The sequence below is a fragment of the Hydra vulgaris genome, chromosome 06 (genome assembly GCF_038396675.1).
Source record: "Hydra vulgaris chromosome 06, alternate assembly HydraT2T_AEP".
NCBI classification, from domain to species: Eukaryota; Metazoa; Cnidaria; class Hydrozoa; order Anthoathecata; family Hydridae; genus Hydra; species Hydra vulgaris.
In genome coordinates, this window is record NC_088925.1 from 20968872 (window position 1) to 21026144 (window position 57273).

General features: G+C 26.9%; 1 protein-coding gene across 11 annotated transcripts; it reads right to left on the reverse strand.

The window, feature by feature from the left end:
* Positions 1 to 2330: 2330 nt before the first annotated feature.
* Positions 2331 to 56663, reverse strand: LOC100214532 (shaker-related potassium channel tsha2). Of its 11 annotated transcripts, none has more exons than XM_065799528.1 (5): positions 56555 to 56650; positions 37410 to 37520; positions 24030 to 25213; positions 10553 to 10742; positions 2331 to 2989 (listed from the first exon to the last, which is right to left on the reverse strand). In XM_065799528.1, the coding sequence occupies exons 2-5, from the start codon at positions 37513 to 37515 to the stop codon at positions 2625 to 2627; spliced, it is 1845 nt and encodes a 614-aa protein (XP_065655600.1). In that variant the 5' UTR covers positions 37516 to 37520; positions 56555 to 56650; the 3' UTR covers positions 2331 to 2624. The 11 variants fall into 11 exon arrangements, with proteins under 11 accessions (XP_065655600.1, XP_065655599.1, XP_065655602.1 ...); XM_065799527.1 differs by lacking the exon at positions 56555 to 56650 and adding an exon at positions 54431 to 54553; XM_065799530.1 differs by lacking the exons at positions 37410 to 37520; positions 56555 to 56650 and adding exons at positions 34016 to 34314; positions 34431 to 34863.
* Positions 56664 to 57273: the final 610 nt, after the last annotated feature.

A 57273-nucleotide genomic window follows, 5' to 3' on the forward strand; every position in this document is an offset into this window, starting at 1 on the left:
ATACTTAACATATACCAAGTTATGCTTCTAATGTTTAAGTCAAAACATGGTTTATCTCCTAATATATTTCACACTTACTTAACCAAAATTATTCATAAATACCCCACAAGGTTTTAACTAATAATTATGTTGTTCCAAGATCTTATTTACAACTCAGTTCATTTCATATTCAATACCGTGGACCATTTATATGGAAAAGTTTTTTGAAAAGTATTATTAAAAACAAAACTCTTCAAACTTCTCCCCAGAACAATTCAAAAGAGAATCTAAACGATTTCTATTAGAAAATAACTTTGATCTTAACAAATTTTTTAAAAATTTGTTAAGATCTTAAACCTAAAATACCTAAAATAATTAAACTGATAATTTTAAAAATTAGTGCCTAAAATAATTAAATTCTTATTTTCTTTTTATAAAAATGAAAAATAAATAGCTAAAAGAAAAAATATATATAAATATATATATATATATATATATATATATATATATATATATATATATATATATATATATATATCTTATTATATGATTTACTATTTGTAATACATTATGTTTTACTACATAATTTTCAATCTGTAAATTTTCAACTTTTAATTCTTAATTTGTTTCATAAACTGAAGGCGTCTTCTTCTTGCTCCAGCCATTAATTATATATGTACGATCTTTCTTATTATAAATTTTATTAAACGGCAAAGTAAAATAAAATTATATATATATGCCATTTTTGCTTATCTTAATCGATATGTCGTATCGATTTAGATATGTCGTATCGATTTAGATAAGCAAAAAAGGCGAGAAAACGCTTACATAAATATGATGCAGTAGATTATATATTTTCCCTCTTTTAATGAAGCCAAAATGTCTGGTATTTGCCGACTTAAACAAAATATATAAGTTTCAGGTTACTCACTTTAATATTGATTAGAATCTTTTATAATAACTGCAAAGTTTATATAGCTATAAAAGTTGTTCGAAACATAAAAGTCAGTAAACCGTACTAATGACTCAAAATGTTTTCATGACACTTTTTTGAAAAAAAAAAAAAATCTAATTATCCCTTACACGCATTTTGAAATTTCACACCCCTTTTTAAAATGTTTTTATCTGTTTTTTTCTGTGGTGCAAAGATACATCGCTCAAGTGTGAAATCAGTAATGCTCAATTTTAGCCTGTGCGAAAAAATTGACAACTAGCACAAAAATGATGCAATGTATTTTAATACTCAGTAGAATCAAAGTATATCTTAGCGGAGCAAATCAGTTGTTTTTTCATGGGTTGAGCTTCTAATTTAAAAACCCCTCTCCCAAAACGCAGTTCTTGGGATTACTGCGCTTATCTTGTTTAAAGAGTTCTAACAACAATTTAGAAATTTATATTTAACTTTATGCTTAAATTTTGTTAACTTATATACATATTAAAGTTAAATATAGTTTTAAAAAAAAATTCGTGTTGGTATAAGTTTGTGTTTCTGAATTTAGTATGTTATGGGTTTAAAAAATAAAAATAAAGTTGTTAGTTGTTATAAATATGTTACATTTATTTATTTATGATAATTCTGAACATTAAACTGATGCTTTTTCTTAAAAACTTTTCAATAACAACTACAGTTGTCATAAGGGAGACTCTTTGAGTTTTCTAGCCCATTTGTAACGGCACAATTTTTTGTAAATATTAAAACGTAATCTTATAGAGCATAAATTTAGACAACATTTTCAAGTTAAATTTATTATAGAAAACTGGTTTGGAGCTTTTCCTTGACTTCAGAAAATAAAATTAAAAAAAGTTTGCTAACTTGCCTCATTCCCGGGTAATTTAGCTTAAACTTTTAAAATGATTAAAAATGTATTATAAAGTGCGAAATTTATGCAAAAAAGTTGGTAGAGTGGTCGCCTCATAAGCAAGAAGTTCCAAGTTCGATTCCCACCACGTTCCTGGTAGAACCGTGCTAAACTTGTTTCTCCGCACAGCAGTCTTCTTCGTCAATGTTCGTGTTTTGGAGTTAAAGAGTTAAGAGTGGGTTAAAACTACAACTAAAATAGCCTTCTCAAATGTAGTAGCCTTCTCGGCCTTGGGGGATGGAGGGTTGGGGAAGGGGAAAAATAAATAAATAAAAAGTTTGTATAAATTGCGTTGATACCACAGAACTTGTAAAAATGCTTTTTAAAGATCATTTTTTGGCCTTTATAGAAATTCCATGTTAATGAATAAACATGGAATTTTACTGTTATATATATGTTACCTATGATAAAAGTAGGAAAAAAGTATATATAATATAAAATTTTGCAAATGATGTGACAACTTAATAGTTACTTTCTTACAGAAACAAAACGTTCAGAATTTTAGGCATATACTCTATATAAGTATGTCAATAAATATTTAAAAAATGCTAACATATCTTTAAAGCACATTATAAAATATATAATACCCATGAAATATAAAATATTTTAGAAAAAAAAAGTCAGTGAAATTTTAACATTAAAAATTTATCACGTATAACTTTTCCAATTTAAAGTTCTTTTGTTTGTAGTTTTTTTTTTAATTAAGAATATCTTTGATGCTTGATTGTTAATGCTATTCATGCTGAGTAACCTTATTTAAAAAAATTTAGCCAACACATTCATTCTCTAAACAGGTGATTCCAAGTGGTATTCTATTTCACTGCAAGAGTCGCTTCTCACCTTCGTTTGAGTGGGTCCATTAGCTTTAAAGCTCTCTGTCTTAAAAGGCTGTCTCAAAGACATTTTGTTCTGTTTTGAATCATTGTTAGAGGGGACAATTTGGTAGTTACTTTCTGTTACAATTGATGCAAAACTAGAGTAAATATTTCTATTATTTCCCAATGGTGTTTCTAAGTAATCTTCATCCAACGGTTCAGGTGTATCTTGTTCAAGAGTATAATAGTAGGTAAAATTGTTCACTATAACGGGAACAGGAAACGCTATTGTAAGTACACCAACCAACACGCATAGAGATCCAACTATTTTACCACCTATGTAAATAAAATAGATCAATAAAAAAGGTTAAAATAATTTAAACTATTGCTTTAAAAATGAAATAAACTACAGGTTTGTAGATTTAAAAAAAATTACATTTTGAAACCCTTTTTATTTTATTTTCTATAGTATTTAAGAATGTAATAGGCACTAAATTATATAAACTATATTAATATTGTTACAATATTGCATTAGATTTATGTTATCTCAATTGCAACTTTTTGTTTGTTTGTTTGTTGCGGTTATTAAGGTGTTCTTAGAAGTTTATAGGGTCTTATTATAGAGCACCGTGGAAGAGCATTTAACTAGAAAGTTTACGTCTTACAAATGTCGTTTGTTGGGCTAGAGTTGGCGTCAAATCTCTGACTTCTTGGTTCAGAACCCAGAACTCTCCTTAATGCATCACGGCTGCACTATTTGCATACAATCGCAAAACAAATTGGAATATTTTAACATGATTTTAAATTATTGCTACTTAATAATGCACTTTTTCATAACAAATATTTATATAAAGAATGAATGAAATTGATTATTTTTATTCAAAATTAAAATGCCTTATAATGAACTTTCCCCTATGTAAGTTTTTAATCTTTTGACGTCCTCAATGCTTACATTATATGAGTTTGAGTTTATGTATTTCAGAAATCAATTATATATGCATATACTAAATTTATATATTTCGATGAGAAAGTGCTACAGCAGGCACTTCCGTGCTGAAAGAAAAGAATTGTGTCCGTTCATTTATCTATATTGGACTTCAACTTCTAAAATCTTTGAACGAGTTGACTGATACACATTGTTTTAAATGTATGTTAATATTACTTATATTAGATAAATTATTTTGAATGTATGCCAATAATGTTTACAATAGGGGCTATTTATTTGGATAAAAATTATCCTTCCTAACCAGGATTTAAAAACAACCGAGATCTCGCCTTTTCTAAACTCATACAATTAAAACATTGCGTTCATATGTAAAATTACTCACCCCGCCTATGCAAAATTTCACCCAAGAACTACCGGGATCCCAGTTAGGCGGGATCCCGGTTGGGGTGAAAACTCTTCATATAAACACAAGCTGAAAACCATCCCAGAAAGACTTGACAGCTTTGTTACAAAATTTAAATAGAATTTGCTTAATTTTTAAATTTAAGTCTTTTGACCACGTATAAAGTTTTAACATTTGTCTTGAAGTAGAAAGTTTTTTTCGTTAGTTAACTATAAATTATTTATGATATTTATTTCGTAAAGCGCGAAATATTATCAAAATTTTAATATCTATATAACAAAAGTAAAAAGTTATCAAAAAATTTGTTGTAAATCTAAACAGCTTATATTAAACTTTCATTTTTAGTTTTAAATTTAAAAATTGACGCGAACGATTTTTTCTGTGTTCAAAAGGGAAAGAGAAATGAGTCATGATATGTCACTTTACAGCAGAATCAATATAAAATTGGTGCAGTTGCAACTTTTTTGAAAAGTACGATTTTAAGCAATTTCTTCTCAATTCTGTGTTTTATTAATAATTTTAGTATTTAATCTTAACTAATTAAAAAAAAAAAAAAAAAGCTGTTTTTTATTTTTTTATATTTTATTGCAAGTTTTACTTTGTGCAAATTTATATTATTCTTTATATACTTATTTATTTAATATTTATTTCTAAGAATTTGTTATTTTACTTTTTATTAATTATTTTATTACTTTATAAAAATTTTTTTTTTTTAATTTAAAAATTAAAAAAAAAAAATTCTTTATGACCCTGTAACTTTTTGTTTTTGTTTCATCTTTTTATAAGTACAGTCTTATTTTATATATATTCGTAACATTTATATTCTCTATATGAAATTATTTATTTTTTACGGAATCAATCTCGGGGTTTGGCGATAAGACAAATTGTGTCTTCTTCTTGCCCCGGCCATCTGTATATTGGAAATATTGGTTGTATTTACATTTTTTATACGGCAAAAATGGAGAAAAAAAAAAGCCTTGTGTAATGAATCGAGTGCTCATTTTTTGAGGAGATATTTAAAATTTAAATTTTTTTTCTTGATACTTAATAATATTGTTATTCAAAAGCCAAGTATATTATACGCGACTTTTGAATAATTCCTTACGAACACGAGGTGAACCTCGGTTAAGCTGGATGTTTTTTCTCCATATAATCAGCCCCTTAGAGACATTGTTTTAATGTATGATATCATTACTAATATTAGATTACGCATAATCGTTAACGTATAACAAATAACGTATAATTGAATGCATGATATTATTACTAATATTAGATATATATCATGATGGATAAAAGTTGGACAATTTTATCCATCATGAATTTTTTTTAAGCATGTTACTAAAAATTTTTCTTCTTTTTTTAGTTTGTTGTTTGATTAATTTTGATAATTGATAAAAAAAAGAATTATCAACTAAAAACAATAAAAACTCCATCAAAATGCTGTATTTATAAAAAGCAAAAGTACAACAGTTAGAGTACAACAGCCAAGTTACAACAGTTTAAATTACAACAGTTGTCTTTACTTTGCTCGGTTGCCAAGACAAATGTGCATATATTGGCTTATATTTAGGAACAAATGTTGTGGAATTGTGTACAAGTGTCGATAAATATAAAAAGTATACAAGTATTGACTGATATTTGTAGGAATGAACAATCTGTTCTATTTTTTTTATAACAAAACTGAAAACTTAAAAACTGAAAGCGTAAAAAAAGTATTGGTGCTTCAAGCGTGTTTACGTATGATGAGGCATGACAACATAAATAATAACTTTTAAAAGCATTTTTACAAAAATCGCAGTTGTGGGGTCGTTTAGAAAAGAGGGGGAAAAGTTTCCATTAAAAAAGGTTAACGTAAAAATTTTAATTGTTGGATAACTAAAATTTAAAAACCATAGGACTTTCTTTTCAAACAATATTCCTGGTAATGATTAAATCCCAGTTTTTTCGAAGATTGGCAGCTTTCCCATAGAATCGCATGAAAAATAAAATAAGTTGCAGTTATTAATAAAAAAATAATTAATTTTTTTCTAAATACTGAGCATAAGCTTGTCGGAATTCTATGTTTAGAATTATAACAAGGTAAACTTAATACAACAACAAAACAAAACTTGTTATGGAATACAGAAACAAGTACATTGCGAGAACAACTAGCAGAAGTAAACTCTGCTCCGCCTTAGATTTGACGTTTTGTGGAAGTAATGTAGGTGAAACTCTTCCCCCATATAAAGTTTATAAAACCACTTGTTTATTCGATTCATCAACAAAATATGGTCTGACTTTAATTGAACTAAATCTGGTTTGATGGAGTAACTTTTATGAGAAGCTTTTTTAAAATATCATTACCGTGTCTGAAAAAATAGGAAAATTATATATAATAGACTACCGTTTCTCTTCTCAATAAAGTTAAATAGTGTTTCAAGTTTATGAATATCATAACAACCTGACCTAATGAAACAAGCTTTAGCTTTGTTAAAGATGTATAATTTGTTCACTTGTTAGAGTCTTGTTAAATATATACTTGCATGTTCACTAAAAAGATCCAATTTAATGTACTTATCTTAGCGTTGTTAAAACGCGGTAAAAAGTTTGTGCCACGTAAAGATTTCTCTAAATTTTAAACTTATTTTACTTTAATATTGTTCTTTACTAGACAATTTATGATCTTTTTATTTGAAAAAAATTTATTTTACCAAAAATAATCAGAAATGTACCCCTGATATTAGATCATGGAAGCCGCTATTTTGACTTTATCAACTTTAGAAATGCCCAATATCATGTAAAAATTACGAAAGATTAAAAATTTCAAATCACGAAGGTCAATCGATTGGATATTATATTTTGTTGCCATATGAAAAAGTAAAGGGTAAGGGCCAAGTAAAGGGCAAATAACTTAAAGATGATTCACTGATGACGTCAAAGATAGTTTACATAATAAATTGAGAGAAAATTTAAAGATTTTAATTTTTATCTTTAAATTTTTTGTTACATTGTAATGCTGCTTTTAACAAGTTATAGAGTAAAAACTTTGCAATTTGTTGTCAAACCAATCAAAGTAGAGGAAAACAGAGCATAATAGCGAATGGGGCAATATGACTTTTCATATAAATCAAAAATAAAAAAATAAAAAATACATGGGTGGAAACGAAACTTTATATATATATAGCTTATATTTTAAAATACATATTAGATTTTTTAATATAGTTAACATGATTTTAAGTTTTTTTTTACACAAAAAAATGTTACGGTTACGGTTATTACTAATGGTTTACGGTTTAGGTTATTGCTAATGGTTTACGGGTGTAACTTTTTCAGTGATATTTTTTTGCAACAATTTATTTTGAAATAATTTAAATAGAGTAGCTTGTATTTTTCAAATTTTTCAAATTTGGAAACTTGCTAAAATCACGTGACCGAACGGCAAAATTATGAATTTTACATTTTGTTTTTATTGAAAGTTTTTCTACTTGCAAACTGAAAACTGCAGACAGGCAATGAATCATTATGAATAAAAAATATATTAAAATTGATGGAGCAATAATATTTAAATAATATTATTGCTTTATAAATAAATTTTGAAAAAACTCAGGGTTTTCAAAAACTGTGCCATCTTGCCCTGTCTTCCCCAACTTAAACATGATAATCGAGGTAAAGTATAGAGGTGATGATGAAAAGAATGTCAGAGAAAATACATCAAGGAATTACCAAAAAATTTCTTTAAATTTAACAATGAACATAAAATAAAAATAATTCAAAATTTCCAAATTTTCATTTTTACATAGACTACTTAAAAATCTCGCAACAAGTAGAATTGAAAAGCGCTTTTCTAAAAAGAGCTAAGTCACATGTTTATTGTTTTGAGAAAAATAGAAAAAACTAATAATGCGGCGAAGTATTTTTTGAATATCAACATCTTTGTAACCATAAATAAAGATGATGAACAATTTTTTTATTTATAGCAGCATAGTTAGATTTGTACCTTTTTTAATAATGGAACCGAATGTAAAAAAAAGAAAAAAAAAAGAAAATCAATTTTGGAGAAATTAAATTGAAGAAGGTATACATTTTCATCTCCTAACTTTTACCCTCGTATTAAATTCACTATACATTAAATTACAGTCTAGTGACTAAAACAATTAATAAATATATTATATTGATTTAATACTGTTTATAATTAACATATTTCATATACTTCCTTACTTATGACCTACGTTATGCTTGTCAATATATTTAATTTCTTATTTTGAAGTTAATTGGTGATCATAAGTTTAAATTTTATCAAATGTACTTAAAAATACAAATTTATTATGATGTGATGCATCTCTGGGTAACTTGACCGTTATTTCCATCAAACCTTGGATTAAAACGATACCCTGCCAAAAATTGGTTAAAAAAAAGATACATTTTTAAATTTTTTTGACAAGATATTGACTTAAATTCACAAAGCTGCTCAACCCTATGTCAACGGGGTAAGTTAAGCAACAGTGTACGGAAAGCTGAGCCATCAACGAATAAATGATTATGTATGACATAGAACTGGAATAAATCATTAATCAAACTATCATTTTTATTACAATCTTTTTATTTTATACACTTAAATGACGTAAGAAAGAGTAGAAGAAAAAAAACTAAAAATTTATATATAGTGTACCGCAAAACTCTTTCTTATCAAAGTTGTATCTTTGTGATCAATAGTTTATCTTTATTTTTTGTTTCAAAGCTACTTAACTTACCCCTACTCAACAAGATGACACAATAGCCAGGTTTTAAAGAGAGCAGTAAGACTTCGGAAAAAACAAGATGACACAATAGCCAGGTTTTAAAGAGAACAGTAAGACTTCGGAAAAAACGACTGATTATAATCGAAAGTTACTCGAAAGCCCGATAAAATAGCAAAATATCAACACTTAAGTGATGTCAGATAAATAAAAATTATAGAAATCTGGGAGAAAAATAAAAACAACTTATTTTTCATTTTTTGGCTCAAAACAGTAAAAGTGTCTGTGCATCTTACTTGACTGGTGCCCAACAACCTTTTGTTGCGTATTATAATATCCATTCTAATTACCTAACTTTTATCCCTTAGATGTTTTGTCATACCATGCATAACTTTTTAGATATCTACATCTTGTCATTTTAGACATCACTCTACATCTTGTCATTTTAGACAGATCTTGACATTTGAAGCATTCTGACTTTTACGTTCGATCATTGGTTGTAATAATATATATTAGTTTATATGAAGAAATTTAACTTATTATGAATACTTGTTAAAGTTTTTATGAAATTTACAAACTAAGGGTGAACCTTTTGTTTTATTTGATGCACAAAACGTATTTAGTAATTAATATGACTATTTTTTTTATTGAATTATTTATACTTTCCATTAAAGAAAAAATTTAAAATTCTATAAGTTTTTTTATAAAAAAACAAAGTACCCACTTTTATTTTGAAACTATACAGTTGTTTGCCTGACTGTGCAATTTTTAGGCTGCAGTCAAAAACTTGCACTGTTAACTCAAAATAGGACACAATAAGGTTTTGTAATGTCAAAGTTGTTTCATTTTCAAAACTAAAAAAATTGTTTTCAGATTTTCAAAACTATCACATTTTCAAAAATAAATTTTGCTTCACACATGCGTTAAAAAAAAGAGGATATGATTTTGAATAAAATAAATTTTAAAACAATGTTTTCATATTGTGATCAAAAATAAGTATTTTACTTGTGGTCTATACCTTAAGTTTATTTTAATATATATTTTTACTATAAAACATAATTTTATCTTAATGAAATTTTTTAAGCATCACGGCAAACATTGAATAGAAAAATTTCAGAGAACCTATATAGACATTTTTAGCGGTTGACTGTAGTTTTGACCCTGAGTAACCAGGAAAAAAAAAAAAAAAAAAAAAAAAAAAAAATTAAAAATCATGTTTCTTAAGAAGAACAAGTAAAATACGTAAGCATAACATTTGTGTCGTAGGCGAGGACGTGAAAGTGAAAAGATTTGCAATAAACTAAAAAAGTTGGATGCACGAAAAAAATTATAATTTTTAAACCAATAATCTTTGGGAAAACTATTTAGTCTTTTAAAAACTTTTTATTATTATTTATAATGTGCCTTTCTTTAAGTAAATCTCTTTTTACATGAAACTCTTGCATACTATTAGTATATTATCTTTTTTGTTTAAATAGTATATGTGGCAAATTTAATAAACTATCATTCTAACTTTAGTGTATATTAAAATGCATTACTCAGCTTCAATACAAGGTACAAAGTAATAGTAAGAAGGTCCTAGTGAGCACGTTACGTAAAAAAGACGTCTTTTAAACGTCTAAAAAAACTTCTTTTGAACGTTCAAAGACGTCTTTTTTAGGTCCTGTGCCCACTGGGGTATAAAGTTACAATAAGAAGACACAAACCTACAATAAGAAAAAGTTAATTGTCGAATTTTTAAAAACTTTAAAAGTATTTTGGAAAATAAAAAAAAAGTTTTTTACATACTTTTAAAAGTTTTAAAAATTATTAAAAAACCTCATTTATTTTTTTACCAAGTGTCGTTGGAGTTATATCTCCGTAGCCAACTGTTGTCATGGTAACAATTGCCCACCAGAAACCGTGGATGATGCTTTGAAATTGAGTATTTTTTTCTCTTTCTTCGCAAAAATAAGCAGCCGATGAAAACAAAACAACGCCGATAGCAAGAAAAAATACTAACAAAGCTAGCTCTTGCAAACTTGCCTAAAATATATAATAAAAATCAAGAAATTACACTTATAATTTACAACATATTATTAAAAGATCAACATTTTTTGTAGATTTTAATTCAAGAACAACCTATGACAAAATTAAAACAATTTATACTCTAATACAACTGGTAAATTTTTTTTCCCTAAATATTATTTCATGTTATTTTATAACATGAAATAATATTTAAAAAAACAAAAAAACGATAGTTCAAGGAATATGTGTAAAATTAAAAAAAAACTTTTCTCTACAGCAAAATAAAAATTCTTTTAAATCTCCATGCACATAGGTAACATTTGGTTCTGATATTTAATTTGTTTAAACACCAAATTTAACTATTTAACAACATTATTTCGAAATTTTTTAATGAAACCTTTTCATTTCTTCGTGTGTAAATTTAAAAAGATTTTCGAGTATTCTTTTTTCTTTTTATTTTTTATACAGAAAATGGTACAAGTGCATTTGATTTTTCTGATTTATTCTTTACGACTTTTTAACTTGATTGAACCATTCAACCAGTCTTTACATATTTACTGAAAATCTTAGCTTAAGTTAATCCAATAATATACATTTTTTGTCTCTATCAATACAAAATAGATAGGTTCATTTCTTTTTTTTTTTAATAAAGTCTTTTTGTTTAGTATTTTCGTTATTAGATTATTTCAAATTGATATTCTGAAAAACTAAATTTAAACAATTTATCGGACATATGGCGTAATGCATAGTGATGACAAATGCATAGTAATGGCGTAATGCATAGTAATAGCATAATGCATAGTGACTAGTTTCTTTAAATTTCCTTTAAGTTTTTATGCTAACCTTTAGCTAAATAAAAAATAATTTGTTTAAAGTCGCATACCACATGGTTTAAGAACTGGAACAACAAAACCCTCAATAACAGTACCATCAATAACACTCTTACACCCTTGTTATAACACTCTTACACCCTTGTGGAAATATGTCAGGTGAAAAAACAAACAATGGAAACGGATTCAAAGCCATTATATTTTATTTAGTTTTAAAAAATATTTAGAAAATATTTTGTCAATGTTCAAAAATATAAAAGTGGGTTAAAAGACAGATTCAGAGTTTTAAGTTCTTAAGATAAATAGCTTTTGAAAATAGTGCATGCTGGAAGTTTTTAATATTTATATTGATATCAATTAAGAATGCTTTAGAAAAATTGCAACGATCGGGGTTGAGAGACTGGTAAGAACGCTTGTTTATTTAGAAAACAATAGAAAAAAATCTCAATTTGTAATTTTGAGATTTCAGGTTTTAAAAAGAATGATATTGTCCCAAATGTGACTTTAGAACAAAGTATTAACTTTTTTTAATCTCAAAATAAGGATTAGCACACACCTGTTGCATTACAGAAAGAAAAAAACAAACAAGTAAAACAACTAGGTAAAAGTAAAAAATATCATGAAAAAAAACACATTAATCCAGTTTAATAGTTAACAAGGTAAAACGAATTTTAAATACTTTGAAACATTTGACTACCCGGACGGCTGTAGAAGGGTAGTTCTCATACGAAAGAATTTGAATTGGAGTATACAATTAACTACAAAAATCTACAAGAATATAAATGTATGAGTGTAATTGAACAAAAGTTTATCGAAGTTATAATGAGGCCCTAGAGGTTAATGAGGTCCTAGAGATTATTAAGGCCCTAGAGATTCACTAGGTCCTTGAGCCGGCAAAAATAGAAGTAACCATCAACATTGTTTGACAAAAATAAAGTTGTTGAAATGATTAAAATTACGTTAATGACGGTCATATCCCAAATCAAGCAGCATCATGAAAAAAGAACAACAGCTAATAGATTACAAGCAACAACTAATCATTCTTATCTCAATATAGCAAAACGAAACACTTATGGCAGTAATTAAAATAAAAATTACAAAAGAGAAAAATATAGTAGTTGGAGGTCGTAAACAGTTCAAATATAGAAGTAATGGTGATCTTGTAAAAGAGTTTTTTGATGCAATCGAAGTGAACCATAAAGAAATTTTTGACGTTCGTTGTAATAAAAAAAGAAACATTTGGCAAACAATCACTAGAACATAAACCTGGACAAGCAAAATCGAATTGGTGTAATACAAGTTGTGTCAAGTCAACAGATGTACAACAAGACCACCCTCAAAGCCCAAAGCCAACTCCCACAAGGAGGAAGCGTTCAGAGAAGTATACATTTGAGAAAACCGAGTAGCAGTAAAGCAAGAAGTTTTCAATAAATTATATAATAAAAAGAAGCGAAAAAATAAAGCCCTTATGAAAGCTATCCTGAACGAACCCATTTGATGGATCATCCACAGACGGACCAGATATATGTGCTGCATTGAAACAGCACAATCTGCTAATAACAAGAAATATTTTTGGATTAAACTAAAATAATCAGATCAAATTAAAACAGCAGTTTCAAAGAATCACTAAAAACAATCCTTAACTCCTTACCAAAACCATGCCAATACCATTTCAATATGTCAATACCATTTCCACCACATCAACAAAGACCAATTCTGGTTTACTGTAAATCAAACCAGCTACGTTTAAGCCAACTAAATTATCTGTAATCAAACAAAACTAAAATAACAATTAATAATCCAAATAAAGAACTTAACTTCTTGGCAAACAATCCTCGTTTGCTAAAGCTTAAAGAGATAAACTAATTGCAAGAACTTATAATGAAATAACAGAAAAGAAACCAAATTTACTTTTCTTCACTGCCACCTGGTTTGATCAAAAGTCAGAAACTCGACTTAGCTACCAACTTCATATCAAAAACCGAGGAGCAGAAGAGGTGGTGTAGCCACCTTCATAAAAGGTGATACTCAGAAAATGAAACACAAGTACATCACCTCAACTCAACAAATATCAAACAAATATGGCGAGCAATAGGATATGAATCTTATTAGGCTGCATATACCAACAGTATGATAATGACGTGGGAGTTATAATTTGTAAAACAAATCATCAAATCAATTGATTCAGTAAAGCTGAGCTTATCAACACTAGGCTGCTCATCTGTCCTAATCTACGGCGATTTCAACTTTAGCCGCAGTACTTGATGGAAGCTCAGTAACATTTGCACATGAACAAAACAAACATCCGATTGACGTTAAATTCCAGCACATGCAAATGGTCACATTACCCATTCACTGCAGAAATAAAGAAAAAAAACCATCAAGCACACAAAATTTATAAATCACTTTCGAACGTGACCGCATAGATGATATACATGAAGGCAGCTCATTTGGATACACACCAGCAGGGAAAGCCCAGTGCTTTCTTATTAACTCAACAGCAATTCTGTTAAAAAAGAACAGAAAAGATTCATCTGGAGCAAGGCAAACTATGAACAGCAAATGAAATGGTGAAGTCATTGGAAGACAACTATGGAAATCTTATAAGAGACAATCATAAAGTTTCTCATTTACTCAACGTATATTTCTAGTCTGTATTTGTTGTTGAACCCGTACATTAGATGCCAACCTTTAAGAGCCAAACAGAAATAGAATGCGCCCCGAGTGAAGTAGAAATAAAAACTAAATTAGTTCAGTTTGACAAAGTTGAAAGGCTTTGATAACATACATCCTCGTGTCCTTCAAAACAATGCTACTACAACAGCCAGGCCACAAGCTATGATTTTCAAAAAATAACTAGCTGAACGCAGAGTCTTTATTCTCTGGAAGTTATAAAACGTGACTCCTATTTTAAAAATGGAAGCTGAAGGAAATACATACTAACAGAAGCACTATTTCGTAATTATGCAATAAATATGATTCACACATCTAAAACTTGAAGCGTATGGCATACACGCGCACTCCTGAATTGAATAACTGGCTGGTTAAAAAAAAACAACAGGTAGTGGTAACTAGCAATAGCAAGCCTGAATGGGTAAATGTTACTAGCAGAGTTCCAAAAGGTTCAGTTTAGGTCTATGATCTACGCCAATGACAGTAAAATCTTAAGGGTCATCAAAAAATAAGATGATGCGATAAAATTACAAATAGACATAGATCATTCAGTCAAACTGTCTAAGAAGTGACTCATGTTATTTAACTCAAAAAATGTAAAGTCATACATTCTGGTCACTCAAATAAATCAGTGCGCTATTACTCATAGACAACAATTGAACATAACTTGGAATAACAAATATTGAACATAACCTAGGTATCCTCAATACAAAACATCATACGATAACATCAAACGACCTTGAGGTTAAGCATGAAGTAGAAGCTGCAGCAGCTAGATTAAACCAAGTACTTGGCAGGCTAAAATAAATTATTTCGCACAAAAGGAATAATGTTATGGAGGGTCCTTTACACAACATACATTAGACCTCATCTTTGGTATGCTATCCATAACTGGTCTCCTAACCTAAAAAGTAACATAAAAACACTTGAACGCATTCAACAGCGAGCACTTTAAATCTTTTGTCAGTCCTTTATTAGAATGTTTATGTCGTGATTGGGCTGGACCTTCGTATAATGCTTTTTCCCAACTAAGATGGAATATATTGTTTCAAAAAAAACTAAAAAGAAACAAGTTTTAAAACTTAAAGAGTTAATGTCATCGGTTCTGATGACAATGAACTGATGCAAATTTGCTGCATATGCTTTATTCAGATTTGAATTGCATATGAGTTTTTACTATACGACAACATATTTATAAATACTTATTTAAAAGTGTGTAATATTTAGGTAAAAAAGTTTTCAAAGGTGGCTTAAACATTTTTTCAAACACTTTTTTAAATGTGTTTAAATATTTCGGTAAAAGAGTTTCTGAATAAACAGAAATTATAAACCCCAAAGGAAATGCTCAGTAAGAAATCACATGAATAAAAATCAAAAAAGTAAAATACTACAAACATAGTTTTGCTATGATTTTGTCACTAACACTTAGATTTTTTTTCAATTTTTGATATTTTAAATGAGATCCAATAGTAGTAGCTTCTCAAAGTTTAAATGCACTCTTAATAAAACTTCAAATGATGCAGAGTTATAATAATTATTTAGTTCTTCATGAATATAGTTAAATAAAGTATAGTCGATATATGCATCATCCGATATATGTCGATATCATCAGATATATGTTGATATACACATTATTTAAAAAAATATCAAATATATTTGATATATGCATTATCTGTAAAGTTATCAAATAAAATATATGATACATCATCAGAAAAGTTATCAAATAAGCTGTTAAAAATAAAAAAATAAAATTTTACTGGAAAAAGTGGTAATACAATTTATATGCAATGAAAGTAAGTTTATTTGAAGATTTTAGTTGAACTAACTACTCTGAAAGTGTAGTTAGTTCGACTAAATTTCGGGTTCAGCAATGGCTTTTAATAGGCCAGTTAATTTCTGTGGTGTGAAGTCTGTGGTGTCAATTTATTATTTATTGTCACTCAGCAGGTACTTTTTAAAATTAAAAAAAGACTTATGTTCAGTAGCCGTTGAGGGACTAGACGAAGCGATCAAACTTTTTTAAATTTCATTTCCATTCCAAGAGCAATCTATTTTACAATTTCATTATTTAATAGGAGCTTAATAAAGTAAATAATTGATACAAATTCTTTTCGATATAAATAACGGGTTTAAAAAGAAGCTTGCATAGTTTTGCTTTATACCACCTTCTTCATCGAACATAAAAATTGGTAGAGGAAAAATGAAAGGTGGACATGAAACAGCTAAAATTGTGGTCACAGTAGCTTTAGTTGTTACGTTTTATAGTTTAAAAAAGTATTGTAATTCTCTTACACGTTTGGCATCTAAATTTGCTCCAATCTGCTCTAACTGTACATGCTTGTTACTGCAGGGTATATATATATATATATATATATATATATATATATATATATATATATATATATATATATATATATATATATATATATATATATACACACACAGTGGGGTGCAAAAAAAAGCCAAACTAACATTTTTTCTTGATTTTAAGTATATAATGTATAAGAAAGCAAAACTAAAAAATTGGATATGGTAGTGAAAAACCTTGGACAGAAAAGGTATGTTTATATATACACTAATATTTATTTAAATAAAATCTTTAAAAAACAGATTAATACAAACACATTTAATATTTTAGAAAACAACTAACATAAATAGAAATTGGATAAATTATTGAAGCTGCTGACCAAGGAGAGTCTCACAGAAGCATTGGAAAACGTTTCAAATGACAAAACTCAACTATTAGTAGATTGGTGAAGAAGTATAAGCACACTGGTACAGCTGAAAGGTCTGTTGGATCTGGTAGAAAGCCTAAAACATCAAAAAAGGAAGATGACTGTATTCTTAATACCGTCAAAAAAGATCGTAAAATCACATGTTCTGAGATAAAGCTAGAATTGAACCTTACTAATATCTCAAAATGGACAATATCTCGTCGAATAAAAGCATCAGGGGAGTTTTTTGCTGGAAACCAAATAAAAAAACCTTTTGCTAGTGAAATCGTTTGCAAAAAAAGATTAAAGTGGTGCATTGAGCACAAAGATTGGACATGTGAGCAATGGCCTAAAGTTATTTGGAGCGATGAGTCTCCTTTTGTGTTGTTCCATAACAGTCAATCTCACTGCTGGAAATTATTTGGGGAAAAGTTCAACCCTCAAACATGCAAGGCAACCATTAAACATGACACAAAAAAGTTAATGTTTGGTGTTGTTTAAGGGCACACAAAGTTGGAAAGCTTTACTGGGTGGAGGGTACCATGGACCAGCATTTGTAGCACAAAATCTTAGTTTATCAATTTGGACCAAGTATAGAAGAACTTTTCCGTAATAATGACTACATTATTCAACAAGATAACGATCCAAAACATACAGCACCGTTGAATAAAAGATATATGGAATCGAAATTGATACCAGTTATGTCTTGGCCAGCACAGTCTCCTGATTTAAATCCAAAAGAAAATCTTTGGTCTATATTGAATAGAAAATTGCAAGATCGTCGGCCAACAAATGAAGATAAACTGTTCCAAATTCTTCTTGCAGGTTGGAATCCTTTACCAAATGACTTATTAAAAAGACTTGTAGATAATATGCCTTCTAGATGCGCAGAAGTAGTCTTAAGAAACAAAGGATGGCCAATTAAGTACTAATACAGCTAAAACTTGAAAAATACTTTACAAATCCTATTTTCTTTTCATTACATGTAATGTACAATAATATTGTATACATTTCTTTAAAAATTGTCCTGAATTACTTTTATTATACGAGTTTAAGACATTTTTTATTGTTTTTTTTTATCAAAAAATTGAGTGTGGCTTTTTTTTTGCACCCCACTGTATATATATATATATATATATATATTTTTATTTATATAGTTCCATTTTGGTATTGTTAAAAAATACCATCAGTTTTTGCAGGATACCTTAAAAAATTTGATCGTAATGGATATAGAAGCTGATGAAGATGTACTCATATAGTTTTTTCGATGTCACGTTGCGTCATGCACAAATAATAATATAATATTAAAATACATTTTATATATAAACAAAAACTAATAATTAAATAAAAAAATTGATTTTTCAATGAAGGAAGGGGGGAAAGGGGTTATGAAGTGTTGACGTAATTATATAGGGGGTCTCTGGAGGTTTGATAAGTTGTTAACAAGGAGAAGGGTATAGGTAAAAACTGCCAAAAAATTGTTGACGTAATTAATGGACAGCCGCTAACATTGTTGAAGATGCTTTTGTTGTAATTTAGTTTGAAGTTTTTAAAACCATTTTGTTTAAGTGCTTCTTCGCATTCTAGTTTTGATAACATAAATATGTTGCAGCTGCTTGAACAACATTTAATAAAATCATAAAATGCTACAACACAAATACAAAAAAGCCTGACTTTTGTCATATATATATATATATATATATATATATATATATATATATATATATATATATATATATATATATATATATATATATATATATATATATATATATATATATATATATATATATTATATATATATATATATATATCTTTTAAACTTTATTTAAACGCGTTGAAGGTCTTTTAAACGTTTCATGCTTTCAATAGAGTTCTAATAATTTTTATATTAGTTGTCTATAAAAGTTTTCAGCTAAAATTGTTATTGAACCAATGTATGTAGAAAAAAAAAACAATAAAAAAACGATTAGTTGCTTTTTTACTGGAGGTTTGCTTTAGAAAAACAAGTAATCATTTGATACTCGCTGGAAAATCGGCAAGCAAATTGCTAGCTATAATCGTAACGATAAAGACAGCTATTTGGCCGCGAGGATCGTTAGCTTTTTTAAGTTAGCGAAAAGTTATCGATATTTGTAAAGATAAAGACAATAATTTGGCTACGAGGACAGCTAGCTTAATAAGCTAAAGACCCACTGGGTATTGTAGCTAGCGTCATATCGTAATAAAATTGCTGACTAAAAAAATTTGATATGTAGCTATCAACCAGCTATAGATTTGCAGATATTTTGTAGTTAACTACAAAGCTACGATATGTAGCTAGCGACAAATTGCTACAAAATTGCAAAGTTTAAAGTTATCCTCATAATTATAATCGACTCAACACTAAAAATCGAATTTTTAAAGATGTTAATGACATTACGAAAAAATAAAACAAGAAAAAAACAATTGCTTGAAAATTGCAATAAAGCTAGCTAGTCGCTAGCTCATTTCCTACCGGGTAATTATTTCTTGATTTATTATCACGAAAACTATTATTATTTGAGGAGAAAATTAAATTTTTCCAGTCGTTAAATTCCTTTTCTAAGCTCCTGTACCTGACTAATTTGGTCATCTTTATTGTAATTTTTTCAACCATTAACATTTTACTTTTTTCTCTTTACAGAAAGATAAATTAAAATAAGTTGTATAACCTAAAATATTTTATTTGCAGTTTTCCAGAAAAAAATGTGATGTTATCCAGAAAAAAAAGTGATGCTATCCAGAAAAAAAGGGGATAGAACTTTGAATTATAAATCCAAAACAAAATCAAAAAGTGCTTATTGATAAATTTTTAAAGTTACCATATGCAGTGTCAGATATTAAAAATAAGTTTGCCCTAGTTACCATCGATAGCACTGATGATTGGGGTAAATTGGAATTTTGGTTTGGAAACAAATGTACTTATACTTTCAGCTGGTGAGAACAACTTAATTTATTCGTTATTCTATTTTTTGTTTTTGCCGATACGCTATAGAATTTTCAAATGTTCTGGTTTTAGATGCAATCAGGAGTCAGCATAGTTTTAGATGCAGTCAGGAGTCAGCATGATAATGCAAAAAATAATCAACTTTGTCGTTTTATAGAAGATAGATTAACGTGTTAAAAAAAAGGTAGTTGCAATAAAAATTTGTTCAAAATTTGAAATTCAAAATTCAAAATTTGAAGTGGTCAATTGAATCTTGCCAAATTCAAATTTTTTCAAAGAATTATCAATATTACTTGAAATTGTTGTTCAAGCAGCTGTAATTAACTTTTGCAATGTTTTATTTGAATGGTTTATATATGACGAAAGTGTTTAAAAAATAAATAAAATATGATGTGAGTCGCCGTCTTGCCCTTCGGTTTTCAACAGATCTATTACCATTTTCTCATTTTAATAATGAGGGATTTAAAAAGTTTTTTGAAAACAAAGATTAGAATAAAACTTCCCACACTTCTTCAAGTCAAGTTTCTGTACCTAATATTGCAAAGGCGATCTGTATCAGAAAATTTAAAAGATATTGATGCGGCAACAGTTATATTTGACAGTTGGACTGAGAAGTACAAAAAAAAATAGTTATAAGGGGCTAAAGTGTTCCATTCATTATAATAACTAGGATAGACAAATGTTTTCTCTTGCGTGATTGCCTTTAGAAAGTCATATAGATGAAAATTGTCATAGTTTTATCAAAGTCATTGCTCAAGAACTTTTTCAAAGGCATTGCAGAGATATGAGGTTACATATTGTTCACAATGGTGCAAATATGATGAAAACTTTTTGTGACATTCTTGAACTTTAAGTTATCTTTACTTTTAGAGGAATCTTATCGTGACGCAAATATGAAATTGTACAACAATCTTCGAATTTTTGCTGATGTGAAAGATTTTGACGATTTATAACAGTAGTTTCCAATTCAAATTTATGATGATTCAAACATGGTTAAAGAAAATTTTTTGATGGCGCATTTAAAGAGAAATTTGAGGATAACTTAATGAAAAAACAGCATAAGAGCCTAAAAAAGCATCTACGCACAAGATGGAAGAGTGCACTCTTTATGATAGAATCAATAAACCAGTTATTAGATCCTATAGAAATTTTACTTAAAAAATGTATCAGGGTAGACCTTTGTTTAAATAATAATGAACAAGCCTTGATTTCTGAATTAGTTAAATTTTTAAAGTCAATTGAATTGTTAACCCTTGTGGTCAGTGCTGACAACTCTTGTTTGATTTTGCAATTAGTTACACACAAAATACTAAAACTTCTTGCTATAAATCCTTATGATTTTGATAAAATTAAAAAAAAATAAAGAAATGTAGCTCTAAAAAAATTGACCAAAGACTAAAGTTATTAACTTCTACAAAAATGTATTGTTTTTTTAGATCCAGCCACAAAAATTTTATGTTCAAGAGATGAAATAAAAGAATGTTTGTTGGAAAATGCTTTAAACATAAAGTTACTCCAATTGGATTCAATTTAAGGTATTTTATGTCTAAACAATTATTTGTCAAGACAATGGTAAAGTTAATAAATTAAATCATTGCAATAAAAAAAAAAAAACAATGAAGGAAGTCTTTGCTTTAGTATCTAAAAATTGCTTGAAACTTATAACAGTTACTTAAATTATTGACAATTTTAGCTATTAACTATGTAGTATATTATTAAGCATTACTAGCTAACTCATTATTTACATTAGTTTTATATATCTGATTGTAATGTGTCAGAATTAGGCAACGATAAAGATTTAAAATCAGGTTTAAGTGCTTGGCAACTACTTCTTCATGAGATGAAAAAAAGTCTTCCTCCAGAAAAAAAATTCTCAAGTCGAATCAGAAATAGAGCAATTTATTACCCATAGACCTACGATAAATAAAAAACAGGATTTCTGACAGATTTGTGTTTTTAAATATTTTCTTTTTTTGGCTATTGGCGACTATTTATACTTTTTATATATATATTTTTTATACTATATATTCTTTATTACCTATATGTAGTTTTAAATATTAAATCTTCTTTTTGGACTAATTGTACTTTTAATCAAATAATTTAAATCTTCTTTTTGAAAGCTCTTTGAAAAGATTAGGTCGGTATTTTGCCATCCATATCTTCTTTGAGCTCCTGTCTGTTTATTATTTATAATTTGTAGTTAGGGTAGATGAGGGTAATATGAGCACCATCGTAATATGAGCATACTTAAAGATTTCTTAGATGTAAGCAGCGAAACTAAAGTTTCTTTGAATTTTTTGAATCGACTTAATGTGATGATAACAGGAATCAGTACAATTAGCGTAAATTCATATGCAGTAATTAACGGCTATCATCTAATTAAAACGCTATTAAATATTTTGTTTTGTTACAACAATATCATCACGCATGAATAAATTTGTGGCGCGAAATTATGGTGCCAATATAAAAAAAATAATTTTTTTATAAAGAAAAACATTTTAGCTAAATTTTAATATTTTAACATTACTAAACATTTTTCTGTAGTTTAAAACTCAAAAAATTTGATTTTATATTGTTTATAGGTTTGAGTAAATAAAATTAAAAAAATAACGAACTAATTTTTTTATTGTTATTATATGCGGAAAACTTAGTATTATTGTTTCAACAAAAAGTGGCTTAAAAATTGATCTTTTAATAAGAAGATTTGTTATTAACGAATCATTATATTCTAAAAATTAGTTCTAATTGTCAGGTTGGTATTTTTTTACTTAGTTAATGTTACTTTTTTGAGCTATTTTAAAGTGCTCATATTACCATGTGGTCTGGGTAATATGAGCACTTTTGCTACTTTTTAAATTCCTCTGTGTTTTTAAAAAAGTTTCGGGTGCACAAATATCTAAGTGGACCATGAGTAAGGATTCCTAAATTGTTTATTTGTAAAAATTTTGGATCCAGCATAACTATTTTTGAAAATATAATAATTTTCGCTTTAGGTGCTCATATTACCCTAATCTAAACTATGTTTTATTTTTTATGAATAGGAATTTTTGTTTATATAAACAGCAAAAAAATTAAAAAATTAAAATTAAAAAAAAAAAAGAAAAATACGAAATAGAACAAGAAACATAGCTTGGTTCAACCCACCATATTGCAAAAATGTTTCCACTAACATAGGAAAAGTGTTTTTAAATTAGTGGATAAACAGTTCCGACCCTCAAGTAAATCGCATAAACTTTTTAACCGAAATACAATTAAAGTTAGCTATGGCTGCAAAAAAATATGGAAAGAGTTATAAAAGGCCACATTAGTTATGTGTTACGCAAAAAAGATTTCTAAACGGAAAAATAACAGAAAATTATAAGAATCAACATGGTATGTAAATGTGTTGTTTGTTTTAAAAATGTACCTGAAAAATATTATATTTATTTAACAGAGGTAAATGAAAAAAACGTTTTGCCAATCCTTTAAAAATAAAAAGTATTCAAGGACATCCAGCTGACAAAATACATATAGGAATTAAAAGATAAAAAAATGATAATTTTAAATTAAATCGGTTTATTCTTAAAACAGCACCTGCGTATTGTATTATTTCCAAAAATTGTATTTTATGTCTGTAAAAAAAAAAAAATTTGTACATGCCAATCGATAATGTTTATTAAATAAAAAATTAGAACCAATTTCTAAATGTGTACACAAAAATTTTCTTAAAAAAACAGTAAAAATAAGCAAATAAAGTAATACAAATTTCCCATTAAAAATATATTTCTAAAATATTGTATTATAAAGATATTAAAAAAACAGAAATAAACAATTCTGAAGAATTTATAGTAGTGTCAACATATTCTTCAATTGTATGATATATTACTGTATTTAAGACATTGACTTCTTGTAATTTAATTTTTAAATTACAAGAAGTCGTGTTAAAATTAATATATGTTAATTTGAACATTCATTTCTAATGATTCTTTATTAATGGAACAATGCGTTAAAAATTTGATAAATGATTTTTTACTAATTTATATATACTATACTAATTTATACATATTTGTATATGCTTAAAAATTAAGTAAAAATTAAGTAAAAATTAAGTAAAATTAAGTAAAAGTTGCAAAGAACTAACCTTAAAAGTATAACCAAGTATTTTCAACCCTTTACTGTAGCGTGATAACTTGAAAATCCTGAAAACACGTATAAGACGTAACACTCGAAGAATTGAAAGACTTGCTACGTTAGCATTAGCGTTACGTAAAGAAACTGTAATATAAAATGGTAATATTGCAATAATATCAATAATATTTAATGGCTGACGTAAAAATAAAAATTTTCTAGGTGAAGATATGAGTCTTAACAAATACTCAGTTGAAAACCATGCAATGCAAGCACATTCAATTGCAAAAAATGCAGCTTCGTACTCGTCTTTTGTTTCAAAACTGGAAATAGAACTGTTTCCTGTTAAAGGGTCATTTGTATAAACTGGTTTCTTAAAATCAGGTAAAGTTTCAATACAAAACATTACAATTGATAGAACAATAACAGACATAGAAAACAAAGAAATTAAACGGGCACCTAAAGAGGTATCTGGTGCTTCAAATAGTTCCCAAATATATTTTAAATATGAGTTTGTTGGGTATAAAGTATTTTCTGAATGGTTTAAGACATTTGGTAAGTGAGCTTCGCTTTCAGCTTCAAAACCAAAAAATCGAAGCTCCGCAGCAAAAATTCTGTCGTCTAAATTGGGGGGTTTGACTAGCACTCCTGTTTGACAATAAGTTAAAATAGCACCAAATGCTTTTCTATTTCTATCAAAAAAGTATTCACCGTTTAAACTATCAAAAAAAAGTTCTCTTTGAGGTAATGCAAGTAATGTTTCTGGATATTTTGCTAATGTACTTTCAAAAGTTTCATATTTTTTTCCTGCTATATTTACACAAACGCGGCGTCTATCAATCTGACAATCCGTAATAATAGGATCTATTTTTGGAGAATCAGATGGTGACATTTTGTTAAGTCCATTCCGCAGTATACAGCAACAGTTTAGATATTTCGACTTCCGTAATAATGGAATGCAACAGTTTTTTAAATTCGATTCACGTGTTTCAAGATTTTGAGTAAGATTTTTTGTTGAACAATTTATATTTTTATGATCTGGTTCTTTTAAAAGTCTGTTTAATCGAGTACTCGTTAAAAGCGGTATTGATGAACTCTCGTTATTTTGGTTACTGCTCACGCATGCATCGACTGTAATCATACCGAATTCAACTATTATACAAACTTCTTTTGTTCTTTTATCCTTCGTTAAGTTTTCTGAAAAAAACAACAACAGCTTTTTAATTAAAATCCTTCCATTAACATTTTATAAAATAGCTGTTTCCATGAAGTGACAAAAAAGAAAAACTATGCTGAGATTTTTTCTCCTTATAATGTTTGTAAACTATTTTATAGTTGACTATGTAACTTTAACAATACGAATATTAATCGGCTTTCTAAAGTTGAACAAAATGCCACTGTTAAACTCTTTTTTTTTTTGTTATTAAAACAAAGCAATACTAATAAATAAACTTCTTTTCAGCTAACATTTTTCTGCGTAATCCGCAGATATATTTATATAAATGTTTCATACTTGAATTTGATAATGTGATTTTAATCAGAGCTTAAAAAAATTTTTTTTTTGTATAAATATAAAGAAAAACATAACATAAAACAGTCTACATTATAATTTGAATATTTTTTGTCGAACAAAAAACATTCAAATTACAATGTAGACTGTACTACTGTGGATAATAATGAACTGTAAACCATAATCTACTATGCAGAACAAACCACTTTGCAGTATAAACAACTGTGTCCAATAAACTGTCATACAAAATGTCTTTAGGCTTGTCATTTTCAGATAAACTTCTATTTAATACTTTATTCTGCAAAATGCGTCATTATAAAAGTTCAATTTACTTAATGGTTTAGTCAACCTAGTATTTTGTTCTATCAAACAAACTATTCTAAAGTATTTTTTACTATTATTATTTTTTTTTTTTGCAATTTATTTTATATTTATGTTGCTAATTTATTTAGTGTTCTACTATAAAAAATGACAATATTGTTTAAGAATAAAAAAAGTCTGGAAGATTACTAGAGATTATGAATTTATATTATGTTGCAGAAGAACACATTTATACTACTTACATTTAATTTGCTGTTGTTTCGTATGTTCAGAAGAAACGCCGCTTGATGTTTAAATATTAACGCGATTTTTATGCATTTTTCAGATTGAGAGTCTTAGTTTGTTAGATAATCTATATAACACTTCAGTGCTTAAAATTGGCCCTTGTAAACTGATTAAAAATTGTTTTATCATAACAATCACAGAAAAGTGGATTTTTCACTAATGCACATTGATCTTTTTGTATTTATGACCATGTCGTAAATACAAAAACCGATTTATTGATCTTAAAATTATTCTTTTGAATATTGTTATCTGAAAGCTAAACGTTACTATATAGAATATATAATAATATATTTACACGAATATGAAAATAATAAAAACTTATTTTATAAAATTTTTTTTCCTAAAATTAACAGTTTACCGACAATAATCTTTTATTATTTTTTTTTTTTTTCAAACAAAACCACATTACCTAAGCACATTTTTGCCGAGGTTTGCCCAGCTAGATACATTTTGCATTTGAACGAAAGATAGTAACTTCAGAAAAAGGTTAGCCTGCTTTAATTTGAATTTGAAATCATTTTAAACCTAATTAATTAAAATGGCTCTCAACTTCACTTTGCTAACGTTCGGAATTTAATTTTTTTTTTTTTTGTTAATATTAAAGCATGAACAAGAAGCGGTGTAAAATAAGGGGAAAAGGTTTCAAGAATAAAACGAAACCGAAAAATTATGAAGAACAAATACATTTTTCTAATATTTAGTTAAATATTAAGTATTATTCTAAACTAAGTTATATACTTTTAACTGATTAACAAAAGTATATAAAATATAAAATTACTATTATAATATAAGCTTATTAAAGAACTCTAAAAAAAATGAAACTTTAGGAGCTACCCCCCGAAGGGTTATTTCATACTTTACTTTTAAAATCTCAATATATAAGGAAAACAAAAGGATGCTCGGTTTTTAATATCCGATAAAATTTAAAAAAAGCAGCATTTTTTTTCTGTAACGTTGTACAAATACATTTATTTTCTACTTACCCAGTTGATTGATTTTAAAAAATGTTTGAACTGATTAGTAAAATTTAAAAACAAGAATCCTAAGACATAGCTGTTTCCGCTTCAACAAAATCATTAATAGATTCACTTTATAAGAACGATCTTTGAATAATCAATTTTTAAGAGTACAATTTTATTAAATTTTTTGTATAACTATATTATATGTATTTTTTATTAAATTTTCCAAGCTGTTATTTACACGACGGCAAACTAAAGTTGGATGCCATTTTTTGACCACGTTTTTATGTATACGAAATCGAGTCTGGTACTAAAACGATATATAAGAAGCAATTCCGTCATCAGCCATTATTTGAAAAAAATAATGGCTGATGTGTTAATAACAAGTTGCAACGTACATTAGCATTGTAAAAATGATAACTAACTACAATTGAAAATAGTAAAGTATTGCAAATAAAACAGTATTTGTTACGTACATTATTAACAGTATTGCAAATAAAACAGTATTTATTACGTACGTATAAATACATTAAATTTACGTTACAACAGCCTACAGTATACATATAAATACAATTACTTACATATACATACCTATAAAGTACATTGCAAATAGTACAGTATTATTAGTTCAAAAGTTTTAACTTAAAGTAATAATTTTTTCTTTTTAGTAATAATGATATAAATGATTTGTATTCCTAATTGTAATCGACTATTACTACTTTCATTATAATAGTGAAATATAATAACGACAATAATTGTCGTTATATTTGAACAATATTGGCTCCTAGCAACAACTAAAATAATATAAGCCATTGCGCCGTTTTTATTTAACCTAAAAAGTCTTTTGTTATTTTGCTTGTTGTATAACCATCATTATCATCACGATTATGATTTTCAACGCAATACTTCAATTTTATTATAATAATTATTATTGCCATAACTTCCGTTGGGTACCTTCCATAGGGTATCTTCCGTAGGGTAATATTTTTTTATTTTCTCATGAAACCATTTCTATACCCTGAATAGTTGTAAGAAAAATTTGATGAAATATTTTGATAACAAAAAAGCATTAAATGTTTTAATATTTGATAGGCCCAAAGAAAAAATAATTAAAAATCATTCAACCAAGAACAGCTAATAATCTGAGCTACTTTTGTAAATGCTGGCTACTTTTATTAAAAAGTAGAAAGTAGCCAGCAAGATATAGATAACTCTGATATATCTTGCTGAGTGAGGCAATTGGGTTGGCAGCTCTAACTTTGATAAAATATTGGCATGCAATTAGTGTCTAAAGAAACGTATAATCTGCAAAGACTAATTATATAACACATAATTGATGTTAAAATTTTTTTTTAATGAAACAAACCAAACAAATTTCACCATTTTTGTGCTATAGGAGGTGGAGGCATTTTATGCGGGATTATGTACGCCTCTTTCAATTGTGGATACCTATCTCTAAGCTTATCTAAAATCCAAAATCAGTTAGAGCTGGTAATATTGATGTTATTTGCAATTAGTTTTTTAAAAACTATGTTTAAAAAGTGAACATTGTAATCATAATAAAAAATAAGTCTGTTGAATAGTGTCATTATAAAGTTTATCTGAGATAAATAATTGTTTATTAGGTTTTATATGATGCAAAATATAATAACTAATACATGTTTTGTATTCACAATGCAGAAGTTAGAATTAATAAGAGGTTGTGAGCAATGCTATCACTCTAAAAGTGTTTTCTTTGTTATAACTGCTTTTTTTGTGGAGGTTCCGCTGTACCAAAATACTTGTTCTTTTGTCTGAAGTGCAATTTTCATACATTCTAGTTTTTTTATTGCATATTCATATGGTGTTTCAACTATTTGTTATTGGAATGTAAGATGGATGAAATAGTCAACACTTAAGTTTAGCCAAAGTCACGTCATGAAACCTTTTACCAACTTTGAAAATAGTTAAATGTTCTTCCGCGGTGCTCTGTGATAAGACCGTAAGGACTTCTGGGAGCACCTTATTGACTAAAATAAAAAAAAATAAGCAAAAAAACCCCAGCGTTTTAGATGTGTTATTTGGAAGTGGCGATGTCCATTTCATTGACATTACAAACCTTAAAAAGTTATGGCTTTCTTCAACAGTTGCCACAAATTCAAAACCATTTTAACACTGACTTTATAAAAGTCCTGTGCTCTCGCTGCAATAATTATGCTCTGGCATTCTTACAGGCAAGTTTGGGAGCAGAGCCAAAAATCCTCGAAACCAATTAGCACCAGCTTATTATTTTTTTGAATATAAACCTAATATGGAGATTGCTAAACGTTATATGCAGATCATTAAGTTTAGAAAACTAGTAGGCAACTCCACGCAAAATTTCAGTTATTTAACCAAAATGTATTGCATCTATATATTTGATAAAAGCAAGCAGCTCATTTTTCATTCAATTAGAAAACACACATTTTTCTGATCCAAGTGACTTCAACGAAGCTTATACAGGATTCAAATTATATTTGCACCTTCTTTAAAAAGTACGCCGTGGTATATTGAACTGATTGCATGCTTTTTTAACCCCATTTCTTTTCTTCTTACAGCCTTAATAGCTGCTTACATAGAACATTTACTCCAATGCTTTCTGTTTTTCCGACATGTTTCCCAGTGAATTTAAGTTTTTTTTATCAAAACAAGATGTATTGATAAAAAAAGTTTTAAATTCACTCAAATCTAATAAAACCTTAATCAAAAGGTTTTAGGATTTAATATAATTTTGTAATATATAGTACAATGCTCATAGAGGTTTTTTATGGAATAAAATGAATAAAATTTAAAAAAATGTTATGTAAATTTATTCTAAATGAACAATAAGAACAGCAAAAAAAAGTCTCAATAAATTAGGGACAACGACACCGGGGAGGAGGGGGCTGGGGCCCTAATTTATTCTGTCAATTTTTTTTCTATAGGACCTTTTTTTATTTTTTGAAAATTTAAGATATAGAGGACTTTTTATAGAAATTGACAATTGCGCCCCTCCACTTCAAAACCCGTGTCGTCGGCCATGTAAATACTTTGCATAAAAATAACAAAAAAAAATTACTTAACAATAATATTGTTGGGATTTGGTGATATGACTAAGTTTGTGTTCTTCTTGCCCCAATCATGTAACTATTTGTTCTTATAAACTACGATTGTAAATCATTTTCTTATTGAAAAATACATACACTAATTTTTATTGTTAATATGGCTTCTCAATACTTTGCTGAAATATTTTGCTGTAAAATCTTTTTAACACGTTTCAACCAGTTTAAAGCGTGTTATTACTTTTTAGTGCAAAATATAAATTGTTAGTCTCTTATAAATCTTTTGGACGGGGAAGGGGAATTTTCGTGGAAAAACCATGGGTGAAATTATACAAACAATTATAATAACGAAATTAGTTTATTTGGGTATTTAAAAAATTACATCTACCTTCAGAAAGTCGAACTATTGGCGAGCCATTAATTTTTTAAAAGCATACCCAGCGGGCAAGCGTTGCCCGGACAACGTCCACGGCGCATGTCCACTGGGTAATAATCAAAAGCATTTAAAACTTTGTAGGAATTACATGAGTAAGTTAGAAAATGGGCATGTATTGAATAGATTGATTTAACCTAATCACCTAATCACCAGACTTCTCTTCTAAAAAAGTATTTATGGGATCAACTAAAACGAAATATAAAAATGTTAATGTCTGGTAACGGTGCAAATGAAATGTGGAAAAAACTTATTAGTAAATGGCATAAAATTGACTTTAACAAATTGAAAAAGTTGTTATTCAGAATGCCAAGAGTATGTAAAATGGTTATTGCCGCTAAGAATGGTTACATAGATGAGATTAAATTACAAATTAACTATTAATAAAGATGGAAACAACTAATATTGAACTAAATATTGAACTGAGTCTAGAGTTCCTCAATTTTTTCCTTTGCTCTATTTATGCACACCTTAACACTTCGCTCAGATTTAAAAAAAACTTTTTTCTATTTTTATTGGACAAATACTCTTAAATAAAAAGTTGCATTTGATTGACACGTATTAAACCAGGTAATTCATTTAGCCCACTGTGTGAGGTATTTATTCTAAAGACGTATCTTTATAGAACGTTTTCTAAATTATTTGAATTCAATTGTTTTCGAATTCAAAAATTTTTGAATTCAAACTTTTCTTTAATGTAGGTGTTGGTCTAACCCATTTGAATGCTAATTTTATTAATGATCTTTTATTTGTTTTTACGTCATTTAACGTATTTTTTTTAATGTCATTTAGGTTTATTTATGAATTTTTTTTTTTGAGAAATTAATTTTTGTTTGCATCGTATGATCTATATGAGCAATATTTGTGTCTGAAGCAAAATATTGAAAAAAACATTTTAGTTAAGATTTATCAAGCTATGATATAAAATTAATTTACTAAGGTTTACAATTTATAAAATTTATATATATATATATATATATATATATATATATATATATGTATATATGTATTTGCTATAAAAATAATTTACAGTTTATAAAACTAAAAGGGTTTATAAAAAGATAGGAACACGAAAAAGTTATTAATAACTATTAGAGGCTTCCATGAATATAGATAATCTGTAAAAAAAAACAAAGCTGTAAGTAAATTTTAAAGTATATAAATAATGAAGATATATTTCTTGATAATGACTTAAAGTATTTAGACATAAACGTTTTGATATCCATTTAAATGGATGAAAAAACTTTTATCAGAGTTTAGAATATAAAGCTATTTTGAATGCAATTTTTTGATTGAGCAATTTATTTCTTTTATATCAGCTAATATAGCTTCAATATCTTTATTGTACAACTTTTTACTTGTTAACATTTTCAACGTAAATGATTGATTGTTAAATCTTTTATTAATTTCATTTACTTAAGCTTTAAATAAACAGAAACCGGAACTAACACTTACGGAAAAATTAAAGTAATCGAATCCACATCCTTAACTACTTATATAAACCAGTTCGTCTGAATTTTAAAACCAACAAGATTTTGTGTCGTTGTCAAGTCAATGAGATATAATATTTTGCAATAGTGAATAAAAATGAGCAATTGCTTTTACTCAGTAATTGGTCAGCTTTACTTGAATAAAAACTTATTATTTTTATTCATATACAGCTGTGCAATTACTGAGTAAATTGCTTAAATTTACGTGAATAAAAATTTGAGCAAAACTGCTAGTTTTGCTTAAAGTTTTTCATCACTCAAAGTTTTTCATCACTTAAAGCTGACTAATTGTTGAGTAAAAGCAATGGCTCATTTTTATTCACCCGGCCTAATAATCTTTATAATCTCTGATAATTAATCATAACATAATGAATAAATATAATCCTATTGGATTGACTCATGTATGCGTTTATATATATATATATATATATATATATATATATATATATATATATATATATATATATATATATATATATATATATATATATATATATATATATATATATATATATACGGGTCCCCGCAGGATTTTTTGATGTTTCAGATACGGCACTTTCACGCATTATGCAAATTCCAAACTTAAGTATGTTCATGCTTATGCCAAATGGATGCTTTGCTAAAAATCGCGATGATTTGGGCCTGGAAACAAAAACAACCTAAAATATTTGACCACCATACTTGCCTCAACGTGAGGATTCTGAAAGAGTAAAATTTTTAACTTTACTATCATATAGTATCAAAAGTGTCCTCATGTTTGGGCAGATGAGTCAAACGTTTTGGGATATTTTTGTTCCCAGGCCTCCATCATCAAGGTTTTTAGCGAAGCATCCTCATTTGGCATATGCATGAACGTACTTTAGTTTGGAATTTGCACAACGCGTGAAAGTGTTGTATATGAAGTATCACAAAATCCTGCAGGGCACCCATGTATATATATATATAAATATTGATGTACATATATATATATATATATATATATATATATATATATATATATATATATATATATATATATATATATATATATATATATATATATATATATATATATATATATATATATATATATATATATAAAATAATAATAGTAAAAAAAACAACACAATATATAGTAATGATGGTAATAACGGTTTTTTATCGTTCTTAAGTCAAGCTTTAATATTTGCAATAACTTTTATAATCTGCCATTTATAATCATTATATAATTAACTAGTATAATACCATTATATTAATTTATTAGAAATAAATTTAATTATAAATGAAAAATAGTAATAGGAAAAGCAATACTCGGAGTTTATTATGGTGTATAAGACTATATTGGGAAAGAGCAGAAACAATGACAATATAAAATAATGACAATATAAAATAATGACATAAAGTAATGACGGTAATAAAGGTATTTTTTCGTTTTTAAATAGTACATAGTTACATAGTTTTATAATTAATTTATATTTATACAAACTATTTGTGTATATATATATAAATATAAAAATATGTGCGAACATAAACATCCATTTATAAATTAAAAAAAAATTAAATATAAACAATACCCGCAGTTTATCATGGAGCACAAGAGTGTATTGACAAGGAGCAGGAGTAATGACAGTATTAAAGAAAAATAAAGGTGGCTTTTACGTTTTATATGACAAAATTTATAGAAGTACAAAAGAAAAAGCTCCACAAATATGTTCATTAATAAAATATAATAAATAACTAATGCACACAAATACGAAATACATCAAATGAAAAAATCTAAAACGTTTATTAGGAAATCTATATAAACGATATGTTATGGAAAAATTGGAGTTGAGTATACTTAAAATAACGATTATTTAATAAAATAATATAATAAAATGAACAAATTTAAAAGACCACCCGTTTATAAAGATAGTTAAAAAAGACTCCCTTTATATAAATAAATGAAAACAAAATCTATTACCTTGCTTTTTAAATAACTCTTTGTCTCATCTTCATCAAACTGTAAAGTTTTAACTCTTTTTTTTAAATATAATCAATATGAAGAAAAAAAAACAGTAACTTTATATTAAATTTTGTTACACTATCATGCAGTTTTCAACAACGATGACTTTAATTATTATGGCTTAAGTTACTCATTAAGCTTGTTACAATTCTTATTTTCTTGCTAATACTACTACTAAAACTTCATTGATGAAGTTGAACTCATCGTATCCATATATTAAGTTGCTATTGCATATTTTATATCGAATATTTCAGGTTCTAAAATATTTAAACAAGAATAACGGTTGACTAAATTTGATTGAAAAGAATAAAGTGACACAATTAAGTGCTTTAAATAAACTGTAAACAAACAAAAACAGACTTAAAAGATTTACCACGAACAAACATTAACCTGCAGCACACATCATTCTGCAGAATACATCAATCTGCAGAAGTATCCTCAAACACACTTCAGATTTTATTTATATATTAGGAAGCACTTTGAATAACCGGTGGTTTCTTCGCCGGGGAGGTTACAGCAAAAATTTTCTAACATGTTTTTAAAAACATCAATAATAAAAACTTTTGACTGCAGTCAATTGTTAATAATAAAAGTTTATTTTTATGTAGTTTTTTTATATTGTTTTAGTTATGTGATATGTAAAGTGTTGTTTTATGTTGACTATTTTGCAAACATTTTACATGTTTTTTTTATCTGTAAATCTTTTGAAAGTGAAACAGCTATAATCAAAATGTTCAATTAAGCTAATATTTAGTAAAACTTAAACATTTTGCATTTTCACATCTCAGAGATTTTGAGAAATAAAATGAAACTCAAATATGTATCATAAATAGTGTCAATTTTTAGAAAACAGCTAAACAAATAAATTATATATACAACTGCAACGTTATGCCTTTTAAAGTTTACAATCAAAATACACAATAGCACTGTATCCTCGGTTTAAAACAATGAGCTCTGGTGAATAAATAAACATTTTTTAACAAAAAGTAAAAAAGTATTAGTTCAATTAAAGCTCACATGAAATTTTTTATTTTTTATTTGAATCATCGAGAATAATTAGTCTTTATCATGATTTCTTTGTTGCTAGAATTTTATAACTAAGTTGAAAATACTTAAATCTATTTAAAAACTTTTATTTGTAATAAGAAAAGACGTGGCGAGGTGCAGAACGTTTTAAAGATCCTGAGTTATTGCAAAACTATCAGTCACGAAGAAATAATAATTATCAATGTGTTATATTATAATAATTGATTGCTTGCATAACTTTATAGTTGAAAAACTTTTCAATAAAAGTTAAAATGTAAAGCTAATAAATTTGTCACGTGATCACATTGACCGGAGGAAAATGATCACATTGACCGGAGGAAAATGTTTTATTATGCGTTTTCTGTCTCCAATTTTATAAAATTCTTAAAACTACCAACCAGTCTAAAGTAACTTTCTCTATAACTAAAGTAACACACAAAAAAGTTGCTTTGCAAAAAATATTCCTTAAAAGATTTTACACAAGAAACATCATCCATTAACCGAAACCGAGGTATTTTTTTTAAGCGCAAAAAATAACTTATGCGTCTTAAATTACGTTAACAGCAATTAAAAAAAAAAACCAATCGGTGTTCAAAGATACAAGATACAAATACCATTTCGCCTCTATCAATTTTTAATTTTGTTGAGTTGTTATAAGAGTTGTTATATGAAGTATATCTTGTCCCACTTTTTGTCCCGTTTTTCCCATTCGACTTTTTGTCCCGTTTTTCCCATTCGACTTTTTGTCCCGTTTTTCCCATTCGACTTTTTGTCCCGTTTTTCTCTATTACAAGTTTAGCAAGTCATAAGTAAAATGACGAATAATAAATAAAAAACAGTTAAAAAATATAGTAATGAATTTCCAAAAAGGTAAAAGTTTAAATTGTTAAGGCATTGAAAATGTCAAAATTTAATAACTTGCATTCGTTATGACTAAATAGAGATAAACATTTTACAATTTTTACTTGTATTTTTTGGATGTTGTTGTTTGGCGATAAAAGCTGTTTTTACAAAAATCCACAAATGTACTTCTATGGTGTCACAAAAACCACAATGTATTCTTTCCTTTTTACAAGATCCACCAACTAAGTCTAGTTTTTTTTTTAATCCTTATCAAATTTTTTTATTGTTTACTTTACAAACATTTTTACCGTGATAATGTAAACATTTTTATCGAGGAAAAAAAAAAGATATGATTTAAAGAAAAATAAAGGAAAAAAAAAAAGATAAATGAAATAAAACTAAAATAAATTACTCTATTTGTAAGTTGAAATTTAACTATAAAAGTAACAGGTTAGGTTTTATAAATATTTGCCGGCTGAAACGAGAATTATAAATACCATTTTGCGAGAGTGTTTTTATTTATATTAAACGTCAATAAATTGAATTTTTAGAATTTAAATAATTGTTGGTATCTGTTTCAAACAATATTTATGATTTGGGAAAATATTTGAAATTGATGGTTGATAATCAAACATGTTTTTATAGTTTTATATTTCGTATCTTTTTCATAAGTTTTATTTTAGTAAAAAAATTCGTCTCTTTAAGGCTCCAGGAAGAGATCACTAGAGTCAATTTGCTCATTTGGAAAAAAAAAAAAAAAGTTTTCAAGAGGCTTCTTGTTAAATTTGCGTTATTTAAAGTTTTTAGTGATGCATAGAAACAATTTATATATATATATATATATATATATATATATATATATATATATATATATATATATATATATATATATATATATATATATATATATATATATATTATATATAAATATATATATATATTTATACATATACATATATAAATTTAATTTATTATTGCTCTATTTAAATTACTATTAAAATTTAATGTCGTAATTTGACGCATTTAAATTTGTCTTATATCTTATCTTTTGGAAAAAAATTAAGTAAATAATGCACTATACAGCAAAAATAAAAATATGTTTATTGGTGTAAAAAAAAAAAATTGTTTTGGTAAGATATTTTAAGAAAATATTTTAAGAAAAGAGTTTTGAAAAGTCGAAGTATTGAAAATGCTTTTCCTGGTATTCCGAATAAATTTTTAAAGTTTTATTTGATGAATCTTTTAAGACATTTGCAAAAGTAATTATTTTTTAAAGATGGATCAGTTTCATTTGGTCAATTGATGATTTAGTTGAGCCCACAGTTTTGTTACTAAAAAAAACATTTATAATTGTTTGCAGTCTTTTTTGCAAGTTTTGCATCCAAGTGATTTTATAAAAGCGGCCTGCGACTCCTGCTTTTTTAAAAATATAAAGAAATCATAAGAAATATGTTAAGCATTTCAGTGTGAAAAAAATCCTTACTTTTTTTAACTGTGCAATTTTTTTTTATAGAACGCCACTCTTTTATAAGAAAAAATATTTCGCCAATTACGTGCTGTCCAAAGCATATATTCTTATATCTCTTCATTAGATCTAAATTGAGAGTTTTTAAGCACTAAATTTTTAATTCAGTATATAATAGAAAAAAAACAACATATATTTCCCCTCCCACGTCTAGAACTGACGGCTAGAAGTTTAATTTCCTTATAATTTTAATCTTTTAACAAAGAGTTAAATCTTTGTCGATATCTTACCTCAATTGGTTGACTACCTGCCGTGGAAAAAAAATACGACAAGTAAATCATAATGAACTTTAGTAAAACAATAACCAGTATTAGTTTTACATTGTAAATCAATCAAATGATATTTTCGAGCTTTTTCCCAATTCTTTTTTCCCAGTGCTTTTATTAACTCGTCGTCTCTGTCTGTTTGTCTGTGACCAAACAGACAGAGTCTGTACCTCTATTTGTCTGTGACCAAATCTTGCAATCAATTTTTGAGCCACTACCGGATGATAGATTTTCTTCAAATTTTGCATACATACTCTTGCTTGATGACAACACAATATTTAATAATTATTTTTGCAATAAGTCAATTAATTTAGTTAATTTTAATTAAGTTTATTTTTTATATGGAATAAAGAAGAAGAATTTTGAAAAATAAGTATATTAATTTTCCTATTATACGCGCGTTTAGCTTATTTGGAGGCGTTGCACTACGTCGTAATTTTATACAAATGGGTGGCCAAAAATAGTTTTGAAGAAAGTAATAATTTTAATTTATTTTTTTTATCTTTGTATCATTTAAACTAACAATTTATTAACTTATTTAATTCAAACACCTGGACGACGCAGCGTTTTGACCAAATTTTAAGAGTTTTTAAAAGTAACAATTTCGATTTTTTTTTTTTTTTTTTTTTTTATAGTTAAACTTAATAAAGGAAAAATTTTTAGGATTTGTTGAGCCCTAATGACTGTTTTTTTAGGGGACAACTCTTAGCAACTAGCCGCGCCACTGATTATATTATTTATTATTAATTATATTGTTTCGTTGGAGCAGGTAACTTGTAAAGATAGGCCATTACCCTCACAGACCTAATTAGTAAACTGTGTCGTAGGCCATAAAAACCTAAGAAGGCAATAGTACTTCTACAAAAGGTTATAAACTTGTTTTAATTTTTAAAAAGAGAATATTTAAAAAACTTTCTTCAAAGTAATAATTTTTCACAATTTTTACTTTTAATATTGCTATATTTATTTCACATGTCAATGTTTTCATCTTCCAAATAATAATCATTAGTAGCTTTTAAATCGTTCATTATTTCATATTCTAAATTATTAATTTCTGTTTGTTCCGATAATTCTAAGTCTGAGGATTCTAGTTTTGTTCAGTTTTATTGATTCCTTACTGTCTAAAATTAAAAAACTCTTTACTTTTTCTGGAAGTTTGAGCACAACTTTCTTCGTCGGTCTAGATTCGAAGGAGATAGAACTAATTAGAGGATTGGATGATCTCATTGCACGGTTTAAGACGTCTTTAAAATTTGTTTGTCTTGAACATTTACGAGCATGTAGTTCACGATGTCGTCTGTAATATTTTTTTCGGTATTCAGAAGCTTCCTCGGCTAAAACTCCCAATGGAATTGACAAAATTATCATTATTTCTGCTCCATGTGCAAGAACTTTGTGAACTGTTGACGGTATTTTATACCAATCATACAGATCTAAATATCGACTGTATACTATTTTACAGTATATCTCAAACAACTCTGAATTCAATGTTTGCTGACAACTTATTGCAATTAAAATATTTTTGAACATTTTAATAATTGTCTTATCAATTCTTAGTATTTCGCTTAGTTCTTTTGGGTCAGAGAGCGCTTTTTTGCGCTCTCTGACCCAAATCTTATCCATGCATGAAACGGAGATATCATATAGATAAGTGTACCTTTTTTTGCTGTAAATCAACTTAGAAAGCCATTGCAGTTGGTGTACTCCGCAAATACAACAGCACTGCGTTGACGATGTGTTTGTTACAATTGCTAAAGCCTTTCCATCAATTATGCACAAAATAAAATTGAAATCAATAATAACAAACTTTCCATTTACCAATTCAGTATTCACTGAATGCAAATCCAAAGTTTCATTTTCTATTTGACATTTTTTTCCTAAAACAACTACGGGAGTTTCTTTGATAAAATAAAGTTCAATTGGCATAAAAAATCTTACACTAAGAGGCATTAAGTTAGTCCACAAAAAGTCTTTTTTTAAATTTGACACACTAAGCTTCAAAGGAGTCGTTACAACTGCAAACATGCTTGAATCTTGACTGTCAACAGAATCGGAAAACGCTTGGTTGTACAAAGCCTGCCCAGTAGATCCAACTGCTCAAAAGCAACATATTTTCACTTAGTTTGTTACTGATATCCAAATAATCCATAATTTCTTTTTGCCTCATTTTTACAATTCTTTCAACAGTATGGTTCATAAGTGCTTGTAAATCTACTTTGACTCTTAAATCACTGACTTCCAAGTGATTATCCTGTGGACCACACAACTTAAGTGCTTTTTCAACTGTTGAATAAGATAGATATCTTATTTTAGATGCCTGTTGGATTCGTTTATAGCCAGATACGCTAAGATCTACGTAAATTATTATTGCAGCGGCTTCTTCAGCTGTCATTTTATTGTTGTCATTTGTCAACTGAACAAACATATGATGTGAATCTTTATGATTTTTGATGACATCTGTTAACACATTGAGTAAAGATTAATCTTTTTGATTAAATACTTTTCTACGGGCTATAAGTAATGATTTTGAACCAAAACAAAATTTTAAACAATTGAACCATAATTTGAATTTGTATGCTCTCCTGCAATCCGACGTTAACTTTTCTTACTCAGATCCCCAAAATTTTTTTTGGTCGACTTTTTATACATTGTGTCAATTCCAATGACGGAAAGTCTATTTCAAACTTTTGATTTAACAATTTTCGTGTTTCTTTTCAAAAAAAAACTGTGTTTCTTGATGAACCTATCCAAAATCTTTGGTAATTCGATTCAACTCCATTAACTTTTGACTTTTGTACCTATTTAACTTTTGGACTAAGTCTTCTTTTTTACCATCACTCATACTAACTCTAGAAGTTATGAAAAGTAAAGCATTATTTTCTTCTTTTGTTGAGTATTTAAAACAGCTAATATTATCTTTAGTTGTAAAATCCATTGATTTTAATTTTAGTAGAACTTTTTATTCTTTTAACTTTTTAATTTTTTTTTTTTTTTTGATTATGTTAATTTCAAGCATGGAATGTTAATTTTAAGCATAGGATAGTAACACATATGCAAATAATTACCTAATTAAATGTCAATTATCTATAATAAACTAACATTTTCAATTGATTATTGAATACAAAGTCTTATGTAGACTTTTGATCAATTAACACTTGGGAAAACAAAAAATTGAAAATTAGCTATAATCCAGGTAGCGCAAACTTTAAATAGAAATTTCTCGCATAGTTGCTAAAAGTTGCTGCTAATTTTTTAATTTCTTAAAAATAGACTCAATTCCACGTTACTTAATAATAGTTTAGTCGATACCATTTGATACTATATTTTTTGCGAGTTCACGGAAGTTAGAAGTTGTGATTTAAACTTTTTTTTCGGCTTAAAACATCACGAAAATTGAAAAAGAAAAAAGTTTTTTTTTCTTGAGCGTCATTATATAATTTACGTTTATAATTTGATACTCTTTAATATATAAATAAATCAGCAGGAAAAAAAAAATTATTCACGAAACACTGCAAGAAAAACAAAAACATAATTTTTTTTGAAAACTTAATTTAAAAACCATTTTTAACTTTGATGGTCACTATCTCTGGGATTACTATCACCAGAGTAAAAATATTTTGTATTTTCCTTAATCTGAGTATTTTAAAGCAGTTGGAATTAAGTTTTGAAAAATCTGAGACAACTGTTTTTTGTATTTTGGCTACCCCAAAACACAGAGTGCGTTGACTTCGTAAACGGTATGTTTAAGGTTCGATACCCGCCTCTTCCTGAATTTTTTTTGTTTTTTTACACACGCAGACAGCCGAATGTTAATAATATAAAATAGTAATATTAGAAAAATTTATTGCAAAATTTATGTTTTAATAACATATAAAAGCATTGGATTTTAAAAACTCGTTTTTAATATTACTTGTTAAAATCTATTCACAAAATTTTTAGGTCATATCAATCAATGGACGTTATTTTTTTTAACAACATATTAAATTATTAAAACAAAACAATCTTAAGTTGAGTAAAACTCTAGTTGCGGGATGTTACATTTTAATTATCTTCCCCTCAAAAAACATTGTATATTTTAAATATATTGAAAAATAAATAGAAAAAAAACGTTTTGGTCTGCAATTTCGTAACCGCGTAATTATGTTTTCATATAGTGTATACTTTTTTGTGATTTGTTATTTACAATTTATGTTTAAAAAAAATCGGTTTAACTTTTGTTATTAGTTATTGACAATTTATGTTAAAAAAATCGATAAACTAATTGAAAAGCAAACCAGTATAAGACTCTTAGGAATTATTGTTGATAAAACATTATCCTGGCTTCTTCATATAATATACATCCAGTCAAAAATCACCAAAATGATACGTTTGATGTATCGAGAACGCTCTTACGTCAATACACAAAGTCTTAAATTAATCTACTTTCGGCTAATTCATAGCTTCATCAGCTATGCAAACATTTCAAGGGCAAATACTCAAACATTAAAGCTTAAAAAGCTGAATATTTTACAAAAATATGCTTGCAGAATCATTTACTATAAAGATAGGCGTGAACACGCTAAACCCTTAATGAAAGATATGGAAATGATGAATGTATTTGAAATAAATGTCTACCAGCATTTAATTTTCATGTATAGTTACAATGACAATATCTCTCCTATAAGCTTTAATAACAAGTTGGAATTAAATAAAAATTATGATCTTAGAGCAAATATGTTAAACACATATAAACTTCCTGGGATAATAAATAAATATTCAGAATATAGCATTTTATATCGAGGCCCTAAAGTATATACCTTTCAAAAGGAATTCAAAGGTACGATAAATTCGTTAAGTTCATTCAAATTTATAACAAAAATTTTTTTTTAAAAACTTGAGAAATGCTTTTGGTTAATGTTACTTCTCTACTTATGACGAATTCTAAAATTCTGAAATGCTAAAATCGAAAAAAATCCGAATTAAATCTCCAAGCTTGTTGGGAAACAAAAACATATATACTCGTTTTCTTCTTCGAGTATTTTGTTTACATTATTTATACATTAGATAACGTTTGAACAAAAATAAAAATACTTCTTCCATTAAAATCTACATTAAAAGATTATGTTTGTGGAAAAATATTTAAAAAATAAATAAAAGTATTTAAAAAAAAAAGTTTTTAAAAAATCCAGAAAGTTTTTTTTCTTATCTCAAATGACGAATCAAAAAGTCCTCAATAATTTAAGCATCAGATGGATAGGTAGATGGAAAAAAACAAGGGAAGCAACGTTTACTTTAAGACAATTTAAGATATTTTACTGTTTTACTTTACAATGGTAATTTCATATTTTTGGAAAGTTCTTAATTTAAAATATTTGTAAACTCCTTTGTCCAAGAGTTGAACTCTCATTAATTTATTTTGTTTAAAATTATTTCAATTTCAATTTGAAACCAGTAATAAAAAATTCTTCATGTATTGCAGATGTTTTGATAATTTGCATAAAAACAGTAAAAAATGGGTTTAAAAATTGTTTAACAATGTTTAAACTTTTTTTCTTGGTTCTTTTGATATTGGATTTCAGAGTTTAACTAAACTTTTAGAAAAATTAACCAAATGAAGTTGAAAGCCTTTTTAAATTTGAAAATAGAATAACATATATACTTTTCAAGGGTTTTTCAATTGATCATTGTTTATTGGCTAGTTTAAAGCTAAAAAAAATATGGTAAAGTAAATATTTAGACCTGACTAAACATCATTCAAAAGTATGGAAAAAAGTTTTTTTTTGTGTGTATAAGTTTAGACAATTTACGAAAAATCGTGATGTAATTTATGAAGAGTCTCTTATTCGTTCAAACTAACCTGAAACAAAATTTAAAGCTTTTGCAATCAGTGGTTGTCGCATTTTTTGATAGTCGAAAAGTAGAAAATAAAATAATATTGCTAATGAGTTTAATTATTTGCATGGAAAACAAAATAAGTTGAATATTGTTGCAAATGAGTTTAATGTGATCTAATAAACCAGAACATGCAGAGAGTGTACAAACATTGACTGACCTAAGTAAGTAGAAAAGGCAAGAGTGCCGGTATATCACCTGAGTTTTGGGAGGAAGTCTACCAGTTTGGGTAGGAAGTCTACCAGTTTTAAAAAAAGTCCTTTTGTAAATCATATACATTTTCATATGTACATGTAACAGATATAATATATTAATATGTTTTTTATTTTTTATTTTTATTTTATTTTATTGAAACTGTGTACTTGAGAGTCTCAAGAAAGAATCTAACAATTCGCGAAGTTAGAATTCCTAGTTAGAAAAAAATTTGTTTCTATTTGATGTCTCCTAAAGTTTTTATTTTTTTATCTCGTTATATCTCCACATTTTTCAGTTTTGAGATATAACGATTTAAAAAATAAAAACTTAAGGAGACGTCATATAAAAACAAATTTTTATTTTACATTTTCTCCGCGACTTTTTTACTTATTACTTAAATTTCAATACAATAGAAAAATATTATTTTGAGGTTCATAACACAATCAATAACTCAATTTTTTTAAAAAGTGGAGATAATTCTAACGTCGCGATTTGTGGATGTTAGATTTTAACAGCTGTTTTTTGCTAAATTTTTCAAGTTAGCTTTTAAAATCAATCACTAAAATGGCACTGACATCAAAAACTGTGAATTGAATTGAGAACAAAAAATCATTTTTTAAAAAATATTTTTGAATTAGCCTTTTATGTACATATAGCAGCAACATATTAACAAACTATTTTGAAGAAGGTCACAATTGAGCTCTGCCATATTCTTATAGAAGCCTGCTGTTGATAAAAAAGGAATTATTTATGGTAAATGTATGTTATTTTTTCTTACTGATGCAATATCCCATAGGTATTCTTTATAAGTATGGTAGATGAAAGGTTAATACCTATTTTTGAAAATAAACAATTACTGTAAACCCAGGGCTTTAGCTATAATGAGGTCACAAAATTTTCGCTTATCGACTTGAACTTCGTTTTTGAGTTTATCTTTAGGTACCATACTAGATAAAGATTTAAAATAATAATAATAAAAAACTATGGCTTTAATACTTCCGGCTTTGGGTGAAATGGAGGAATAAAAATGACAAAAATTTTTTTTTTATCAGTGACAACATATTAAAAAAGCAACAATTTTAGAGGAGGTCACAATAAAAAACTTATATTTTTGCCTGAGTTTTAAAGAACATTGCTTTTAAACTAACCAGACTCTTCAAATATATATATATATATATATATATATATATATATATATATATATATATATATATATATATATATATATATATATATATATATATATATATATATATATATATATATGCAAATTCTGAATATATATATAAATATATATATATTTATATATATATTCAGAATTTGCATGATTATTTTAACGTATTATGTTAGCGTATTATGTTCAAAGAAGAGCTATAGATGCTTTAATTTTTTTTTTCTTTAAGTTTAATGTAAAGAAAAATTTTTCTTTTTTATATAATTTTTAAACTTTTTTATTACCTTTAACTGTGAATCTAAGAAACATCATTTTTAAGTCTTTTATTCAATTATTAAAATGCATCGGTTTTGATGCATCACTTGATAAAATTAGTGTGTTATTGAGAGGTAGGAATGCTCATAAACACTAGGCTATCAATAATTGGAAAAGAGTACTTTGCAATAAATCAAAGCACAATTTTAAAGATCCTGATCACAATTTGAGGGCACGTAAATGTATAAAGGTACATAAAGGTAAACGTTTGGATCCTAAATACCTTAGTAGAACGGTAAACAATGGTTGTTAAAAAGCTGCAATGGTTTGTGGTTGTATATCTGGTTTTAGTGGAGTCCTATCCGTTGAATTAGCTGCATTATGGGTTGATTTGCTTGTCTTTATATTTTTGCGGAAAAGATGATTCCACATGCTGATAATAGAATGGATCTTCTATTAACGTTTCAATAATACAACTACCTAGCGTTTCCACATTGATTGAAATTGTTTTGAAGACATATTTGACCTTATTGTGGAGAACGTAACAGTTAAAATAAGCTTTCAAGAAATATATATTGAAGCTAGGCAACCAAAAGTACAAGGAGCATTATTGGTCACAAATGATGTCATGTAGTCTATATTTAAAGTCACATTGATGATTTGACTAACCCGTAAAATCTCTCCCCCCCTTCCCTCATTTGTTTGCGTAATTTCACACTTTAAACAATTTTTTTAAGTGTGCGGAGACAAACACACCTAACATAAAACCCGATTGTCTGGATTTCACCCAGACAAGTAACAACGTTTTTAACTAAATAAACAATGATCAAGTGAAGTATTCTATACTTTGTTCCATTTTCAAGTTTATGAAAATAGAACAAAGTATAGAATGCTTTCGACTACATTTAGGCTATATTTCTAATAAAGGGGAAGAGGTGAGTAATTTTGTGATGATTTGCTACAGGGGAAAAGGATATCCAATTTAGACGCAACATATTTTTTTTAAGTTTTAAACCCAGAACAAGTAAAATTATAAAAGAATTTTTAAAATCCAATGCTTTTATATCTTATTAAAACACAAATTTTGCAACAAATTTTTTCTGATATTACTATTTTATTTCATTAACATTTGGCTGTATGCGTGTGTAAAAAAACAAAAAAATTCAGGAAGAAGCGGGTCTCGAACCTTAGACATTCCGTTTACGAAAGTCAATGCCTCCAAATAAGCTAATCACGCATATAATAGGAAAACAATTAATATACTTAATTTTCAAAATTCTTCTTCTTCTTTACAACTAAATTAATTGACTTATTGCAAAAATAGTTATTGAATATTGTATTGTCATCAAGCAAGAGTATGTATGCAAAATTTGAAGGAAATCTATCATGAGAAAAAAATTAAAAAAATGATTGCAAGATTTGATGCTCACAGACAAACAGACAGAGACGACGAGTTAATTAAATTTTAAAACAAAAAGCATTGGGAAAAACGACTTTTTTGCATCTACGGCTATATTTATCAATGATATAACCGTAAGCTCAGTCTACGGTTATACCATCGATAAAGAAATAAATAATAGAAATATAATTATTAAATTATTAAAAAAAACTAATTATTTTATAATTGTTAACACGCACAAAATCTTTACTTCGAAATAAAACATAAAGTATTATAAGAATAAAAACATCTTGCTCCTCAATTTAATTCCACAACATTATTTTTGCGTAACTAGTGATATCCATGACGCTACACGTACTTTTTGTTTATTGGCTTATTAAAATTATATGTTTATCATAAAGTCAATATCTTCGGCGGCTGTTTGTCCATACAGTCACTGTTACTTTATATAACTTTACATAGAGCTATAGGAATGCAAAGAAAGTAATATTAAATTAAAAAAACTACATATAGGATGTATCTAAATGAATTAATTAGTTAACTAAAAGCAGCTAAGAACATTGTAAAATATTATCGTATTTAAAACCACCGAAAAAACTGTCTTGGGAAAGCGGGTTATAAAGTGCATAATTTTAAAGAAGGGGTCACGATTTGTTACTAGGAGGGAAGGGGAGGGGTATAAATCTTTTTGTTATGTTTTGCTTGGTATCTGTTTAATATAAATTAAATATAAACTTCAAAAAAACGCTTTCACCTTCTAAGTAAAGAACTAACTAACAAATCGACTGGAAAAAAGTTTAGAAAGCAGGAAAGTTTCTTTAGAAAAAATGTTTAACCTTCTTAGAAATGTTAATACCAAAATGGAGCTAAATGATAATAATGCTATAGATATTTTAATTGAATCAATTGCCACATCTGTAAATACAAACTATATAAATAAAAAATCTGGACTTAATTTATCCTCTCCATTTGTATCAGTAAAGAAGATTTTGCCAATTGACTGTTCCATAAGTTTCTAACTAGTAAAAGTTTGAAAATATCTGGTTATATAATTATCGATTCTCTATATTGTCTGATGTATTTAATGTCTTAGCTTGTCATCAATCCATATTCCACAAATGTGTGAAAGTTTAAAGTAGCTAAGACTAAGATTTACGACTTCTTGAAATTTAATTTTTGGTATAAATTAAAGTCATTAATTTGATGATTTATTTCTGATGAGTCTTTATTGATGGAACTGTAAAAAAAAAAAGATTGATAAATGATTTTTCTAACTTTAATCTAATTTCTAGAGTTTGATAAGTGATTCTACTAATTTATTATTGCCCTTTTCTATTAATAACATTGAGCACTCTATCATGTAAAATACATTTATAATTATTCACATATATATATATATATATATATATATATATATATATATATATATATATATATATATATATATATATATATATATATATATATATATCGCAAAAATCAGGTAATTTAGTTCATTAAAAATTATTATTTTTTATTTAAATTTTTGTTTTTGCTTTCGCAACTTTTACTTTTACATCAAATTAGCGTAGTATATTTTATTTAAACTTGTTTAAAACATATTGTATTATATACTGTAAATTGGCTTATATATACCAATATAAAATAGCGTAGGTTTGTTTTGTTTTTTCATAGCTGCTACATTAGTATGTAGCGGTCTAAATACATATGTAGTAGCTTTGTTTCGGAACACAGGCTATGTAGTAGCTATGAGTGTGTTATTTAATAGCATATAACAGGTTATGTTACAGCAAGTTGTATCATAGCTATGTGTTGGGCAAATAGACTGTGGGCTATATAATACCTGTATATTGTGCTTTTTTAAAGCTATGTATCGGACAAGCACACAAAAAGCATTTTTGATGAGTCTTTATTGATAAAACACAGTGTTAAATGAAAAATTTTTGTTAAGTGATTTTCTACTAATTTATTGCTTTGTTCTTTTACGAACGTTGAGCACTCTAGTGCGTAGATTATAGATATATATATATATATATATATATATATATATATATATATATATATATATATATATATATATATATATATATATATATATATATATATATATATATAATATATACGTATACCTTGAGCAACATACAAGCAATAAATGTGAAAATATTTTTAAGAAAGACACGATATTTTTTAATCTTGTTATGTTTCGTAGTTTAACTACTACATTTTCAAAAGATAAAATTACAATTTAAAACTATGATTATATTTACATCCAGAGTTTTAAATTGAAATTTTATTTTTTGAACATGTAGTGTGTAAACTACGAAACATGTCAAGTTTAAAAAATATCGTGCTTTTCTTAAAAATATGTTTATATATATATATATATATATATATATATATATATATATATATATATATATATATATATATATATATACATATATATATATATATATATATATATATATATATATATATATATATATATATATATATATATATATATATATATATATACATATATTCATACAAGTTAAACTAACTTGTATGAATCTATATATATATAGATTCATACAAGTAAATAAAATCCTGGGGTATGTTGTGCCATTCTCTTTGAAGTGCTTTAAAACATTCTTCAGCATTACGGGGAGCATGTTCGACTTTCTTTCTGTCCAAGTAATCCCAAATATGCTCAATTATATTTAAATCTTGACTCTGGGGAGGCCAGGTCATTATTTATAGTACTACTTCCTCTGCCATTTCATTTAAATAATTTTTTGCCGCTCGAGAACAATGTTTTGAGTCATTGTCCTGCTGCAGAATAAAATTATGACCTATTAGTCTCATTCCGGATGATACAGCATGTTCCCTTAGGATATCCATATAACGTTCCCCGGTGAGTCGCCTCCCTATTTTGATTAAATCACCTTCTCCAGATGAAGATAAACAACCCCAAACTTGTAAAGAGCCTCCTCTGTGTTTAATAGTAGGGTTTAAACTCTCGGGCTGATAGGCTTCTTCAATTCTACTTCAAACAAATTGGCGTCCTTTCGTTCAAAAAATTTTGAGTTCAGACTCATCGGTGTACAGAACCCGATAAAACATTTCCTGGGCCCAATCTTTGTGTTGTTTTGCATATTTAAGTCGTTTTTCTTTATTGCCGCACCGTAATAATGATTTTCGAATTGAAACACACCCTCTTAATCCCAATTTAAGTAGGTGGCGTCGAATAAAAGAAGAGCTGACATTTTTCCCAGTTGCTGTGTTAATTTCTTCTGCCAGCTCGGTTGATCCTTCTTTTGTAACTCATAAAGATTGGGTTTTTAAATATTTATTGTTATCTTTTGTTAGCTTAGGAGGTCTACCACTTTTATTTCTATATTCAAGGGAGCCAATTTCTATGATTTCTGTAACAGCATTCTTCGAATATCCTGTTTTGGATAAAGTTGGATAAACTTAAGTACGCTTTAAAAAAATTACATAGGAGAGAAGTTGTAAATACGTCTAATTATACAAGTGGTCTAAAACTTATTCACAGTACTGTATATATATATATATATATATATATATATATATATATATATATATATATATATATATATATATATATATATATATATATATATATATATATATATATATATATATATATATATATATATATATATATATATATATATATATATATATATATATATATATATATATATATATATATATATATATATATATATATATGTATATATATATATATATATATGAACATATTTCTAGGAAAAGCACGGTATTTTTAGTTTTAGTGGAAAATGGCTTTTCATATAGCAACTCAACGAAAAAGCTTAAAATGGGTGAAAACGATATTACATTTACATCCCATATTTTAAAACGCCAATTGGTTTTTTAAATATTATTAACGCAATTTGGTATGCAAAAGTTTACTTTTTGTGCTTAAAATAAATACCGCGGATTTTGTTATTCTTAATGAATGGTGTAATGGTCATTCAAGTGTAACTTTTTATAAATATTTTTTTGTGACACGTGTGTTTACTTTGTGTTTCTTTAGTTAGAGTTGTCGGTAGTTTTTAAAATTTTACAAAATTAGAGACATAAATCAAATAATGCCATTTTACCCCCGTCATGTTACCTGTTGACTAATTTATGAACTTCTTATTTCAAATTTTTCTATTTGCAAACTGAAAATTCATACAGGTAATAATCCATTATGATAACATAAACATACTTCCAAAATAATATTGCTTCATTTATGACTGATAGTTTTGTAAATTATTAGGGCTTTTTATATATATAATATATATATATATATATATATATATATATATATATATAGGTATATATGCATATATATGATCCAACAATGGTGAAACTTAAAGTTGAAGAAAAAAGTTAGATAAGTGTTTTTTACTATCTTATGTATATATATATATATATATATATATATATATATATATATATATATATATATATATATATATATATATATATATATATATATATATATATATATATATATATATATATATATATATATATATATATATATCAGTACAGTACAGTCATCAGTACAGAAGTTTAAACAGCCGTAACACAGTGGTTATTTAGAATCAAGAGGCCCGTAGTTCAAAATCAGCTCTATTTACGTTCACATTTGCTTCAGTGTTAAGATCGTAATTCAATGATAAGACCGTAAGAATTTCTTAGAGCATCTTAATAAATGCAATAAAAAAACAAACTGTACTTAAGCATGCCTCGTGAGCCCAAAAGCAACACATAGCACATAATCAACCGCAGATTGGACTTGCTAAACAGTTCTTGAGAGTATATGCTTGCTCATTTTTGCTCGCTTTTCTTGGTTAATGCAGACTTTCGTTAGGTTTTTAAGTTGTTAGGTTTCTTTGTCTCATGTTTCCTTTTAAAAACTTTGTCTTTTACAGCATAGACCTTTTTTGATATAATTTTTGTAAGTATTTTTTTCGAATTTGTAAGTTTCTAGAATGAGTTGAAAGCGATTGTTTTTAATAATTCAATAAACATTAAAAATCTGCAAACGCTAAGCACAAAGTTCTAACACACACCCATTTAACTATTGCATTCTTTATTAATGCATGAACTCTTTAAAAAGACACATTAAAAAGAAGCCCGCATAAAAGTTTAACTTATATGTAATCAAACTATTTTTTAATCTTTTATAATAAAAGATTATAAATAGTAATGCAAAAGTCACAAAAGTTTACTTTCATTTGTACAATTCTCTAGAATATTGAGCCAAATTTAATTTTCAAAATTTATTTGATCCAACAACAAAATATTATGTATTTTAGTTCTTTAAACCTTTGTTACTTGTTTGTATAAATAAACTGCTTGTTAGTCGGCGCAAAGATTCAAGTTTCAACTAACCCAATGCTCCAACTAACCCCGTTCTCTCTTATATTAGCTGAATGTTTTAATATTTAGTATTCAAATAAATAATTTATTTCGAAATTTTATTTTCCTTAAAAATAACTAACTTGAGTTTCCTTATTTTGTCAAAATTTATAGACGATTTAAAACTCTACAGTTCTAAATCGGCGTTTTAAAACGGTTCTAACTGGCGTTTCTTTTGTAGACTAAAAATTAATAAAATTAATCTTGGTAAGACTTTAATAAACTAAAATTGGCTTTCACTTTTCTACTTAAAATTTAAAATATGCTATTCAGTGATTGTTTGTGATCAGTGATTTTTAAGGCGTACGTAATTAAGAAATTTACAAAAGGCGTAGATCCTTTTTTTGACGGGATTAACTTAGGAACCTACCTTTGCCTCTGATATTAAACTTGTTACTACGTTTGACTGTTTGTTCGTTGTTTTTTTTATCCCATTCCTAAAATTGCCAATTTTTTCTTATTTTTTCATTATCTAGGTTTAATTTCAAAGTTTAACTTTTGAAAAAATGCGATTACTAAATGTTATATACTTTCTAAAGTATAGATAACAATTTGTCATTTTTGAAACATAGGATCTAGTAAAGCAAGTTCAGAGAAAAAGCTGAAAATAATAGAGATGGGGGCATGATTACAAATGATTTGAAATCCTCTTTTTTTAATTTTATTCATTTATCACTGATCGAAAACGATCAGTGATAAATGAATAATTCTTTGTGTGTGTTTGTGGTCGGGTAAGATGACTTTTTTTTTGTTTTCTGTTACCAAGTTTATTATTTTAAAATCTACTATTCCAGCTAAAGTATCTCAAAGTTAACTCGGAATGCAAAATAATATCTCCAAAATAGTGTCATTGGCGTACCATTCGTAATAATGGGTGAATCGTCATGCCCAATCACGCGACCAATTTTTAAAATTTGATAAACCTGGTGACAGAGAATAATAAGAAAGTCGTCATGCCCAATCACGCGACCAATTTTTAAAATATTAATAACACAAGTTATGCTAATGCATTATCATAATAATGCATTATGCACAATGCTAATTTAGCATTATCTGAGTGATAATCATTTTTTTAAACGTGAAGTTTTAAAACTATGAAACCGTTTAGTGTATAGAATTGCATTAATATTGTTTTACAAAACTAAATGATATTTTATATCAGAATGTATATGTATAGAGAGAATTGTTTCCATCTAGTTTTTTATTTTTTTATTTTATTATTAAAAGGTTCATGAAAAAGTCATTTTGCTTCATTTGCTATCCTAGTTCCCATATACTGTTTTTAATTTTTCAATAAATAAATAAATGATTTTAAATTTTGACTGAGCAGTGTAAAAAACTGATGACCTACGAATACGTTTTGCAAATAACTTAAGGCTATATGTATTTAACTATTAAAAACAGATTTTCTGTAAAAATTATGGTTTTCAATCCATAATTTTGTTACATTAGGAGTTTTTTTATCTTGAGAATCATTTTGAATCGGGTGTCCGAATTTATTTGTAATAATTCATCTACTAATTTCAAAAAAATTAATTTTGTATAGTTTTTTATTTCATTTTAAATATTTCAATTATTTTAAACATTTTAAATATTTTAATATTTGACATAGAATTACTGAATTGGGAAATTGTAAATGTGTTTACTTTATTTTCTCTTCAACACAAATGTTAACATAAAAAAATATCCAAACAAGATTTTGAGTCAACTATATTTATTCTTATTTTATAGATATTATCATTAAAAAAAATCTTTTATTTTTTGAAACTTCATTCTGTGCTACCACAATATTATTTATTGAAGCCTTATTTTTTTTACCAAGGGGGTTATATTATCCAGTACCTAAACTACCCTAATCTTAAATCTTAATCACCTATTTTATCTTTATCTTAAACTTAATTCTAAATCTTACCTTTCAAAACATTTTTATTTAGTATAAGTAAATAAAATAAAAACTAAACCATGTTTCCACTTGCACCTTAACAATACTTCAACAGAGCGTCGAGTATCAGAAGTGGGAATAAGCTATATGACTAAATACCTTGGACGCGAATTATGAAGTAAATATTAGAATTATTGTTTCTACTTTGTATGCGTACTGTGCATAAGTGTAGAAACATGCACAGCATTTAAAACGCTTTTACACCTCAATTTGGATAAATATTTGTATAACAACTTAATAATGTTTAGATCTTATTTATATATAACTTTCCAAAACGTTAGAACAACTTTTTTAATTTTCTATTTAGTATTGATGGCTCAGAAAGTGCCTTAACAAGTTTTCAAATACTTTTTTTGAAAAAAAAAATTATTTGAAAAACATTTTTTGAAAGCTTATCCAAAATGAATGAATAAAATGAATGAATAAAATTGTTACCTTATTAACACGTTTGATGCTTAAAATACATGCAAGGTAAACAATGCGTAGAATACCTTGAGTTAAATATGAAAAGTGTTAATCAGAACTTTTGTATTTTTTCATCTATATTTATTTAAGGCTATAATAAAATGAACAACAGTTAAGAATATTTAATAATATTAACATAACACTTTTTAGAGAAACATTCATTTCCAAAAAAAAAATATTTATATAATTTTATAAAGTGCCAAATAACTAATACGTTAGGCATATATTATTTTATAAACCCCCGCTAGAACTTTCAGAGTTTTTTGTTTTTTTTAAAGTTTTTTAAGCCAAAAATCTTTTTATTTCAATCTATTAGCAAAAAAGTTTTTACAGACAGTTTAAATTATGCAACTTCTCATCACGCCTATCCAATAAAAAAACACAGAGTGAACAAATATTCTATTATCACCACGATTTTCACTGCAAAAGGAAAGTGATTTTTCAAATGAATCTTTCATGATTTTTTCATTTACATTTTTTTGATTAAATCTTCGATCTAAAAACGTCTTTTTAAACTCAGAACTGACGTTCAAGGCAAGAGATCGAAATTATCAACGATACAAGAAACATTTTAAAAAAGCAATATCAATCTAATTCAAAAGAGTCTTGCACGCTATATCTTTTAAGATTTGCTGCCAAACATGGTTTACCTTTGATCAAAATTTCCCCTTCTTACGCTTGCAAAGCTAATCGTATTTTCTTACTCAAGCAAAGAGTAGTTTTAAAAAACTATGGTTAATTGTTAAGCATACTAAGTTACTGTCGATAGTTTAGAATAAGGAAGATGTTTTAAAGCCTTTAAAACCTTTATCAATAAAGGGAAACAAGATTAATGAAAATTCTCTTAGTTAGCAAATATACTGATTTTGCATTCAAAAAATATCTCAAAATCAATTTGTAAGATAGAAAAAAATATTTTTGTAAAGTCATACACCTCCGTTTCTTACAGATTGAGGAGAATAGTATTAAAGAAACTTAAAAATATTAGATTGGATGCCGCTTCATTACAATGTTGCTTTGGATACAATTAAAAATGGATCTATAAAACCCTTCAAAACAAAAATTATGCTTTAACCTTATTTTAGCTATTTTGAACGCGATAATATAAGTATTGCGTAAAAAAATAAATATTATAATATAAGATTAGTACAATCGTTTTTTCGCAATGTTAATTTAAACTTATGAATAATATTTATTAATTTAAACTTATTAGAATTTTTTTTTTTTTTTTTTTTAAGCTTTGTTGGCTTCTATCAGACAAATGATCTGGACGCGAATATGAGGACAGTGAATCGGAAAATTTTGTAATCGGATAATAATGCATTGGAGACGAAAAAAATATACTGGAAATAAACAAGTTGTATATAAAAATTAGAAAAAAAGTGAATTTTTTTTCTATTTTTTTCTTACAACTTAAGCAAAGTAGTGCAGAAAAAATCGGGATAAGTTGCTTCTTAATTTTTAGACCTGTTAAAACAACGTATTTCAGTTCCAATAGTTCCAACAGTTGAATGGTTCAGTTTTCAAGAGTCATTAAACTTATTGGTAAGATAATCGCAATGTCATAAGTAGATTGACTATAAACGTCGAGAAATCTTTTGAAATAAAAAAAATCTTTTTTAAAGCTCGGATCGTTAACTTATGATCTCCTGATAGTCGGATCACTGTGTACGTATTTACTATCAATGCTAAGAGATATAGTAGCCAGCTCAATTTATGAGTTTAAGGAAACCAATTGATAAGCGTAGGAGTAAAGAATTAGCATCGGTATGTAAGTTGCTGCATTCAAGAAAATAATAAGCCATTAAAATACTCACCAAAATCATATACATTGTATTTTTGGGTTGATAAACGCGTAGAAATTCTGGATGAAAATAGTAAAAAATAGAAATTGAAGATGATTCTGCTAAATGCTAAGCTTTGCACTATTGCGCTGAAGTTTAATTTTTATTGCGTTAAGTATTGCCTGAGGAATTTTAATACATTTATTTTATTAAAGATCACTTACAATGTTTTTTTTTTACTTGATAACGCACCTCAATATATTAAGAAATATTAAAAGACATTTTTAAAACTTATAAATTGAAAACTTACGATTATGATTTCATTGTTGAATTCATAAATAATAAAATTGTTTTATTAATTTTGTTTAATTGTCTCACAATAATAATACTAGTCTTATGATTATCTGTTTTACTTAAGTAAACGTAACAAAAGCTAAAAGCTCAGTTGAGGCAGATTAATCTAAATGGAATATTTGTCTAATTGAGGCAAATATCTAAAATAAACTTTCAAAATCCCATAAAAAAAACTGATAACATCTATCTACATTAAATTGTTGCTAATAGAAATAATGTAAGTGAACAAGTTTAACACGCGACAAAATAATGAATTAAATAAGTACTTATTAAAATCAATGACATTATTTGAAATGTTAGTCACACAGATCAAAACTTAAATTCTCATGTCATCAAACGAAGTAAAATAAATATGCGTTAAAAAAACAAACCAACACAAAAAATAAGCTGTTTTTTTAAAACTACATATAAGCACTAATATATAATAAACAAACTAAATTTGACAAATTAAAGTATTGATTTTATTTTAAGCTTACATTACAAACCTTTTATAAGTTAAGTCTTTTTTTCTACATTTACAAAATTTGAAATGGTTACTGAATCACAAAAAATAATGTCGCGAGTTTTAATTAGCATAATTAGCATAATTTTAGTAAAAGAGTAATTAGGTGTTCTCATTGACCTATTGAAAGAGTTTAATTAATACGATCCTCAAAATTCGCTTCAAAAACAGAT

Bases quoted from the DNA above. Each gene is read 5' to 3' on its own strand.
- LOC100214532 (XM_065799528.1), bottom strand. From the start codon at position 37,515: ATGAAGAGATATAAGAATATATGCTTTGGACAGCACGTAATTGGCGAA. The intron at 25,214-37,409 runs GTAAGGATTTTT...TGTTTTTTTCAG, and splicing joins AAATTGCACAGTTAAAAAAA to AAAACTTAACGAAGGATAAA. The intron at 10,743-24,029 runs GTTAGTTCTTTG...TATATATTTTAG, and splicing joins TACTTGGTTATACTTTTAAG to GCAAGTTTGCAAGAGCTAGC.